The sequence below is a fragment of the Haemaphysalis longicornis genome, unplaced genomic scaffold (assembly GCF_048455015.1).
Source record: "Haemaphysalis longicornis isolate Haplotype H1 unplaced genomic scaffold, Haemaphysalis longicornis Haplotype H1 scaffold_2, whole genome shotgun sequence".
In the NCBI taxonomy this organism is placed as follows: Eukaryota; Metazoa; Arthropoda; class Arachnida; order Ixodida; family Ixodidae; genus Haemaphysalis; species Haemaphysalis longicornis.
Genome location: NW_027526295.1, coordinates 13976363 through 14048093, shown reverse-complemented (window position 1 = coordinate 14048093; position 71731 = coordinate 13976363). Strand labels below are relative to the sequence as shown.

The following is a 71731-nucleotide window of genomic DNA, read 5'->3' as shown; positions in this document are numbered from 1 at the left end:
CCGGGGCCCCACCAGATTGACAAAGGTCGGAAGCCCCTCGCAAGGGTAAAGGCAGCTTTCCAGGCGTGAGTTATCCTTTCAAAGGTCCGCACTCGACCAGGGATACCTGTACCCATTAAAGAAACCAGTGGGTGCCCGGCGGTGCGCAGATTCGAACCCAGTACTTCCCCCATATGAGGCGAGTGCAGTAGCTCTGAGCCATCGCTGATGAGGCATAGCCACATTACGTTTCTGCAGTGCGCTGCAGAAAAGTCGTGTCCACGCAATCCAGGAACACACTGACCGCCAGACTCATAGGGTTTTCTGCAGAGGGTTTTCTGACACCAGTGCTTAAGGCGGTTGCAGACTGCCTCCGTATCAAGTTTAAAAGGCAAAACGAAAGTGCAGAGGTCCGATGAAAACAAGGTGAAAGTGATGCCGTATCTTCATAAGCCGTCGCACAACATAAAGAAAAATATTTCATGGCGCAGTGTTCGAGTAGTGTTTTGCACACCATGAAAGCTGTCCAGGCTGTGCACGCACATTGAAAACGCCAATACTGGGAGAGCTGGCAAAGGTGATGGCGGAGGTGTGGGTCCTATACAAACATTACACTGTTTTGTGTTCATGAGAAGCACCAACTTCACAATCTCAAGGCCTGGCATGTTCTCTCACCGTGGCTTCATGGCTGTAAACAAGAGGTGTGCTTGAGAAGCAGTGACTTTACAGCCCGAGGGCCTCACACGAATCCATTCCAGCGTACTACATAAGTGTGCAATTCTTTCCGTAGCCTTCTAGTCAGAAGCAACAGCCCACCTCTGCAAAGGAGCATCATTAGCACCTCGAAGGACTGACATCAAACCATTGCAACCTGCTGGGCAACTGGTTCCTATTCTTACTGCAGCTGTACAGCCAGAATATTCTTGAAACGCAGCAACATGAAGCGCTAAGGTACAATACAATACGTTTATTTCATCATCATTACATGAACTATCCTGATATGCCGCATCATTTTCTATTCTTACCGCAGCTGCATAATCAGATGCAACGGTGCATGCTTGAAAATCAGTGACACAGCACTCTGAAGCCCCTCCAACTCGTCATAGTTCCTAGAACAATAACTTCCAAGTGTATGCAAGAGGTGTTGAATCTAAACAAACTTTAGATTTATGGGAAGTCTCTGAGAAAATTGTCCCACTTGGTAGAATAATAGCTCTATCGTTGTAAGGGGACGCTGGACACCTGACTGTTTGCCAATACACTTTGTAAACTCTTTTGGAAAAATTTATACTCTACTGTTAAACTGCACAAGCACCAAAATGTAATCATGAAACTCCAGCCATCACTATGACGCACAATTTCAAAATCACATTTTTATTGCTCACGAAGGTCATTCTACAAACTCTGAAGAAAAATAAAGGAAAGATAAATTGCTGGGTTCATTCCTCAGAAATGCATTGCACAATTCCAAAATAACTTTATTAGCTGACGACACTTCAGACAGAATCCAACACTGCCAACAAAATAACGGCAATTTGAGATCAGTACACCCTTAGTCGGCCCCTTTGATTCCACCTTCATTATCAACGGGAACAACGAACCAGCAGCGTAGCAGGCATAATAAAACATTGCGTGTATGTGGATTTTTAAAATCAATTTATCAAAAACACGTGAAGTAATGCCGCGGGGCCACATACTTTCAGATTTCTGCAATGACGGGGTCGAAATCCAGCAATGTGTTTGGTTCCTTTTTCATAACTTGTAAAGAATACTACTGTAGTGTCCTATGTAGTGGCTGTCATCCCGTACTCCGGAAACACAGCCGCGTGTGGAAATAGCGGCGCACAAAACTGACAACTGTCTACCTCCGTAGCCCGCGGTTGAACCTGCTTCACGTGTGGCCACCTCGAGGTCACTTTCAACAGTATTGTCGAAGTTTGCGTCGCGGGCGTGAAAGAGGCCGGCCGCCGAATTGTTCCAGAGGAAGACGCTGAGAGTGTCATGAACATTCTTACTGTTCACACTGATAATTAAGCGTACGGGTGTATACTTTGATGTGGGGTTCAACCTGTTTCTCTGGCATCACCCCGGCGCATCATAAAATTTTTAGTGGATACTGGCTCAGCTGTATCGATAATGAGAGAACAAAGCTTTCAAAACCTATTCAGAGACCAAGTTGAGCTGAAGAAATCGCAACCAACATTACTGGATTTTTCACGTTGAAAAATTCCTGTGTGTGGACAGTTCCCTGCCCTCACTGTGCACAAATCGGAAACACCTGTAGTGACCTTCCACATTACCCAAGGTGGAACATCACTTCTGGGTATTGATGCCGTACAAGCTTTTGGTCTCCAGATTGTGGGCACGGAATTACACTGCCTTACTATGGCGAAACATTGACACAAACCAAGTAAAACGTTGACACAAGGCCCCAAAATGCATCCACAGCACTCAAACAAGTTGTCACCGCCCACCACGAAACCACGCAAGTCTGAAGAAATAGTGTCTCTGGTGACGTCTGTACATCAAGATGAACTGAGACAAGCTACAGTGGAGGATAACACTCTCCGAGAAGTTTCCCGTTACGTGCAGACATCGTCGCCGTCCCGCAAGAATCGGGCACCTAAGCTGACTCCATACTATGAAGTCCGAAAGGAGTTGACAGCAGTTGATGGCATGCTCTTCCGTACTAAGCGCATCGTAGTTCCTGTCAAGCTCACAGCGACTTTTGTCCAGCTGGCTCACAAATCCCACCCTCGTATCGTGAAAACCAAAAACCGCCTACGAGAAAAGTATGATGGCCAGGGTTAGGCAAACATGATGAAACAGCTATCCGCAGTTCCATTTGTCAGCACACGGAAAAAAATGCCAAGATCTCACCCACACCACTTCAGCCAATTCCTCTTCCTGACAAACCTTGGGACAAGCTAGCTATTGACGTTGTTGCTCCTTTTCAGCGTGCACCTGGAGACTACCGATTTGCCATTTCAGTAGTTGATTATTTTTCAAAATGGCCAGAAGTGGCTTTTTGCACTAACATTACCCCTCACTTGGTGACGAAGTTGCATCTAGCACTCTACGTACGTGAGGGTTACCTACTGAAATAGTGTCTGTTCACGGTCGACTTTACATCAAGGGAATTTGAGTCCTTCCTTGAAGACCGTGGAATCAACCACATCTTTTCTGCCGTGTACAACCCACAGGCAAGTGGTCTCGTTGAGATTTGATCGTGTACTGAAGTCACACATTCAACTGGCTCTGCTGGAGCAGCGTCCAGTGAAGGAAACTCTGACTGAGTAGTTGGGACTATACAGAGCCACCCCTCGCAGCACCACCGGTCTCTCCCCGGCCGTTCTTCTACATGGCCGACACATAAGAACTTCTTTGGACGTCATTGGTCAGCTGACAGCTGACTTCAGCACAAATCCTTCACGGGAGATGACGCGGAAAAAGAGTCGCAGAGTGTGAACGAAAAAGTAAGGCATACACTGAACAACAGCGAGCTGCAAGAGTCCCCAAGTTCCAAGTTGGCACCTACATACGAGTGAAGAAACCAGTTCCTGGCTTCAAGTTATGGACCACTATTAAAAATCCTAAAAAAAATTGCCCGCTGGTCCTTCTATCTGGAAGACGGTCGAACTTGGAGCGCTTCACAGCTATCAGCGGTACCAAAAGAGGCATCACCAGGGCAAGAAACTAAGGACAACTCTTGCACGTACAACATGCCCCCGTTGACGGACTACCAAAGTAGAGCTGCCCTATCGAAGACTTGGATCACTGCACCTGGGGGTCCGCCACAAACACAATCTGCGAGTTCATCCGCAGATCAATTTGAGTCTTCACGCGCTGTACCATCACATGTGCCACCGAGCCCACCACAGCCGCAAGGTTCGCAGCCACAAAGTCTGGCTCCAGGCTCTGGCACTGAGGAGTGCAAAGTACCGGTAGAGGGGAACGGACTCAATGCCAGGGCCACCACCTGACCGGCCCAGGAGAAATCGCAGACCTCCAGTGCACTTCCAAGATTACGTGCAGTGATTCGACAGCTGTCAGGGCTCATACAGACAGGGACTGTATTGGTGATTTCTGCACACAAACGGTGACCGTGTTGGTGATTTGTGCAGACAGGACTGTCTAGTCTAATGATTGTTTGTTCCCTGGGACGGAAAGATGTAGTGGCCCGCAGAAGCACCAGGTGCCGCCATATTACCCGTAGATGCCAACATGTGGCACCACCTCTGTAAAATGCGTACGCGCACACACGCACACACACACACACACACACGATGTGCAGTGCAGTGTATCTGTACAGCCAACATAACTACTTATGCTTACGAACAACCATAGTCCATAGCAGTCATGAAACTCTATATAACGCCAGCGCATTTGATTACTTGAACAATATTCGCGCTCCTTCATACTGCTTTGTTTGTAAGATACGCAGTCTCAGACGATTGTGTACAGGATAAAAACGCATCGTTGCTCGAATTGTACTGCCGCCCAGACCAACCTGCGAAACCACTCCGTAAAGGATACCTTCCGTTGTCAGTAGAGTGAACTAGAATGTGAGTTGTAACACCAGCTACGTAGGCCTCACGTTTAACGTCGGGTGAGCCTATGTTCACAGCCAGAAAAAGAACCCTTGTAGCTTGTCACCACTGCTGTCGTAGAACAAAGCCACTCAAATTCCATCAGGGAGATTCTACACAGACACACAACACACCAGCAACAAATAAAGCCAGGACGTTCTCGGCAGGAGATAGGTAACGACGCTACGAGTAAAAACAGCCCACCACGATTTCCTCACGTACAAACGACGACTTGGCAAGACACACACGGTGCAGACGACTTTAGAGCCTTATGATGCCCTACATTCGTAGCAGTTCCTACACAAACTTCGTGGACAAATCGCACACACCAGAAGACGCCATTGTTTTTTTTTTTACGGGTGCTTTCTACCACTAGTAGGCGCTCGTGGCGCATCCGCCCCACTTTCGTTAATGCGTGAAACGTTTCGATGCAAATGCTTACACGCGCAGCAATATTTTTACTTTTTATGATTATCCTTATTACTACTTAATGCATAGACGGCTTCTGCGTATTTGTTTTTTTGTTTTTCATTTTTGTGTGACGTCACCGGAAGTTTTTACGGCAGAGTGTTTTGGAGACGGAAACACGCTGTCGCAATGCATTGGTATGCTAGGGGCCTCTCCTGAGTATTCTTTCCTCCATGGGATGCCCGGATGTGTTCTCTACTTTAGTGAGAGTTGCTTTTGGCCTGTTCTGGCGTACTTCGCACGGCTTGATTAACTTGTTTGGCAGCACCTCCTGGGTCGGAAATAAGTGGTCGTACGGCAAAGATACGTTAAGGATTGGTTTGCAGAGCGGGAAAACAAAATGTAGAGATTACATACGGACCGCTAGAGAAACGCTACCTTTCGCGCACTGCTTACAACTAATGGTACTCCTTTTTCTAAGGTGGTGAATACCAATTCTGTTGTGTTTTAAGAGGTATTACAAAAGGCGCAAGGAGCAACTGGTTCTGATAAATAGCGATTCTAAAGTTTGCCTCACCTTTCTCGCAATTCTCAGGCTTACTGCTAAATAGGTTGAATCGGTGTAAAGGGTTGAGTCCATTAAGTTCACATGCCTAATTGTTTCGATGTCCGCGCTTGTGTCGCGCGATGGTGCAGCCCCAAGCTAGGACATCAAGATGGCTACGTACCGGTGTCTCACCCTTTGAAAGACGCGGAGCTCCGTTTTCTCTCCCTTCCGACTCACGGCCGGGCTACAGCGGCGACGTCGTCGGCTGCTCTAGCCCGGCCGTGGGCGACACTCCTGCGTTCGAGACGCCGCTCCGGCGAATTGCAGGAAAAAATTCCCCGCATTTCCCCGAGGGGAAGAATGTGAAAGTGCGAATGCACGAGTTGAATTTGCGCGGTTCGGTAATGTTCGCGAAAGAGAAATCACACACACACACACAACTACAAAGAAAGAAAGATGCATTTATTCACAGACACCTATTTGTGTTGTCGTTGTACTTGATTGCTAGAGCGGATCTCAGCTTTGAAATTTCGTGTCAGTACTCCTTTAAGCGGGTGCATTAGCCCTTCTCACGCCCGATTCCTGGCCAATCCCCCACGTGGGTATGTGTCATGTGAGCGGCCAGGCAGCGCGCGCCCATCTCCCCCCGTTGCCAAGGAAGACGAGGAGATTCCTGGCCAATCCCCCACGTGGGTATGTGCCATGTCAGCGGCCAGGCAGCGCGCGCCTATCTCCCCCCGTTGCCAAGGAAGACGAGGAGCGCGCGCACCCGCAGCTGTTGCTATGCGGACGGCGGCGGACGCTTCAGGCTCGCTTAAGAAGTGCATTCGCACTTAAAATTTTTCCGACGCACAGGAAGACGAAGCCACGATTTTTTCTGCTCTGTGTTCGCAACGTGATTTTCCAGTCCACGAACCTCGAGGTGATTATTCAGCGGCACGTTCCTTCGTCTGAGCGTCTCCCGCGGTGCCGGTGAGCCTGCACGTTTTTCTCAAGGCAATGGGTTTGACTGTAGGAGCCCGGTTAGCCGGTTAGGCTTAGTGTGGGTTGCAAGCCATCGTGTATAGGACGCAGGGAAACCTGCATTGAAGCGCCCGACGCGATCTCGCTTCAGGGACGCAATGGAAGGTCAACCACCCGCCGCGCTTCGCCAAACATCTCGTGGATCACTTGCAGACGGCGCTAATGGTCCGAACGGAGATGTTCAACGGGAGATTCAAGATCAAGAGCCGTTACTAGCTGGCAATCCCCAAGGTAGTCATCATCATGCAGAGGGGTACAATCACCCGCGGGATCACGCTCACAGTGACAGTGTCCGTGCTTCCAGCCCAGTGGCGCGTCCGACGCACCCTTTTGAGGGATCGCCAGTCGAAAGAGAAGAAGATACCTCCCTCCTCTGCTACAAAGGGAAGCAGCTCCTAAATCTTCGCAGTGATGGAAGAAACAAAGTATTGCACCCAGTGCGCGAAAGGATTATGGACATCTTCTTCGACTTGCAGACAATGTTCATATCCCTACGTACGAAGTTATCCCGCGCCGAAGGCACGATCGACGAGCTACGATCGCAGTTAGCTGAGTGCCGCCATGAAGAAGTCATCCCACATAATCCGCCACCTGTCCCGCGGCAGTCCTTCGCGAATGCTCTGGGTAATCCCAGGGACTCTGCGTGCAATGCACGCGTCCCCGAACCGTCACTCTATCCTCCCCTTCAGCCTGTGCAGCACCACCCAGACAAAGAAGTTAGGCCTCTTGCAACTGACCCAAACCACCTTTTGCACATTAGGCCTCTTCTTCCATCTGCTCATCCTGGCCCCGAAACTATTACCCTGCTCAAATCAACTTTTGGCAACGATCCATCCGGAATCGGAGTGAAACAAGTTAAACTCATTCCCAACCGCACCGGGCTGACGGTAGTGTCTGCGGACCGAGCTTCGATTGAGAATCTCGAAAAAGCCATCGAAGGAAACACTCAGCTTAGAACAGCCATCAAAGTCATCCGTCCTCCAGGCCGTTTTCCACAGTTTAAAATCAGTGGTGTAGACCCCAAAATCGTTCCCGGTATATGGCGCACGAACATCAATGCTCGCAACGGGTTAATATCCCCGATGAAGAGTTTTAACACAGGACCTACTTTAAAGACCGTACTGGTAACAACGTCCATATTGTGGAGGTTTCGCCGTCCGTCTACCACATCCTGAAAGCGAAAGATCGGTTATTGATCGGCTGGACGTCCTGTCCCATTAAAGAAAATTTCTACGTGGCGGCGTGCAGTCGTTGTTGCACATATGGCCACGTCGCTCTAAGATGCAACTCGGAGAGTGTCTGCTGCTTGTACTGTGCGTGTGATCACCTCGCAGAAGGCTGCACCCTTGCCGACAAAGAGAACGTTGTGTGCAGGGAGTGTCGCGCCGCAGGGCGACGTTCAACCACACCTTCAACGCACAGTGCTGTTTTACAATAGAATTGAGGGTTGCCCGCATGCGTCAAAAAACTATTTATGACACCATCCGACATCTACCTCGCCCTCCACCGCTTCAGCCTAGCACAACAGTTCCAACCGACCGCTCAAAATTCCACATGGATTATTTAAAATTTCTTCAGACAAACCTAGACCACACTCGTGCGGCAACTCCGCATCTTGTTGATTTCGTCGAAGCAGAGCACATTGATGTGGCTGTTGTTTGTGACCCATATGCTCGCGCATCAACCCTGCTTGAAGTGCCACCCAATTGGCTTCGTTTTCTGCATCAAGACACTCCCCGATGCATCGTCCTCATACCTCGGCGTAAACTCGATGTCTTTCCCTCACCGTATCTCCTTATATTGTGGCTCTGCGACTTCAAAATCAGCAGTCCACCATGCTTCTCATCGCTACTTATGCTACGCCATCAGTACCGATGGACTTTATTTTGCCTCTAAATAATGACGTCTTCGAACGATACTGTGTTACAAATGTGATATTGGCAGGAGATTTCAACGGCCGGAATCCCATTTGGGGAGGCGATGTTTTGAACTCCCGCGGCGTCCAGCTCGCCCACTTCATCCACACAACCCTACTCAAAATACTGAATGACCCAACTTCGGTAGCGACCTTTCAAAATGCCTACTCGGAGTCTTGGATCTACCTTACCCTTGTTTCCGGTCCTATTTGGGAAGGTGATTGTTTGTGGTATGTGCATGACACGCCAATTTATCAGATCACAAGTACGTAGTATTCGGCCTGCAACGGTTTCCACTGCCCTTGAAAAGACTGCTTACCAAGGCATCATTACAATATTTGGCAGCAGATGATTGGAATCAAAATTTTAACCCGCAAGATGACTCTACGAAGTCCGCGCTCAACATAGTTCTTGACGTTTTCAATTCCAAATTAGCCAGTTTAAAAAATAAGTTTGAACGACCCCTGAAGGAACACAGGGGAAACGCGTGGTGGAGCGACGCTCTGGCGAGGGAAAGATCGGCGGTGCGAGTATTGCGGAGGCGGTACCAGCATTGCCAGAATCCACTCTTGCGGGCAGATCATCGTATTGTTTGTTACAGGAGTGTCGCCGCCTACTGAGAGCACATACAGATCGCCAAGGACAAGGCCCTAAGACCGGCATGTGCAGATGCGTCCCGCAAGAGCTTGTTCGGGCAACCATTCAAAGCCGCGTTTCGGAAGCACCGAGTACCTTCTGTTTTATCCCCTCTGCCCTTACCGGATGATACGTCGACAACAAGCACATTAGAGTCGGCTGGTCTCCTCCGGAAAACTCATTTTCCTTCTGATTGCCATGAAGACGACACTCTGGCCCACAAACCAATGAGGGTCGTCACTGCCACAACTAGATACCACACGGAAGTCCACGACGAGCTCGTTACTCTTGATGAGTTGCGATTGGACTCCAGAAAACTGAATTTGGGTTCTGCTCCTGGACCTGATGGCATCACCACTCCCATGGTTCATCTCCTTGTTCACCACATCTCTTCGTCCCTGCTTCACGTGTTCAACTCTTGCCTTCTTCTTGGCTATTTTCCTCCTCACTGGAAGCAAGCCCACGTTAACTGTTTATTGAAACCTGGACGTTCGCCGACGGAGCCTTCTTCATACAGGACAATATGCATTACGTCGATGATTGGGAAGCTGCTACAACGAATGCTAAATTCACGATTTTATTATTTCCTACACCGTTCCCATACCCAGCTTTCTCGCTCAAAATTCCAACCTCTCAGGAACCTAGCAAAACCACTTTAGGAAAGTGATATTTGGCATAAAGCCAGAAGTCAACGTGAAGATGAAAACACTAAAAGAATTTTCCAGGTTTCTGTATATTTTTTGTGTAATTAGCTGTCAAACCTTACTCCCCATGCGTTTCTACGAGATAGTTTCCATGGCTCAGGAACCTAGTCGCGCAACGTGCGCGACTTGAAACTGTGCACAAAGCAAGCATTCACCCCAAATATTAGTTGTGCAAAAATACTTTTCATTTCGCTAAAAAATTGCATTGTAATCACTGTTGAAAGGACTGCCATGAGCGGGAAAGCTGCACATGGGACTCCTTCATCCATATCAGTATGGCTTTACCTTGGGACACAACACAACAACCGCTTTGTTTGATTTGCGTAGCCGTCTGCAACACCATCGAGTCTATGGTGGTCTGTGTCTTGTTATATCCCTTGATTTCGCTGGGGCATTTGACACTATTTGGCACCCCCGACTTTTGTACTTTTTTCGCTCACAAAATTGCCCTCGAAACATCTATGAGCTGCTAAAATCGTTCCTTGAGGGGCGCACCGTTCCTTACGAGGCGTTCTCAGGAAACATTACCCACGTCCCAACAAAGGGGTCTCCTCAAGGTTCTCCCATTAGCCCCCTTTTGTGGAATGCCTATATTTTTGACATGCTCTGCATTCCCATGCCGGAAGACACGTATTTACAGGCCTACGCAGATGACACGGTTATCGTCATTCACGCGCGCACGCACCATCAACTAGAAGCCATTGCCCATGAAACGCTGGCCAAGATTACTACTTGGGCAGAGAAGGCGAAGCTAAGGCTAATCCCTTCCAAATGTTCTTGCCTCCTCGTTTCAAGAGGTGACCGAGGTGCGATAGCGAAGCCTACCATCAGACTTCATGGTGTAATCCTTAAGCAAGTCACCGAAATGTAACTGCTAGGAGTTGTATTTGACAACCACTTGATCTTTGTGGCCCACACCAACCATTTAAAATCAATTGTTGAGAAAATGGCTGTTTCGCTCACTAGATTCGCACGCATGCACACCCTCGTCAACCGCTCTCATCTGCGTCAACTGCATCATCTGGTCGTCCTTCCTGCAATTTCCTACCCCGCTCCCGCTTGGTGGCACTTAAATCAACACCATAGTTTAAAAGCTCGAGTTGACTCATTGCTTAGGTCATCATTGTTTACAATCACGGGAGTTTACACCACGACGAGGGCAGCAGCCCTTGAGGTAATCGCCAATGCGCTCCCATTACACATTCACCTTGACATCGCTGTGCGCTTCTTTTTACTGTTTCATCATTGACAATCAATCACATTCCACTCGGTGGCCTTGAGACCTCCCGACGTAGACCTTCCCATCAGTCTCGCCACTCACCCTGCGCCACGTCTTCGTGTCCGAAGTGGCCACCTGACGAGCGCGGAGGCGACCCAGCGACTTCATCTCACCACTCTCCACGCTTTCACAGACGGTTCCCACACACCCACTGCGGCTGGAGCAGCCTTTGTCATTCTGAACTTGCCCGACCGCGTGCACGCCGTAAGAAGGTTCGGTTTAAATTCTCCCACTACATCCTTTGACGCTGCAAAAACTCATCCAGTTCCTCCTGGACAACTGGCCTTCCTCTCCTGTCAATATATACTTTGACAGTCTTTCTGTACGTCTGGCCCTCAACAATCCTTTCAATCAGTCCTCCACAATCCACAAATTGAAACATGACACTCTCTTGCTCTCGTGCTCGCTCTCCTTGGCCTTCTACCGTGTGCCAAGCTCTCCTCTCTCCTTGGCCTTCTACCGTGTGCCAGCGCCCTCTAACATGTGGGGGAACGAAATCGCCGACACAGTCGCGCGAAGTGCTGCTACGAGAGGACAGGATGTGTGCGGGAAAATATCCAAACATATAGTCCGCTCGTCGCTATTGAAAGCAAGTCGCCTATTCTGGCCGGAAACGTGGTCAACAAACAACAGTGACACAGAATTATTCCGCTAAACGCCGAGTGTTCTCAATCTGCCTGCTTCTTTTCCGCCGTCTAAAAAACTTACCCACCTTATAACTGGACATGGCCGATTCCCTCACTATTTCTTCCGTCTCGAACTTACGCCGGACTGCCTGTGTTTTTGCGGTGCGGCCGCCACTTCCGTCTCTCACTATGTGACGCAGTGTTCAAAAACGTCATCATACATTCAACGACTGCTTCGCATTGTGCGGCCACCGCTTGAACCGCCAAACCTTCGGCATCTATTAGATAATTCTGAAGCCATCCAGATCCTATTCGAGCTCGTCGACTTGATTTCCCGTTCCTTACCCGACGTGTGACGCTGATGTGTCTCCAATGGTCCTTCATCGGCGCCGTACCATCTACAAGCCTGGGCATTCCTGCGGCCCAACATGTCACTTGTGATCTGTGCGGCTCTCCAGTGGGGTTTTTTTTTCTTTTGTTTTTTGGTTTAATGAAGTTGTGTTTTGTGTGCACATGACAGGAAACACGTCTTCCCTCTAGAGTCCTGTTCCCTGGGGCACTTCGTGCCTTTCTTCAGCGTGGTGTCGTTTTTTTTTTATCGCGTGTACCATGTGACAGTGAGTGGCAGTGAGTGCTGCATTGTTTACACTGGACCCAGTGATTTTCTATTTATTACCTTTAGAGTGCCTCGGCGGTGCTTCGTTTTGTATTTTGTGAATACTGTGCATAATGTGTGCGGTGTTTCCGCAGGGCCTCGCAGTTAGATATTCTCGTGAACGGAAATACCCCAACTGGACTTTCATTTTAAAACAGCTACTTCTAGACGGACATTCGTGGCGAACTTTATAAGTGAAACACCATATGTATTCGTTTTTTTCGTGTTTTTTTTCCTCTGCTGCCTATCGGGGTTTTTTTTCACGCTGTAACTTCATTTTTTTCCACTGCACTTCACAATTAGGACATTTTGTTCCCTGTTTTCTTTGTTTACTTTCAATCACATCCTAGATTGCCGAGAGAGAGAGAGAGAGAAACAACTTTCGCTGAGCCCATTTCAGGTGACGCTCGCAGGCGTCAGACGGGGTGGAACCCTAGTCACGAGTCCCATATGAGTCCAATAGCTCCTGGCCCCTGGACGCGAGCTCATGCTGCGTCGACAAGTCGGGGCTGGACATCAAGATCTCCCATCGCTCGGGTAGGGGGGGAAGGGGAAGGGGGAGGGAAGGTAGAGGATTCTTGAGCTCAGTACACTCCGCCAGTATGTGCGGCAGGGTGCCTTCCGTCTTTTTCAGAACGGGCAGATGGGGTCGTGTTCTGCCGGGAACATCTTGTTCAATAAAGCTGGGTGCGCCAGTTACCCCGCTTGTGCGCGGCGCACTATTGTTTGTTGCTTGCGGTCGAGTTGCTGGTGCGGCACGGGAAGCCTGCACCTGGCGCTCCTGTACAGCGTGGTAATCTCGCGGTAGCTCGTGACTGGGTGCGGTAGCTCCGACTCGTCCTCGGCCCGGTCTGCTAGTTCGCGGGCGTAGTGGTCGGCGAGGGCGTTGCCTTCCACTGTCGAGTGTGCCGGAACCCACACGAGCTCTACGTCTCGTCCCGGTGGGCTGCGCTTTGCGAGAATTGCCATGACCGCGCGGGAGACGATCCCCTTGCGGTAGTTGCCGTAAGCCGTCTTGGAATCAGTGACGATCGTATGCACGTCTCCGTGCGTGAGGGCGAGAGCGATGGCCATCTCTTCTGCTTGGCTGGCATCTGTCGTCCGTAGGGACGCGCTGGTCACCAGCTTGTCGATGGTCGTGACGGCGGCCACTGCTTTGCTGCTATGGTGGGGAAGTGAGGCGTCCACGTAGAAGACCCGGGGGTCTGCTTCCAGCTGTCGGGCGAGTGCCTGTGCCCGCGCGGCACGCCTCTCGTCGTTCCTGCCGGCCTGCATATTGCGCGGCAGGGGCTTGGTCTTGAGCGCTTCCCTCCACGGCGGAGGTAGAGGGTGCTTGGGTATCTGTGGTTCGATGGGCCAACCAATCTTCCGAAGGACTGCTCGGCCGTGCTCAGTCTGGCTCAGTCGCACTCTCTGGTTGGAACGATGAGCCTCTATGAGCTCGTCTACCGTATTATGTGCCCCCATATAGAGCAGCTTCTGCGTAGACGAGTACTGGGGCAGGCCCATAGCCGTCTTGGTGGCTTTCCTTATGATCGTGTCTAGCGTGTTCCTGTTCGCCTTCGTTAGCTGGAGGTACGGGGCCGAGTAGGTGATGCGAGACACGATGAACGCTCTGACCAGGCGGAAGGCGTCGTCTTCTTTAAGTCCTCTGTTCCGGTTCGCAACGCGTCGGATCATTCCGGTGACCTGTTCGGAGGCCATCTTGATCTTAGCAATGGCCGCTGTCGCCTTGCCGTCTCGTTGTAGCAAGAGACCGAGGATGCGCAGTTGCTGCGTGGGCTTGACGTCTACGCCGTCGATGGTAACGACCACATTCGGCTCGGCATCGTTCTTGCGTCTTCTGGGCTGCACGATGAGGAGCTCCGACTTCTGGGGTGCGCAGCACAACCCGCAGGTCTTGGCGTATACGTGGACCGTCGTTGCCGCCCTCTGCAGGACCTCCTCCGTCCAGGCTTCGGATACCGCGCGACTCGTCCACACCGTAATGTCGTCGGCGTAGAACGCGTGGTCCACGCCGTCGATCTGTTTGAGTAGACTTGGCAGCGGGAGGAGGGCCAGGTTGGATAGCAGGGGCGACAGGACGGAACCTTGTGGGGTGCCGCAGTCTCCCAGTTCTATCGGCTCCGACTTCTCTCTTGCAATCTGTATGACCGCCATGCGCTTGCTCAGGAAATTCTTAACGTAGCCGAACGTGCGTTGGCCACATCCCGTCTTCTTGAGGTTACCGAGAACGCTCGCGTGGGACACGTTGTCAAATGCCCCCTTTAAGTCGAGGGCCAGTATCCCGCGCGGCGAGCTCCGAGTGGCTTTCTTCATCACGAGCTCCTGCAGTTGCACCAGGACGTCATGCGTGCCGAGGTGCTGCCGGAAGCCGTACATCGTTTCGGGCATTTGGTTGGTCTCTTCTAGGTAGTTTTGGAGTCTACGGAGCACCATGCGCTCCATTACCTTCCCTACGCACGACGTGAGGGAGATGGGTCGCATGTTCTCGATTGTGAGGGATTTGCCCGGCTTGGGGATGAACCGCACTTGCGCCTCTTTCCATTCCATGGGCAGCAGGGAGGTCTCCCAGGTCCTGTTGATGTGGCCCAGGAGCCTCTTGGCCGCCCCGTCGCTCATATTGCCGAGCAACGTGTAGGTGATCGTGTCTCCGCCAGGAGCACTGCGTCTGTTGCTGTCATCGATGGCATTCCAGAGTTCCGCCAGCGTGAACGGCTCGTCGAGTTTGTCGTTCGCCGGGCCGTCGTACGTCTCGGGGATCTGGAACTTACCCCTGTCGGTCTTGAGGTAACGCACCGTCAGGTCTGCGACGAGCTTGCGGCCGTCTCCCTTATAGGTATTCAGAACCTTAGTGAGGTTGCGATGCGTTGCCGTCTTGCTGCCCAGCGGGTCGATCAGGTGCCTCAGGAGGTCCCAGGTCTTGTGCGTAGACAGCTTGCCCTGCAGTCCGTCGCACATACTCAACCAGTTCTCTCTGCTAAGCTTGGTGGCGTACTCTGCAATCTCTCTGTTGAGGACTGCAATACGCCGAGCTAGCTTCTTGTTTCTCCGCTGGCGCTTCCACCGCCTCGTGAGCGAATGCCGAGCCTCCCACATGTGGGCCAGCCTCGCGTCGACGAAGGGCGTCTGCACCGTCGTTGTGACCTCTTGTGTAAATTTGGCGAGTGCCATCTTCTGATCGTGCGCCCATTCCGCGTACGTCTGCTTATCTTCTTTGTGCTCCCCTTCGTTTTCCTCGTCGAGGGGTTCCTCGTCTATGTACTTGCGGAGCTTGTCCCAGTCCGTGATTCGGGCTCTGCCGAGCGTAGCCCTAAACCGTGGTCCTTTGATTTCTATGCCGATTATGGTGTGGTCGGATCCGAGGTCCGTGCCTTCGTCCCGCCATGTCGCGTTCAGGTTACCCTTCAGCCACGTGAGATCGGGCGTCGTGTCACGGTTGACGCTGTTCCCTCTTCTCGTGGACACCCCGCACTCGTTCAGTAACTCGAATTCTGCCATTTCCATGGTTCTGACCAGAGCTTTCCCTCGTTTGGATTCGTATTTGTATCCCCATAGCGTGTGGGGAGCGTTGAAGTCGCCAAGGATCAGGAGTGGCCTGTTCCCCGCCAACCTCTTCGCCTGCCCCACCGTTTTGTCAAAGTCGTACTGGCGCTGCGACGGTCTGCAGTACGCGCTCATGACGAATAGATTCTTCCCGTTGCCTATTGTCCGTGTGTGAATTTCGATCAGCGTGTGCTCGCAGCCGTGCTGTGGCGTTATGTGCTGCGTGGCCGCGATGTTGTTGCGTACCAGGATCGCCGTGCCCTTCTCCGTCGGGTCCGTGTATGTAACGTATCCCGGCAGTCGGGGTCGTCCGTGCGTCTCCTGCAGCGCCACCACGTCCGGCTTCTGATCGAGCCCTTCGATGTGTGTAAACAGTTCGGCGTCTTTTTGCTTGATACCCCGGCAGTTCCATTGGTAAATGAGTGTGCTCTCCTGTACTCGAGGAGCCCTGTTTTTACTCTTGTTCAGATTCTGAGCCATCGTCGTTTGCCGATTGCACGTGTCCTCGCCCCTTCGCGATGGATTCCTTGACTCGATTGGCCCGCTCCTGTCGGAGCGCGGCTGTCTTGCTCGTGGTCGGTTGGGAGAGAGTGGAGACCTTGGCCGCCAGGCGTTTGTGCCGGACCGACAGCGCCTCCACTCGCTCTTGCATTTGCCTAAAGCCCTCTTGAATTTGCTTAATTGCCTCCAGTATGTTTCCCAATGCAGCGTTTGTCTCGCTGCCCTGCGAGGCTTGTTGTTTCTGTGGTTACTGCGACGCGCTGGCCTCCGCTGCGCTCTCCGCGTTGCTCTCCGCGTCCATGGCTTCTTGGCTACTCGCGTGCTCGGTGTTACCCGCCTCCACCCGCTCTAGGCGGACAGATGATGGATCTCGCCGCGGCACTTTGCGCTTCTCGCTCGCGCCGTCTGACACGTCGCGGTTGCCGGAGCTAGCGCTCGTCAGCGCCTCTATCTTTTTCATGAGAGCGCGTATTTGTGCATTCTGCTCCTTGATTTGGGCTTGTTGCCGTTCGATTATTCTCTTGAGCTCTATGCATTGGCTGTCGCCTGACTTGGCTACAGCGCCCTGACCGGGAGGTTGGGAGGGGGTAAGGGGAGGGAACTCTGTGTTGTTCCCGAGAGCGACGGGAGACCCGTTTGCCCAGCCCACCTGTTTGTCGGTGCTCTTCCCTCGGTGCCGCTGACTGGAACGGACCAGGGACCTCGACTTCGGTGCTCGGGACCGAGACCGGGACCTCTGGCGTCTTCCGCTCGAGCCTCGTTTGCCGCTGCTCCCCTTCTTGACCGTCTCCCAGCGGCGGTTCCCCTTCGGGCCAGCGGATGGCGTCCAGCCGGCCCCCTTGGGGCCGCCCCGGGAGGCGTGTTTCCAAACGCTTCGCTGCACAGAGCACGCACGTGACATGTGTGATGTCACTGCGCGCGCTATTCTTTTAGGCTCCTACTAAAACAAACCCACCGTTCTGGCTCTGCACCCTTGACGTAGAGCATTGAGTGTTGGTGCTGACGGCTTGGGTTCGAGCCCCAGCAGGAGTATCTCGTGGGTTATTTTTTTTTAATTGCGTATATTTTCCTATTGCGTATATTTATATATTTTTTTTAACTCAAATCTACGCTTCGTTTTTGTTAATAATGGTGATTTGGTATGTTTAGGTCGCTTTAGGCTTGCACGCAGCCAATGACCACGTTGAATTATTCTTTTCCATCGTGAGAACAGACATGTCACGTGGGTGCTCTGTGCAGCGAAGCGTTTGGAAATACGCCCCCGGGAGAGGGATCTCGAACGTTGACGCTAGATTGCCGACTCTCTTCTCACGTTCTATGTAGCTGCTGCCCGAGCATATGGAACGTGGAATGTAGTTGTTTTTTTACCCTGCAAATTGGCTTTTCTTCAATCAAAAGAAAATTTGGCTTTTTAGCCCCGTTCATTTATTTTATATGGCTTTAAACCTGCCATAGCCTTGCTGGAGCGGGTATTGTTCCCCACTTTATTTTTCTTTATTCTTGGGGGGGAGGGGGAGAACACGGAATTTTAAAAGGACTTTTAAAACGTAATGGCTAGCAGAATATCTGGTTTCGCTTTGTAGAGCCACGTGTGTGAATTCAAGTGACGTCGCATGGGCAATGCGTGTGTGTTGTTTAAAGTTTGCTTTCCAACCGCCTGCACAACGTGGATTTGAGGCATTTTTTTGTGCATGACAGCATGTTTTTAGAAAGACTTGTTTGTGCGAAACTCAACTATAGTTCATTTCAGAAGCTTCCTGCCGCACTGTAGGGGCTGCATTGCTGTCAACTGTCCGGCCACTGAGCCCACCTAATGCACCGTGAAGGGAGCCTTGAAATGTCATTTTCGTCTCCCGTCGGGGCAGGTTAAATGGCAAGGCCTATGGTTGCTTTCTTTCACAGTGAGTCAAGTGCCCTCAATGGGCAGGCAACAATGTGGCCTCCCAAACACTGCACGTAGTTTCTGAAATGAACTGTAGTATCATTCGCACACAAACTCAACTCTTATCTTGATAGTTCACAATCGTCGATTGCATTTATTTAGATTTTTTGAAAAGCTTGGATAAAGTACGTCGCAAGCTGCTTCCTCACAAATTACAGGAGTTCAATCTTGGTTCGAAACTTTTGTTTTGGCTTGACTTATCTTAATTTTTTTCTGTTTGTTTCAGCTAATGGCAACAACTCATCAAGAACGAAGTTCTCCTCTGGCGTCCCAAACGGATCTGTTGTGGCTCCGCACTGTTGCTTATGTTACCGACTTACCTTAATGCGTCACTTCTATAATTCCCTTGTTAGCCGATAATACAAGCCAATTTAATCCAATCCAAATGCAATCCAAATTCAATCCAAATGCAATCTAATATAAGTCCAATCCAACCCAATTCATTGCAATCCAATCCAATGCTCCTCGCGCTTGCGCAGCACTGCCCTTCAGGGTCCACGCGAAGGACCGTGTACAGTACTGCTGTACATTTTCTCGAGTGTACTGTCGGTCCGTTTAACCTGTTTCACAACAGTTCTGCAGGGGAACACTGAATTATTTAAGGGGTATGGACTGTCGTTGTTGCAGGTTAAATTTCCCCATATCGTAAAACTCACTGAATTTGTGTGAATAAATTTCATTCGAAAACACCCATTCCCATAACTTGGTGGTCATGACGCATTTGTAGCCAAATTCTTTTAGGAGGCGGCACTAGAAATGTAAAGCAGTGTTTGTAGAGAATAATATGCGTAACATACACACGCAGGAACGCATGCCAATCATGACTTTACGTTCACCCCCCACAGGGCCGGTGGTTTCACCGTCATGCACAGGTGATTCTTTCCCTCTCTCGCACCAAAGATTTAAGCTTGTTAGAAGTGCAATTCATGGAAATCCTGAAAGCTTTATGTATGCATATTTGTAGGCGTAACCAGTTGGCTCGAAGAGCCTTTCTATTCTTTTTGCTTCCTGCAGGCAGTAAAATCGGCGTGTCGATGAAGTTGTGACCTAGTTGGTGCTGGATCAATCGAAACGTGGGAGCGCTAATTGACGAGGGTGTCTGCGAAGGGAAGCGTCTGTTGGCACTGCCATGCTTTTCTAACGATCTTTAAAAATTTATTAGCCCTTTTTTGTAGCGTTCGTGGTGCCAAAAATCCGCTTTTGTGGGTCTCTGCCTCGGGCACGGAAGTTGAATGCCGCAATCTTGAAGTTATCAGATCCTCCGCGGTTAAACTGGGCCGTGATGAATCAGTCACATAGCCAGTATAGTCCAGCGAGTCAGTGAATGATGCGCTCTGTGCGGTAGTGGTATTTTATTTATTTTATTTCCGAATACTGTTAGCCTTTCGGCTGTTACAGGGGTGGGACATACATCAATCTTGAGATGTTACATGGCATACATTGTGAACACCGACATGGAGGTTAAAGAAAAAACAGTGCAGTCGTAGTAAGCACACAAACAAATTACAATAAATCAAAATAGTAGACCATGCTTACAGAAAAAAATCTTTGAGCCCTTGCTCAAATTTATCCAGTGAATCACAATGCACCAGTGGTAATGGCAAAGCATTCCACTGAAGAATTGTTTTTGGAAAAAACGAATTCGCATATACATTGACACGTTGTTGCGGCACTTCATATGAGTAATCGTTTATACATTCAATGTATCCTTTCAATGTACACAGTAATCGTATCTGTGTACATTGAAAGGATAGATATTTCACAGGAGACTGACAGGGTCAAGCAAGAAGCTGATATTTCTGAATAAATTAACGTGTGGAAAGAAATACGTAGGACAGACCGGCCGCTGCCTGGATGTACACATTCGCGAACATCAGAGCTCGCTAAAGAGGTCACCGTGTTCGCATTTAGTCGTCCATAGCAGAGAGTGAAAGTGCCACTCAAAACTGCGTGACACGTTAATTGTTGATAAACACAAAAACCGGTTAACAAGAGAAATAGTAGAAGCCTTGCGTGTAAAGAAAGAAGGGAATGACTGGTGTTAGCCAACCATCAGTTTTGCTGTCTGACACTGAGTATACCTTTTTGAACCAGGGTTGATAAAATGTGTTGTGGTTTGTTCTTGTCAGCACACGTGCAGTTTGATTATGTATAGAATGTTTGGTTTTGGTGCGCCGGGATCTTGTCGGATGGTAGACTGTAAATTTGGATGTTATGACGGTGGCGTTTATTCCATGTATATATGTATGCTTTTCCCGTAATAAATTTTCAGTTGCTGGTAGCGCTTTGTCCCGTGTACTTGCTTGTCATTTGTCGTCGTAGCGCTTTTCCCACCATAACCATTTACCAAGAAGCCCAGCTCGCAGTTCTTCTGAAATATAAATTGTAAGGGGGGTAGTCGAGGCTCGGGTAGATGATCTAGGGGAGTTATTTACGGGCGAGAGCTGAAGCGAGTGTCCAGACGATGGCCGATATCACGCGCAAACGCGTCTCCTGCGGTGCTTCTGCTTCCGCTGACACCGGCGTGAACGCGTACCCTCACGCGTAGGTTGGTCAACTTTTCCATATGGGCCTGCACACGGAACACACCCCGAGGGTCTCATGTGTCCATTATTCTCGCTGCAAAACAAATAAATAAATAAATTCGTGAATAAGGTTACCATACTGCAGTTGTGTGTTTTGGTTAGTGCAGTAGGTGGTGTTCTGTGAGGGCGTCAGCGTGGCATGGCTAGTCGAATCGGACTTCTTGAAAGAAGGCGTTTATTTGCACAGTTCATTGCACGACCGTCCACCCGGAGGCGGGAACGAAAGAACAAACGAGCGTTCGTGCCCCAGCCCTCGCTTGGGCCTGGAGCCGCGTCGGCGGCGTAACGGCGCCGGAGGTGGCGCCAGGGATTAGCTAGTGATTACGGCACATTCGGGCGCTCGCATTGCCAGATGTCGGCGCTGACTGCATGCGGGGCAACTCGACCGCGCATCGCTACGCCGCGGCGCGCACTCCGAGGGCACTGCCGTCCGATGCTGCTGCGGCCCGGTCCCCTGGGCAGCGGCCAGGGTTCCCCTGCGGCAGCAGCAGTTACCAGGCTGCCGCGACGGAACTGCGCGCACGACAGGAGCTCGCCGACGAAGGCGACCGGCGCAGCAGCAACCAATGCTAGCGACAAGTAGAATGCCGCCTTGACGTCTCGCAGGGACAACGCAGCGTGCTCCTGGACCTTGCTGCGGGCTGAGGCCTCCCTGAGGTGGCGGGGAATAAAGTAACTTCATTTACTTCTGCTTCACTTCAATCACTCACAGTACTTCCTAATTTGCATTGCGCTCAAAGATCGGTGTGGAGCTACAAAAGGGTACGGTTACACCTTTGATACATGGTTTGGAAGTGAAGAAAACAAGTATCACCATGCTCGCATTTTACGAGTACGAGGCGTCCTTTTCAAAATGATAAAGCAAGATTCATTAGACGGGCAAGTAGCGAAATTGCAGGGTTGTCCCGCGACGTGAGTACATATTCTCCGTTAGCATACTATGTAATTATGCTGCTGTTCTTTAGCGAATGTTTGTACTGTCACACATGAGCGCATATTCTTGGAATATTCGCGTCGCGGTGTACGCGTTATATTAGTCAAAGTGCATCGTAAAATGTATTTCCCGGTGTTTCAGGCCAGCACATCGTTACATGACTGAACGGGTAACGGGTTGGATAATGCTTTACAGAATGCCTGATCAACTCAAACATATCCTTCAGTCGGCAACGTCACCCGATCAGTCGTATGTAAGGTCGTTCGGAGAATGGTAAGGCCACCGGCAGCAGCCAAGTGGGGGGGCTGCTACGCAACGTCGTTATGCCAAAGCATCTCAATAAACATGTGCCTCTGAATAGGTAAAACTGCTAGGTTTGGAATGCCAGCAAAATCATTTCATGGTGGCACGGGTTCTTGATTGATTTTAAGGTAAATCTTTACTAATCGGGTCGAGTGGTTTCGCGGTCGCGGTAAATGTCACCTTCACTTGACCGCAGCTTCGCCGTACCCATCACGTGACTTGGCCGGCCGAGCTGACGGCCGCATCCGCCGCTGCCTGCTGGGCGCATGCGCTCTCCGCAGCTGCATGGTTCGCGCCTGATCCCGTGACTCGCCACGTGCATGCGAGCTTGGTCATGAAGTAGAGCGAGGCCGGCCGTGGCGTTACGAGGGAACTGGAGGCTTCAAGCCGTCGTCGCCGAGCGGCGTCTGACCACACAGCGGATATCGCCAAGCGAGCCGTTCCAGTCGGAAAATGCCGGAAGCGGGACCACAACCGTAGACGAAGGCGGGCTTTGGACGAATGGCATAATAATTACAGATAGCTTAAAAGTTAAACAAGTGAAACCAAGACTTAACCAGGCTAAGCCAAGCTTTCGCTTTGAGTATCCAAGGTTGGCTGAGCTAAGCCGCAGCCACTTTTTCCCGCGCCACGACGTGCATCTGTACCCGAAAGGTTATTCCCTCACACCTAACCGTTTACAGGTATTGCAAGATTAGCAGGATATAACCGATAAGTGCACAATTTGCACCAGAATAACAAGTACCCGTGTTACGCTGAAACCCAACAGGATCACGTATTCCAGCGGAAACATGCGCGTTATTGCATGGCACCAGCGAAGCCACCAGTTATGACCAATAGGGGCCACCGTTGAGGTAAGATTATTCCTCTCTACAATGGCGAAGAAACACTAAGAACGGTTAGTCTCAGTGTTCCAGGCTGTAGCGCAGGGGCTACAGCTATTACTGTGGTTGCAAATAGTTGGAAACGCAAATTGCGCTTGAAAAAAGATTACATGCTGATGTTCACTAAACGTCGGCTTCACTCCCAAAGTACGCGACTGGGATCTGTGTACATTCGTCTGGAAGCTACCTGCATTACGCGCGGCATAGCATTCGGCAGTGAGTTCAAGTGGGCATTTAGGAACTGTTTAAACATTGGGAACCTACGTAAGCCGGTGTGTAGAGTAGCTGCTGACACCTAATGATTTTCGTTGCACTGAAGGCTTGAGGGGAGAGAATGCGGAAAAGCTTTTACCTACCTTAAAACGCAGCTCCTAATTTGAGACAGCCAGCGCTCCCGGCGATAGAACTGCACGCCAGACTCGACCAGCCACATGGTCCTGCGAAAAAGAGCGCCTTGTTAGGACAACCACCAGGTCAGCAGCAAGTGTGGGCGAAGTTTCAATGCGGGTCATGCTTCCGAAAGGGAACAGCGACACACGCTCAAGGCGCGCGGCAGCGGGGATTTCCATGATGGACTGGGCTTTGCTACGTGCGGGGCACGGGGATGCCCGCATCCGCGGATGCTTTGCGTTCGGCACGGGGTACCGGCTTCGCACACGGCGCGTGAAATGTTCTTGGGTGCACAGAGTGACTCGTCTCCCTTTCAGACAAGAGGGTTCGCCGTGCGTTTCCCTAAGGGAGGCAGAAACGAGGTCGTGTGGTGAACGGACCATGTGGAAGCTACGCGCAGCGCTGGGCTGTCACTACGAGAAAACTTCTCAAACGTTGTTTTTTAGATGCGAAGCATCTCTTGCTCGGGGGGATGTCCCGCGTCCGTTCCCCGTCCGCGGCGCCTCTGATGCTAATTGTGGCAGGATGCCCCGAGGGATTGGCCAACCAAAGAATCCATCACGAGATAGCTTCGCGTTCAACCACCGTCGTCATCTTCCCGTAGGGGAACCACTGAAGAAGAAGAAGGAGAAGAAGACAAAGCTGCGAAGAGGAGGGCGTGTACGTTGCTCTCAGCCGGTGCACCAACGTCAACAACGTTTACCTCACCAACGCTGACGGAGACTACCGATTCTACCACAGAGACGACAACATCGACAAGAACATTATGGACGAGTTTCGGCGCCTCGAGAACCACCGCCTACTCACCGTTACACAACAGTACTTGCGTGCCTTTGCCACCGGTTATAATACGTGGTTATAACGGCAACACACGGAACCCTCATGATGCTTCGCATCCTCGTCTGGGTCCCTACGGGAACATTGTGTAATTTTTTTTAGCAGCGATACTGTTTAAGCTGGTAGTTGGGCCAGGGAACGTACGCCGCAGAAAAATCTCGCCCAGCGATGACGCCGGCACCACTGTAGCTCTGCCTCGCCGCGCTTGTCGCAGGCGCAATACAAGTGGTTTGACAAGGACGGCTTTGGAAAGGCGTCGCGGGGTGGCTCACTCGATCGCCTGTTGCGGTGAGCGGTGCAGTTTTAACGGTGCAAAGAGAAGAATTAATTCCAAAACAAAGGAAGCCAAAAGGCCGAGAAGCGATAACATTAATCAACTTCTTTTTTAGCTTCCCACACGCCAGACCACACAACCCGGACGGTGGCCGCCGAACGAGTTCAAATATTGTGAACAAACGCTCGTCCCGATGCAGCTTTCGCTACTTTTAATGCTTCACTGCAAAGCCGGTAGGCACCTGTACATTGGGTATACTTTATTGACCGAGTGTCCATTGCTCTTAGGGGGTTAAGACCACACCACGCAAGAAACTTGGCCGAGTCTCCACGCATAACCGCGCATAAACTTGCCCGAACCGAGAGTAGGCTATAGGTGGGGCCGCAAGCATTGCTGTTTGCCTCGTCTTCGTGCCGCCAGTGCGAAGCTAACACATTTCTTTTTTCTTTGTTTCAAAATTTGGTGAGTTAACGCACCAGATTAGACCCATGCTATGGAGCGCGCTGTGGCGGATGACTCGGCTTACTGGCTTCTTCGTTTTTCGCCTGCATAAGAGGAACGGCCGCCTGATCAAAACTCGTAGTCGGAAACACTGGAAGACGGTCTTGCCGTGGACGCCGTAGTTGCTGCACGCACCGCATTCCGGAGGATGAGGGCGTACTTTGCTTGCAGGGTACTCGATTGGATGGGAGCTGGTATGACGCCACGTACGAAATATAGGTTACCCCAGGTTACAACCACAAGTGCTGTCGTTATTGTGGTCTCTGCTACGTGCGTTTAGCGTCTCCTGCCCGCTTGCGTATTCGCCGCGAGATCGACATCTAGGTGGCCACAGCGTCGCGCTGCTAGTGTGGATGTTCCACTGAGCGGCCCGGGAGAATGCACACTGTGGGCACGCTTCGTTCCTTTTCCACACCGTATGTGAGCATGGAAGGCGCAGACGAGAGTGGTATGCTGTAGTTCGGTTTCTCAACGTTCAATGCGTTGCATGGAAGCCACAATACGTTTTCATTACTATACCGAAAAAGGGGCGACCCACCGGGAATCTCGAAACCATTTTACCAGCGAAAAACGGACAGGGACTTAGAAACAAGTAGACGGGACACTCGCTAGACTTAAACTGAACGTCTTTTGCTTGAGACATGTAATATATGAAACCGTTACCAGATAGGGCTAAAAAGATACCACTTACAAATGATAAAAATGATAAAAACAATCTGCAGTCACACATGCGTACCACCCACACGGCCAAGCTACGTCCCATGCATGCGCCCTTGTAAGAAGCTTAGCTATTTTGCCGTAAGAGCGATGGAAGGCACGCTTATAATGTTATCTGCCCTCCTGGTAATATGGAAGGCCTCAGAAATCTCTCGTTTCACTTTGTCGCGCGCGCTGCCTAAGACACGTGTGGCACCAAATGCTGGGACACAACCAGGACACCGCTTACAATGGTCGGCCAGGTGGCCTCCCGCGGCAAGCGATGACACTGCAGCTCGACGCTCCCTCAGACGGTCATTCATGCAGCGAACCGTCTGCCCTACATAGCATTTGCCGCAGGACAAGAGAATGCTGTAAACAACGCCAATTTTACAGGCGACAAACCTGGCGACGTGCTTTTTTGTGCAGCCTTGCCTCTTGTTCTCATTGACAGCTGGGCACAAACGCATCAGCTTCCCAGGAGCAGTATAGCCAGTACATCGACACCGCATTTTGTGCCCACTTAATTCAAGCGGTGCGTGAGCTGGTGAACATACGGTACTGCTACCCGCCGCAGCCTGGGTTGGCTGGCGGCGTCTCCTGTTGGAGGACAGGTACCCGCCCTAACCTTCTTGATGAGGCTTTCAGCGACAGAGGGAACAAGCTCCCGAGGGAACCCAGAACTTGTCAAGCGGCCCACCTGCGCGCCCACACTTTCAGCAACCCTGTGCGGGCATGACTTTTCTAGGGAGCCACGCAAACAGTTCATCGCTATACCACGCTTGACCACATTCGAGTGAGGCGAAGTGTAATTTAAAATCTGTTTTTTAGAGCGGGGTTGGTATGCCCAGCAAATGTGCCCATCACGCAACTGCTGGTTCACATCTGAAAACTGTATACTGCCATTCAGTGGCTTCTCATGAGTGAGCTTTAAGCCCTTTCATTTCTAAAACTATTTCTAAAATATTTCTAAAACGACTGCTGTCCCCTTTCACAAAAACTATGAAGTCATTCACATATCTAAAACACTTAACGGCAGCACGATCAAGGCACGCTTCGATACGTTCGTCAGAGTAGGCTGAAAATATTTCACAGAGCAGAGGGGCAATGCCCGAACCAATGCACACACCATCCATCTGCACAAAGTGCAGGTCAATAACGGAAACAAATGCTGATTCGCGGTAGAAGGTTAAAAGGATCATAAAATCGTTGATTGACAACCCGCTAGCATTCTGGACTGTCACTGTTCCAGTTGCCATCAGAGTGCGCGCCGAGCAGCGAGGCTGTACCCACTTGCGCTCCATGCGGCGCAGGAAGCAGGGCGCCAGGGTGGCGCGGCTGGAGTACCAGCTGAGCATCATCTCCAGAATGGGCTCGCGGGCGATGTGGAAGCGGCGGCCGGGACTCGAGCACGCGGCCCGGTGGTGCTCCAGGATGGCCACCTCAGTGCTGATCTGGACGCCGGTGCCGGCCATGAGCGCGTCGAAAGTGCGCCCGGACACCATGTCCATGTAGTCGAGCAGGAAGCCGCCCCGCCGCACCATCAGGCTGTGCATGGCCCGGAACTCGGCGCGCGGCGACTCCTGCGGGCGGCGGAAATGCCTCGGGGTGCCTCAAGCTGCCTCACGCCAATTGGCCGTACAGAGCGGGACGGACAGAGAACGGGAACACGGAAACTTCTCTCTCGTGGTGTCCACCAACACAGTTCCAAGATGCTTCCTGAGGGTCGCCTAACTCGTGGGCGCTATACTTGAAGGGCGAAGAACACCGTAAGGAGACAGAGCTCAAACTCCCTCCTATGGGTCACCTGGTGGAAGAGCCGGTTGAGATGAGAGTGGAGTTAGCCAGGAGGGGGATTTGTTTGTACCGTCGGCGCGACCCACCCAATTCTTATTGTATTCTTCAGTAGAGTGCGGTTCACTACCCGCAGCCCCGCAGAGGGAAAGTCCGGGACGTACAAGCCACATTGGACACTCAAAAGAAACTCAATTCGCCGCGAGGTCGACATTTAGGTGGCGACAGCGTCGCGCTGCTGGTGTGGATGCTCCGCTGAGCGGCCCGAAAGAATGCCCGCTGGGGACGCGCATCGTGCCTTTCTTGCGGAGTATGAGCGCACGAAAGGGGCAAACAAGAGTGGTACGCTGTAGTTCGGTTCCTCAACGTTCAATGTTTCCATTACTACGCCGAAAAAGCATCGACCCATCGATAATATCAGAACGGCCGGAATAATGACATTGAACTTTTATGCCGTGGCTCGTAGCAAGCTCGATCTTTCAATCAAAACTATGGCTTTGAGCCTTCAATAAAAGCATAAAATAGAAACAAATTAGGAAGCCTCGATATTTGGAATTGAGTTTTCAAGAGCAATTTCAATCGCTTTCACTGGTACCACGACGCATCCTTGCATTTGTGGGATGCCCTGAAAAGGTAACACAACTTAACCGCCCCGACTTTCTTTCTAAGAGCTTACGACATTTTTTGTGTGTTCGAAAGGCAAAATAAAATTAGTGAATTTTAACCAGCGCAGAGATATAAATGCAGCCATTCCAACGGGTCCTTTGCGCGCAGCTTTAGTTCAACGAAGTTTTAGCTACTCTCGATGCAGTTTTGATGAATAACGGTGTCGGATCACTTATTTACGGCTTTCGTTGCAAGTGAATTTGCGAATTAAATTTATAACGCGCGCAGTACAATCAACATCTCATGTGTAGATAGACTTTTGCGAAGTGACAAGCTGGTTTACAGTGTGCAAACCAAGCTTCTGGGACCTCACAGTGAGCACAGATTTTCTGTTACGGCTGCGCTGTTGACCATTTGCTTTCCCGTTAAAATTTAACAGGTGCCTAGAACAGCGAGATGTCTTTGCATTCTTGCGTAATGTCGCTTACGAACCATAAAGATGGCAAATGAAGCTGCCCGGTTGCAGATGCAGTAACATTCCCCTTTATTTCTAGTTACGGAATAGTGCAATGGGTTCCCGGTAACTGCTTTGTGTTGTAAACTGACCCTTGCTTTTGTCGGCATTTAATTCTTGGAACTTGGTTTAAAAAGGCACGGATAAGCGTTTTGTGTGCTCTTCGTTCTTTTTTTCTTTGTGGAGGGGGGGGGGGGAAGGGTTGTGCCAACATTCCAAACGCAGCGAGAAGAGAAACCAAGTAACGGGAAAAACCAAACGTTGGCGATCCGCATTTCTTGCAATTGGAAGTACGATAGGCGTCGTGTTCCGTAGCGGTGACAATACAGTACTTCAATAAATAAACGCCAATATTTCGAAAACTGATTAACCGCCCATTTCCAGGCATTGTCCAGGAATAGTGGCTCACGTTTTTCAAAATGGTATTTAAAGCGAGCATTGTGGGGGAAAAAAATAAGCGAGTCGTGGCGCACACCCTTCATACATGTGGGCAACAATGTGCATTATATTACGCGATTTTTCCTTCTTTTTTAAACTTAGGTCCACCTTAAGGGGTTAAGATCTGACCATAGTATTCATTTGGTTATGCTGAGTGAAACACATTTTTGGAAAAGTAATTCATGTTGTGATTTCAAAATGGGGCATATATAAATGACACACGAAATGCTAGAGGACAGACGCAAACTCACAACTGCTTAATTTTAACGAGAAATTCTCCTGAAATACACTTGCGCATCAATAGAAACGTATTTAAAATAATACATAAAATTACCAACACAGTATATGCAACTACTGCATAGAAATGGTATTTATTTTCAAAAAGGTATGAGAAGAATTCGATCACGTACGCAGGCGCTTGCGTGTGTAAAATACGTGCCCGGTAATGTATGGGCGATAGCGGACGGGTCGTGTGCAGTGTAATTATCTTGTTTCTTCGTTCTAAAAAAACACAGCGCATTGTTACAAGGGTGCGGGAAATGTACGGGTATGCACGGGTCTTGTCGCTTCTTACCCGTTTCGTGTAGTAAACTTTTATCCCTTAACAAACCACCATGCCACCTTCAAAAAGCACCCATTGACGTTCCCGAAACGGCAGACGACTACACTCATAAGTATAAAAAGTCCAATGTGTCGAAACAATGTTTACAACACGTTTCACGCTCAAGCGGTGACCACGGCGATAAACTAGCGTATTATCCCCTTACAGCCGCTGATTATTGCGTTTCCAAATGAAATCCGCATGAAGATGTAATTATGCCACTGCTTAGTGCCATCAAGTGCTCATATCCATTTTTTTTATCATGTGCAGCACGCGCCTTGCGCCGCGCGCAACGTGAACGAGCAGACGTCGCTAGAGCGCATCCATAGTAGGAGTGGTTCGTCCCGCCGTCGCCAGGGGCCGACTGTGTTCGATCTCCGGACGAATAGCTGCCAATTCAGGAACCTTGATTTCAATTAGGTCGGAAACACTCCGTATTTACCTGCGTCACCTGCGGCGTACGTCTGGAGTGCTGCGATTTATGCCTATATTCTAAAAGCCTCCTTCTACGCTCAGCGGTTAAACAGTGAAATCACCTCGTCCGGAATCCTGGTCCCCCCTTTCGATGGTTGCACAAAATGGAAATCTTCCTTCCGTAATACTCTCAAAGTCAGCACGCTGCCCTGTCTCGCGACGACAGCTGTTTAGTTTATTATAGCCGAAAAATTACCTTGTCATATTGTACTCCAGTGTACACGTACAACATGGTGCATAGCAACAGAAAAGCGAACATCAATAATTGCAGTGAAGCAAGACTGCTTTCTACTTTCGTTCTGCAACTTTCATGTTTCATTCCGTTTTCAACCATCGCCTCCTAAACAACCTAATCAATAAAAAACATCTAGCGTCTTCACAATGTACCGGGATCGCCACAAAACCGCCAACAATTCTCATGGCATACTTATCCACCATGCAACTGCAATGGCTTTTCCAAACAAAGGCTCAGGTTTATGTCTACACATTTTAATTTTTCGCGATATACTTCCGAGACATCATGTGCCCTCATGTCAACCAGGACCAGCCGTGCTATCCAACTAAGGCTTGCAGCTACGTAGCCGGCAGTGCGCAGACAGAAAGGTCCGCTGACAAACCGCGTTCGTATCCTCTGAGGCGCACATCCTAACGTCACCCACTTTGCCCTATGCACACGCCCTCAGATGAACACAGCACTCGAAATACAAGGAACGTGCATGTGCATGTGTTGGCACTGCACGCCCCAGTAGCAGCGCACGTGCCTCCTGCCGATCTACCTTCGTCATAAGGGCACTGCTATCAAGCGTCGTAGATGCGGGAAAAAACGATATCTGCGCGAAATGCTTTTCCTAAACTAGTGCACTCAAATCTGCACAAGCTATGCACACAAGAATCCCTCAGGTATTTCTTCTTCATTCCCAAGGAAACGCATCCGCTTTCCGACTATAGCGAAGTCTTGGTTTGTGGACACGGGTTTGTGGACACGGAAGTCTTGGTTTGTGGACACGCAAACCCATGGATTTGCGACCAAGGTTTGGCGGAACGTATGCGCTGTCTGTGCCAGCCTAGTACTGAAATGATTCTACCGAACGAACAGTTCGGCTACTTGGGTTTTCCTCGTCGTTCAACAGTGCTTGAGGACACGGACAGTGGAAGGGGGCCGCATGACGGCGCTGTGGCGCCTCTTCTATACATCAAAACTGATTTTTACTAGGCATGCATACTCTCACAACAAGCACGTGCCAAAAGTGCCACCTCGACATTGCGGTGCGCAAGACGCAAGATAAAGATGCTCACGCATACGAAAATCCCAAACAATGACCTACGTGTCGATAGGAAAACAAACTCCGTCTCAGGTAGCTTGGGGGGAGCGCACTCGCGCCCAGCCCCCTCTCCCCCTTCGAGCGCACGCTAGCCTCCCTGGTCAAACCGGGGGGGCGGCGACCATCTCGCAGCGATGCGCCGCGCTTCCCATTGCCAAGCGCCCCGGTAACAACCCTTCTCGGGTCTCGGTTCCCGTTTCCTCCGCGGCGCCTCGGAGGACGCGCTCCTAGTTCCGGGAGGAGGTTGGAAGCGGGGGCCTGGCCTCTTTCGACCGGACGACCTCAGGAACCACTCTGCCCCGACACGGAAATCTCCACCCGTGCCTGCGGCCTTCACTGGGTAAACTGCGAGAACGCTGCAGTGGGACCGGACTGTCCTTCCTGCTGCGGCTGGTGTTCGGTTTGCACGCGCAACGATATTCGCTGCAATAAACCTGTTTATTGTTTGTCGCGAGTCCGTGGTGTCCTTTTTCGCGGGAACCCTGAGCCACGCGCGCCTTTGGTAGTCGCGTGAGAGCCGCCAAGTTTTACGGCGGTACGATTGCGTAAACGCTGGCAGGTTAAGTTCGCTTCACAGGCTAGCCTTAGGAAGGCGACCCCACAATCTCCACTGACACATGGCTGATGCACTTGCTTTCCGTTCTTATGTCCAACGTTCTCACCACCATTCTTGCCAGCTAATCATCATGCCGCCAAAAATACAGGTGTCTTGAAAAAGCGGATAACAATTCGCTTGATTTCCTACGGTGTGATTCACGCAGTGCAGTGATATGTGGGCGTAAAGATTATTTTGAACCGACCTCCGCTACTCCACCAGCCGTATATTGTGAAAAATTAAAACCGTGCCACTCAATGTGAAAGCTGTCGGAAGTGCAGAGCAGTGATTCGCCATAATGGGCTGTACCGCCGTTATCCGCTTGCTGCTACGTCCCCTTGCAATTCAAATTTCCCGCCTTCGCAGTGCTCGCGCGCCCCCTGCTTGAAACTGCGCCAGCGGGAGTTCTGTGCTCTTTGTGCTGTTCTCCCCACACGTGCCGGCTTTGCACTGCCACATTTGGCGTTTACTATCACAAAAAACGAGAAACGGGGGCGCTGCCCGTTAATTGCGTATATTTTCCCTCAAATGTACCTATAGTTTTCTTTGCGCTAAACAACGGGAAGACGTATGACAAGCGCCAGCGTTTCAAGAGTTTTCGAACGCTTATCTATACCTATAAAAAGAAGTGCCCGACAGACCGGCTCACTCTTTCACTCATCAACGCCCAGCCAAAACTGTTTCATCTAGAGAGTTGAAATTTCGCGAGTTTATTTGCGTTATTGAGTAGGTGCTCACTAAGGCGGGTTTTTCGGAAACTGCACTCCTTACCACGGAAAAGGGCGAAATTGTGGTTTCGCGAATTCGTGATTTGCTTGGTCACCCATTCACATATAGAAGGCCTTTTTGGTGATATATGTAGCCCTTAAGAATGTCTAAGAAGTAGTTTTCGGATTTCGCCCTAACCTACACTAGCGAGATGATTCCGCATTCCGGAAATAAAATGGCGTTCCTAAAGATTCTCAAATAAATCTTTCACCGATTCAGTTATCCAAGTGATTTGTGATACCATATGTTACTCATACAAATGCACAGAACTATTTCGAAGGATTTCTTTAAAAGGGCCAAATTATTTTTTTAGAAATTACACGGCTGACGACCAAAAAAGGCCTAACAGATTATGTTTACGTCTAGCCAAACTGCTCTTTCAAACGGCTACAGATTGCAAGGGCGCAGTCTGATAACGGTGTTGGAGGTCAATATTATTGAAAATTTAGAAATTACACCATGGAGAGAATGAAAATCGGTAAAATAGTTTTTCAGATATCATTTTTTTACCGCCCGCCATTTCAGATATCGAACTGGTTTTTGTTGAGATAGGCAACTTACTCACCTATCTAAACACTGTTCTACAACATTTTTCAATTACACCCTCCCAATAGAACCAAGCAGGATACACGCTCCCGAGTGTGTACCACTTCCCAATGAAGTAGCCTAATATGGAGACTAACAAATAAACGAACTTGTGTTATACCCATTGCTGTCCGTAATATAATGGCCCACCCGGGCACCCGGTTGATTGATTGATTGTGGCGTTTAACGCGCCGACGCAGCGCAGGCGATGAGGCGCGCCGTAGTGGAGGGCTCCGGATTAATTTTGGCCACCTGGGGATCTTTAACGTGCGCCGAAATCTCGTACACACGGGCGTTTTTGCTTTTCGCCTCCATCAGAAAAGCGGCCGCCGCGGCCGGGAATCGAACCCGCGACCTCGTGCTCAGCAGCGCAACGCCTTAGCCACTGAGCCACCGCGGCGGGTACCCGGGCACCCGGGCACCGCCGGGTACTACCGCTAGTGACTACATAAACCGCTTGGCTTTCGAAGCCTTTGGGGTACGCGGCGAACAGCGTTACCCCGGGACGTCGCCTTGGTGCTTGCTCTATATGCTTCGGTCGAGCGAGCGAGCTTAAAGTGCGCTGCACTTAACCCCTTGATTCCCAAAACTTTATTTTTGTGCTGAAGCGTGTGAGAAAGGACTTCCAACATCACATATATGAAGTCAGAAAAAAATTTGGTTCATTAGGACTGACACTAGGACACACTAGGCACTGGGAAACACTGGGCACTGGCTGCCCATGTATCACTTGAACAAGAGAGCTAGCTTGGTCACCGTGATTTATGGTTCAAGTGAAGACAATAACGTAAAGTTTGCATTGCTATCATTCGTAATAACAACGAAATTGCACAATTTCGGTTACCTGTCACTTACCCATTGAGCCACCCGGGCTCTATGCGAATTGACACGCTTAAACAATATTTATTTTAGCACACGGAAATGCGTGGTGCCCTCTCTTCTTTGTCTGTCGAAAAATGGCGTTAAACATCTAAAATACCACAAAGCGCGAAAGAAAAAAATTATTGTTTGAATTGTTGCTCCTGAGAAACACCGGGCATCAATTGGTTAAAATGGCAATAGCAAATCAAAGGAGACGTAAAGAAGTTGTTCAGACGCCTCTCGGCCTCCGTCTGAGTGCCACAAGTGAGCTTCTGAGGGACGGTCAACTGCAGATCCTGGACTTCCGTTTGTCTTTGCAACCATGGAACAATTTTTTATAAAGCGCGAAAAAAATAACAAAGGACAAAGTGGGGTGACACGGACAAGCGCTTATCCGTGTCACCACTGACTCACTCAAAAGTGGTTTTGCAGACCTAGCAAAGTATGGGCTGCGCCCATACTGTCCTTTGTTTGCAAAACCACTCTTGCATTTAAGTTAAGGCACTCGAAACTAGTTGACAGTGGAATCTGCTTTTCGGTGCAAAGAAGGTTGAAATTTAGTGCGATTCTCAAAATGCAGTACAGGCAAGATAAAACTTTGAGTCGCCGTTAAGCCAGTGATACCTGGAGCGCTTTTTCAAGAAACTCCGTCTTGAGCGTGTACGGCGTGGGTGGTGGCTGTAACCTCATGACGTCGGCCACACTGTTGATGCGCTTTGAGGGTGTTTGCACCACAAGGCTTCCCTTGACGGTTCCGCTGACCAAGTTCCCCAGCAGCACGCTGCCTAGCATCCAGCCCAGGAACACCAAGCGAATGCTCCCCCGCTCGAGGTCCATGCTCGTGCCTGCGTCCACAGCCCTCACTTACATTAGATGACGTACTCCACGAGGGGATCATTTCCACACTCAACAGCACTGTCTGCGGTGAGCACGCGTACAACTACATTCGCTTCCTTCAAACAGGGCTTCAGACGGACTTCCTCCAGATCGGTGGCAGGGGCAGCCTTCAAGGGGCATTCCTCTCTCCGCTCCTCTTCAATGTCACTTTTCTTCACCTACCACATAAACTGAAACACATGTTAAACCTCACGGCAGCCGTAAATGCAAATGGCGTAATCCTAAACGACCCCCGCAACGTTTTTTTTTTTTTTTTTCAGGTACATTTCGTGCCTTACGTCCGCTCTGTGTGCCATGCAGAGATAGACGCAAAAGGAATCATCAATATCCGTGCATAATTCATCACTATCATCATCATCATCATCATCATCATTAGAGGGGTATTACATAGGGGGGGGGGGGCAGCGTCATAGTAGTAGTACATATGAAGCACAAGAAAAATACGGTTGGTTGATTAGACAATTTATACAACAACAAATATAATTTGACAATTTAACAACCTAAACTATAAATATAAAAGGCAGCAGGGGCAAGTCGTGAAGATAAAAATGAAATAAAGGCTAAGGTGATGAGATAACAACATTTTTTTTTTTAATTTGGCCGGATTGCGTTCACAGACAACAGAGTCTGGCAGCTTGTTCCATTCTTTCCATGGCACATGGTAGGAATGACATATTGAATGCGTTAGATGAACCATGCAACCCTTGGATGCTCAGGGAATTGAACAGACGGCGTCAGTCACGGGGTGGTGTGAGCAGGAGAGAAGTGCGGAGATGGTGAAAGTGATAGTACAGTTTGTGGAAGAGACATATCTGTCCAATTTCACGTCTAATTGTCATGGAGGGGAGGAAGAGGGACGCTTTTATGTCGGTGACGCTCAGGTACCAATCATATTTAGAACGGATAAAGCGGGCTGCGGGGTTCTGAACTGATTCGATGGCATTGGTTAGGTACGACTGATGAGGGTTCCAAATAGCAGATGCGTATTCTAGCTTTGTTCGCACGAAGATCTCGTATGCCATTTTGCGTAGGGTTGGGGGCGATAATGAAAGTTTTCTTCTAATGTAACCAAGCGCTTGAGATGCTTCCGCAACGAGTTTTAGTATGTGTTCGGACCAGGTCAGGTTTATGGTTAACAGAATTCCAAGGTATGATTCTACTGGTGAAAGGCAAGTTGAAATTAGTGTATGTGTAATTAAGTTCGGAACGTTTACATGTTACGTGCATGCATGTACATTTGGATAAGTTGGGTGTCAGCCAAAAAGAGCACCAGTTTTCAATCATTTTTAAAACTTTTTGTAGTAGAATTTGGTTTTGATTGTTACTTATTCGGTGATAAATAACGCAATTTTCGGCGAAGAGGTGAATAGTTGAATAAATGCCAGATGAAATGTCATTGATATAGATTAAAAATAGTAGCGGACCGAGAACTGAGCCCTGTGGGACGCCAGACAATACTTGACCAGGGGATGAAGGATGGCCAGCAATGACAGTGGGTTGGCTCCGGTTAGTTAGAAAAGCTTTAATCCAGGGAACAGTTAGTGGATCAAGACGAAGGCACGAAAGTTTGGATAGTAGTCTTTGGTGATGAACGCTGTCGAAAGCTTTCGAAAAGACTAAAAAAATGACATCAGTTTGGAAGGAGAAGTTCAGATGAAGGTCAGTAGTAAATTCGAAGAGCTTGGTTTCGCATGACAGCACGGGCCGGAAGCCATGTTGTTTACGGTAGAAGAAGTGGTTCATTTCAAGGTGGCAAGCAATGTGAGAGTATATAATATGTTCCAGTAATTTACAAGCTATACAAGTTAGTGAGATGGGACGGTAATTAGAGGGATCGGAGCGATTGCCTGCTTTAAATATCGGTGTTACTTTACTTATTTTCCAATCAGACGGAACGATTCCAGTAGAAAGGTATTGCTTAAAGATAATAAACAATATGCGACTCGAGGCAACGTAGGCAAGCAAAGTAATTCTTTCATCGTTTGCTAGATTTTGATTTTTAGGAGCACAGAAAAGGCGTTTCTTCTTTTGTGATAGTCGTCGTAAATGATTAGTGTACCAAGGCTTGCCTGCGTCACCACGGATACAAATGAGCGGCACGTGTTTATCAGTTAGAGCGGTAATTTTTTGTTTGAACAAAAGCCAATTTTCGTCAACAGATCTGCTGGGTGCACCCCGGGCAAAAATATTATAAAAGTTTTTCGAGTTCAGTATTTAATGGCATTTAAGTTTGCTTTGCTGTAATCACAGATGTATTTCCTGGATGGCTGCGGGAGGGGAATGCGGATGGTGAGGGTAAATAAGATAATACAGTGGTCACTAATTTCATCAATGCACGAGAGGGATTCGGCAAGCTCAGGTGTTGAAACAAGGACTAAGGACTAAGTCGAGAATGTTAGCGCCTCGAGTCGAAGTTGAAACTGATTGCGTGAGGTTTAGGTTAAGGGTAAGATTAAGGAATTCCTTCGCCTGCCTTGAGGTTGCTGTAAGAAAATTCCTGTCTATATCAGGGAAGTTGAAGTCACCGCAGATAATATTGTTAGCATGTGGAAAACGAGTCTGAAGGTCTAGGAGGACGAAGGAACTGTCGTCGATGAAGCAACTGTCACAATCAGGCGCATAGTAGCAAGCAACTAGAATGTTCATTGAAGTAGGAAGGGTGATATTCACGCATAGAATTTCGTGACAGGTGTTAATGGGAACGGGAAACGAGGTTGACAGATTTTATAACACTAAGACGCCGGCTCCCTCCCCCCCGTCCAACCCAGACAGCCTGGTAGATGGCGAAATCAGAATGATTGGGAAGCAGTTCATGGTTGGAGATGTCGCTGCTGAGCCAAGACTGTTAGTACAATGACGTCAGTGTTGTTATCGTCAATGAAGGCTTCCCAAATTTCGTTTTTAGGAAGCTAGCTCCTGGCGTTGGCTAGTGCGACGTTCAAGGTGTGACAAGCTGGTGATGTACGAGGATATGGCAATGACGGGAGACGATGAGGAGAGGAATACGGAGGGAGGGAAGCCTGCGATAACCGCTGTGCCTTTCACGATATCGCTTTCGGCATTGTAAACAAACTGGTTCTTGTTCATGTGTAGCCTGTCAAAGTGAATTTTGAATGGATTTTTCGGAGGGGTTATTCAATTTAAATAAGAAATACAAGCGAATTGTACTTTTCCCTCTCTCTCGCAAACACGGAGACTGCTGCTAGTTTCAAACTCTCCCCGATGACGACGCATCGCGGGACCAATGAGGGCAGTGAAAAGTGCTGCGTTCCGGAAATATCAAGCCCATGGTTGTTTGACCTGAGAAGCTTTTTTTCCGCGCTTTTTGACGCGCCGTTCGGCGGCACTATGCCGACCACCCTGATAGCAGCCCCGACAAGTAGCTAGAAGGCGGAGACGCGCGCCGAAGTCACCTGCCCGTCGTTGCGTTGGTGTGTGTTGCTAGGCTTGTTTTTCTTAACTCTGCCGTACTCTGCAAGCTATTATTGGTTGGTTAATTAGGCTGTTGTTCATAAAAAGAGTTAGTTTGAAGCCATGCCCTAAGTGATTCAAAGTGTGTGCACTGCCTGACGCTTAACGTGAACTCCACGTGTGGGTTCACAGAAAAGCGAGAAAACAACCGCATACCCTAACCGAAGAAAAAAAAAACTCGTGAGGTGCCCAAACTAAAAAAAGAAAGAAAAAGCACCCGCTTAGCCGAACCACCCAGATTCAAAGAACGGGTGTGGTGCGTTCAACACTCGGCCACTCCAGCTACGAGGGCAGGTGCAAAAAATTGGCATAGAATGCCTGGGCGTCAACGAATATGTGTGTGTGTATGTGTGTAGTCACTGTCTTTTATCAGAAATTCTGGAAGTGGTAACGTTTCTGTGTCCCGAACCTATCTTGCAGACTAGCCCGGTCAGACATTTAGCCCGAGCTCTCTCGTCTAACTACTAAATAGCTATAGCACAGTCGCGATCTCTCCGACGCAGGTCACGTTAGTCATGAACAGAATGCACCAGTAGAATTACACTTGTCTTCGGTCACAGCTTTCCAACCCGGGAGCGGGAGCGACGCACGGGAGCCGCGAAGCTGCTCAGGTGGCTGAATGATTTCGCCGGTGCCATTTCCAGTTTTTCGCCTGGTTTATACAAGGTGGGACTGCAGCGTACGACGCTAAGACAAGCCGTGGATCGGAGGTCCTGCTGAACCCGGCCAAAAACAGCATCCATTCCATCCGTGGCCCCTTCTTCGATGGCATCGACCCTTGCCGTTCACGATGGCCCGTGACGATGACTTCCACCTCGCCACTATCAGCACAATCAATGGGTGATCTAAACAGCTACATGGGCCAGCGCTTTTTCAGTGGGCACGCGAGCGGCGTAGCTGCTGAGATGGCTGAACCATTTCACCTTCGCCATTTCCTGGTTGGTAACACGCTTTCGCTCTATGCTAAGCGCAGTAGCAATCGCTCTCTAGTACTTTTCCTGTGTCCATGTGTTCAAATGAGGGCGAGTGTGTAAACACTGAGCAAATGCTGACGTGCTCTGGCGATGTTGAGAGCAACCCTGCCCCCCCAAAAAAGGTCCCCGAAGGCGCAAAACAGCCTTTGGCGAGTGGGAGCGATTCCCAAACCGAAATTATGCAATACTTGGGAGATATAAATCAACAATCTTCTGAGACTGCAAAAAAACAAGCCGAACTCACACAATGTCAAGCTAACTTAGTACAAGCGGTAAACGACGTAGGAGCGGCACAGGCATCTCTCGAGACCGAACTGTTGGATTTAAGTGAACGCTTGCACAAAATTGAAGCCACGTCGGGCGATATTTATCGCATTGAGTCCGATTTCCAAATTGTGCAACAAGCCATTAATGGCGTGTCTTGTAATTTTCAAGAACGCCGACGAAATTATTTACTTTTTCACGGTGTACAGAACGCTAAGGAAACCTGGCCCGAAACAGAAAAGAAAATTTTGGGTGTAATTGCCCAACACCTTGCCCTAGAGCTACGACCCAACTCAATCGAGCGGGCTCACCGCTTGGGAGGACCTTACAAGAGCACAGAAATGCAGATCAATTACAGTCCACTTTAGCAGCTATACAGATGACGAAAATATACTATCGCAACGATCCAATCTAAAAGAATGCGACGTATCACTGACTGAAGATTTGTCACTGGCGACAGGACAAGCTAGGAAAAAACTGTGGCAATACGGCAAAGAGCTGCAGGTTCCCCTGAATTCAAAATTCGTTGCAACAGGCTGACTGTAAATGGTGCGACATACGCTTACGGCCGGCAAAATGACAGCGTGAGGGAGATTTCTTCTAATACTGCAAGTAGTGCGCCGAATGCCGACGGTGCTAACGTTATAGGATCCTGCGCACAGGATCTAATCGCGCAGAAATTTCTTCCGATGCGCACAGATGCTCTTAGCAATTAGCATCTGCTAACCGCGCACGCGCTGGACAATTATCGGCTCAAGTTGTATTTGCCAATGCGACATGTGTTGTGAACCAACGGGACCAACTCAGCTCCATCGTCAGCTCATGCTACGCGGACATAATTGTTTTAACCGAAACATGGCTATCGCCTAAAGCGCGCAGCAGCGAAATATTAAACCGCAGCAAGGGTTAGGAGTTTCATTGCTGCGACAGAGAAGAATGACACGGTCGTGGCACACTTACTGCTATAGCGCGTGACATCCCGTCTTTTCCCATAAATTATCAAACAAATTTGGAAACAGTATGAGCCCACGCTACTTTCTCTAACACAAAAGTTATAATTGGTGCCTGTTACCGCCCTCCGAATGCGATAGAAGGCTTTCCTGACGAATGACACGATCTTCTCAATATTCCCGCCTGTCGGTTGCCTTCTTCACCATTAGGTCTATTAGGCGATTTCAATTTCCCAAATAAAATTTAGTTCGGCCCGTGTCCAATTCTTAAACCTTTCTTTACGCAATTTCAGAATTTTTTAATCTTTGTTCTTGTTTACAACTAACCCAAGTGGTCACACAAGCGACTAGATGCTTCCGGGATTCTTCTAGCACACTTAAGTTAATTTTGACGACTCACCCAGATATCTTGTAAAAAATAACCCACCTAACTGCACTCAGGGATCACTGCCTATTGCCTTTGCCTTTATGGCCTCTGCCCCACGCAGCATAAACACAACAAAAGTAATTCACGACTATAGTAAGGCACATTTTGCTGCTGTCAATGCTGAACTGGCTATTTATCTCGACATATTGATTGATTCTAGGGTTTACACGCCGACGAAACGCAGGCGCTGACGCGCGCCGTAGTGGAGGGCTCCGGATTAATTTTGACCACCTGAGTATCTTTAACGTGCTCCAAAATCTCGTCCACACGGGCGTTTTTGCTTTTCACCTCCATCAGAAAAGTGGCCGCCGAGGCCGGGAATCGCACCCGCGACTTTGTCCTCAGCAGCGCAACGCCTCAAGCACTGAGCCACCGCGGCGGGTCTATCCCGATACATATCTTGCAGAATTTCATGAGGGAGAGGGCAATAAAAGTGGAATCTATTTTGCGCCAAAGTCAATGAACTTATATCTGCAAACATACCAAACAGACGAATTAAATGCGATTCCAGAGCACCGTGGTATACCGTTTTGCAGGAATTAGCGCACAGAAACGGGGACAAAGAAAGGAACACACGGCCAAGCGTCTTCTATCAACTGAGTGATTTAATCGAAAAACACAAACCCTAAAAATGAATCGGTTCCACCTAGCCCGGCTCGCAGTAGTGGTATACCGAATCCCTGTCCAGGCTTAACAACAAAAAGAAATGTCTATTCCGTATGCCAAAGCCCCGCAACAGAAATGATCGATGGGAATTATATCGTAAGGTAGACCCAGACTATTGCGGAGCAATCCGCGATGCAAGCGAGCATTATCTTCGTTGCACTTTGCCAAGTGTGTTAGCCAGCAATCCAAAGAAATTCTAGAATGGCATAAATAAAAAGGACCAGAAGAGTATTGTTACTGCAACTGATTCTTGTGGCGATAACATAGCGCCTTCCGAATGACCTTCGGTATTAATGATGTTTCTTCGCGGGTGTTCAATTGCACCAACGTCGGACCCCCTTACCCTGATGCCCAGCAATTCTGCTTCCCCCCAATGTTCCCGGTGATTTTAGAGCCCTCAGGAATAACGAAAATCTTTGATTTCTTGAAATTATCATCTTCTTGCAGTACCGACAACATAAACTCGAAGTTTCTTAGACAGACTAAAACCTACTCATCAATATTTTTGCCAAAAATTTGGAACAATCCTTAGATAACGGGATTTTGCCATTGGAATTGACAATCCGAAAGGTTGTTCCCCTTTACAAATCTGGCAGCACACTCAGTCCTTCTAACTACCCCCCGATATCTCTGACAAGCATACTATGTAAGATGATGGAAGATGTTCTGCACAGCAACATCGTTTCATTTCTAGAATCTAATTCTTCTTTCACGGCAGCCCAACATCGCTTTCGACGTCCATATTCTTGTGAAACCCAGGTGCTGATATTCACTCAATCCTCAAACTGTATTTCAGACAAATCTTCGAGGGCCGACTGTATTTTTTAGACTTCTCAAAAGCGTTTGATAAGGGGAACCACAAGCTATTCATGCTCAAACTGTCCGCCCTCAATTTGGATTTTAATTCCCCCGTTACACACGTCATTTCAGGTGTCCCGCAGGGATCCGTTTTTGGGCCCTTGTTATTCCTCAAATTTATCAATGATTTACCGCCTACCGTTTCCTGCAGTATTAATTTATACGCAGACGAATGTGTTGTGTACCGCAAGACTACCGATCGGCAAGACCAACAATTACTGCAGTCCGATCTCGACGTCATTTCAAGGTGGTGTGCAAAATGGGCGATGGTGATGAATGAGTCAAAATGCAATTCAATGCGCGTTTCGCGACGAGAATCAACGCCACCAATGTATACGCTAAATGGCTCTACTATGGAACTTGTCAGCAGTTACAAATACCTAGGTGTAATTATAACCCCCCCCCCATTATCCTGGCAACAGCAAATCGACACAATTTCAAGGAAATCCAATAATATGGTGGGAGTTTTGCGTCGTAATTTCAGCAAGGCCCCATCGTCACTCTATAAATCGCTATTCCTCTCCAAAATTGAGTATTCGGTAGCTATTTGGGACCCTTGTTACGCTATTCTCTCCCTTTCTCTCCCTTATTCTAAGTAGCGCTTTCTGCCCGCCGCAAGGAATTCAATCTTGGAAGCTTCTCGAACTGCGGTAATCCCCCGCAGTATATTTAATGGTCAACTCCGAAAGCAGACATGCACTTACTGTAGACGTGCGTCCAGGACGCATCTCAGTTCACACCACGTGACGGAATTCATCTACGTGTACAGAGAACAATGCCCCGGTATGTACCTCCGGCCAACCCTTTCTCTCCCTTATGCCCCGGTATGTACCTCCGGCCAACCCTTTCTCTCCCTTTCTCTGAGTAGCGCTTTCTGCCCGCCGTAAGGAATTCGAACTTGGAAGCTTCTCGAACTGCGATAATCCCTCGATGTTTACTTTATTTATTTGTGGTGTAATCATCGTAGCAAGGAACAACAGTCCCATCACTGGGGGTGTCCATAGGTTTGAACAACGTTTGCATGTTACCTCCATTTCAGATAGTATCCGAATGGCCGCTAACCTCTCGGTAATGCCCTCACCATCCCTGCTATCTTTTTAGTGGAAGATGTTATCCCCAGCTCGTTTCGTTCCGTACGGATCCTATAAATTCTTGGACATCATTAAGTAAAACGTTGTGGTACCGCTGCGCCACTCTACGAGCGCGGGTGCGGCGAAATGTGCACGTGTAGCCAGTAAGGCATTGCGCTCTGTTATGAGACCGAAGCTCGCCTTCCATGAGAAGCACTTGTAGGTACGAGAAGAGCTGGCTGATGAAGGTCGGCTGGACCCGAGACAGCGTGGCATGCGGAACGCGGCAGCCGTGCAGCAGCATGGTGACTGCGGTCACGGCTATCCAGGAAACGAAGATGGCGAGCCACACCTGCGGCGTAGACAGGCAAACCGCTCACGTATCAAAGAGTTTCTGGGGTGCACAAAAGGTTCGCTTCTGTTCCCCGCTGTTTTCACACTACACAAAGTGTGCTTCGCAAGTGGCTATAGTCGGGGTGATGGGGGTTAAACATAATCCCTTTCCCGCATTTTAGGGTTTGCTGGATTGCTGGTTTAGATATCTATATGAAATCCACATGGTTAAAATAATTGTTGGTGCCACACATGGACAATAAAAATGAGCATATAGCTGGTCAGGACAGCTTGTTAAAACTCCTTCATTTATGTAAACTCTGGAAATCCGGGGCTTTCAACAGGTACCTCACAATAAAAAACTGGGTATGCAGAACAGAACAGAACAGAACAGAACAGAAAAAAGTAGTTTATTTCATCGAAAACCATAACAAAAACATGTTGATGAGGCACTTGGATTCATAGCCTGTACGGCTAGTATTGGATCCATCACAGAAATATTTTCAAAAATTCAATCCTGGGTAAAATTGTTGATTGTCGCACGCAGGTAAAAATAATTGGCAGCAAGTTACTTTGTTTAGTGTTTTTACAGTGGTGTTCCTTACATTCAAATTAACGGTTCTGGTTTATTGTACTTGAATTCTGAAGTAATGTTTTAGGGACGGCAACATATCTGGTATTGTTTTGATGGAGTTTGGTATGTTCCACATTTTCGCTCCCATGAAGGACAATTGATTGATTGATTGATTGATTGATTGATTGATTGATTGATTGATTGATTGATTGATTGATTGATTGATTGATTGATTGATTGATTGATTGATTGATTGATTGATTGATTGATTGATTGATTGATTGATTGATTGATTGATTGATTGTAGGGTTTAACGCGCCGACGCAACGCAGGCGATGAGCACTCTAAGAACTAAAGGAGTCCCACCAATTCCCAAAGGGAATAGAAACCCTTGTCCCATATACGATTCCCTTTTCCAGCATCAGGGAACTCCCTTTTTAGCAGAATAGCCTTACCCTTCACAAGGGAGTCGCAGGCCTCTCGCGGAGAGGGGGTCCAGGTATTCTCACAGGAGTTGCGGGAACCGCGTCCGGCAATTCCCTCACCACGGGTCGAATAATTCCTCCAGTCCGGGAGTTATACAATTCTTTACCAGAATCTTGCTATACCTCTGCCAAGAAGGTTAACTTACACCCCTCCGAATTACCTTATTCCACCAAACAGCATTTTGCAATACTTCACCAGGAAGGGTTAGCGTACTCTTTTCAGAATCATTGTATTCTTTCAACCAGAGTCCCATAATGCCTCCTCAAGGAGGGCTAGCTTACTCTTTGACAGAACTAATGTATTCCTTTGAAGCAGGATCTATGCACTACCTGCGAGTTGCCGAACTCTACTATTCAGAGGCATTACGATGTTACCTTTAACAAGACTACACTTTAGCATCCACAACAGCATTAGTGTCAGCCCTCTTTACTTCATGTTTACAAACTGAAATACAGTAAAATTACTTCAGAAGTAAACATAGCAAAGCGTCTTTACAAAAAAAGTTGTCGTTTGTGCTTAGCCAAAAAAAAATAAGACAAATCGTTTTCACACTGCATTTCATGCTTTATTTTGACATCCTCACACACGTCGCTCCACCTGTATTGCAGTTGCTGCTTTCATGACCGAAACCATCTGCTCTGTCGGTGGTAGGCCGAGCATCATCTCAAAAAGCAGACAGGTCCGCTTTGTCTTTGGGGCATACTGGATGTTGAAGGTCCAGTAGACCGCCAAAAGCAAAGCGAACCCGTCCACTATGTCCATAGCCGTCAGCTGGAGCTCTTCGAAGTGCACGGTCACGGCTCCAGATTTCCCCGCAGTTTGGCCCGAGAACAAGATCCGGGGGTAAGGGGAAGTCTCTCCTGGCTCCTGCATAAAAAGCACACAAATGCAAGTACCAGAAGAAACACAAGTAACAGTATTTTGCTCTTCCTTCCTCAGTGGACACATTCACTGCATGACCTGCCTTACCCAACCACTGTACAAAGCGATTTTCAGGAAAACGAATCGTTAATTAGTAGTCTATATACTTAAAGCTAACAATTTAGTGACTATGCTAACGATTCATCAATGTGACATTCACAATTGTCTACTGATGAGGCAAAATGCTCCCTTTAGCAAATTTGAATTGCTGTGATGGTGATTTCTGAGCCTGATTCACAAGTACTACACTGGATTTCACTTACTCAACATACAGAAGAAAAATATGCATACCAGCTTCGAGAGCAAGGCCTCTGGCTTTTCTTTCACCAGCACTGCCACTGAAAAGCCATCCGAGAAGAACGAGAGCACGGATTAATTTAAAGCATAGGGGTCCTGATCCCCTATTCAAATTTTAAACCAACAAGGTCCTCCTCCTCTTTTTTTCCAACCACTTTCAGAAAAAGCAGCCAGACCAACAAGAGAACCTGCAACCTCAGGCCAACCTGCAAGTACTTGGTGTTATCAAAAAGGGGGGCTTGAAGACAAGCAATATTACAGCAAAACTGTCAGCCTCTCATTATTGGAATTAATCATGGGATCAGTGAACAGTAACAAGGCCGAATCATGGAGAGTAACAAGAGGCAAGCAGAAAATAAATGCCGCACAGCCGCATTCCTAATCCCCATCAATCTTGAAGCTGCACATCGAATCTTACTCGTGACCAAATAAGTTTATTAAGAAATACTGCAGTGTTTGGCAGTTTGAAAAAGCTACAACATTAATGCACTGCAGTGGAAGCGACACATTTTTAATCAAGCAGAAAGTTGGTTACGCAGTTATGTTATGTCTCTAATGACATTTATAATAAAACACAACTAAGGTCAGTCGATGCTAGAAAGCAAAAGTGTATGCAAATGACACCATGAAGGCTAAAAGACACATTTTTATTTGCCAGATGACTATGGCAAAGTGACCAAAGATGAAGTGTTTAATACTTACAGCTGTCTGCCGCATCAGGCATCTTTGCTCTCTTTCTGCTGCCGAACGCCAGGCTATCACAATATGTTGTTGAACAGCACTATTGTAGAATAGCCCTGGAAACATCCACGGGAAACACCTTTACGTCGTAGCGCCTGTAATAACTAAAAAAAAGTTCACTATAATGCTAAATGCACGCTGCTTACTAAATACAGCACCTAGCACCAGTTTTACCACATGTCCGCGTGAAAATATTCAGCCTAAAGTTCTAGCTTGTCAACACTCGCTATGAAACAAAACGTACTGCAGTATTCATTTTTCAATACTACGTTTTACGGTAGCAGTTACTTGGCTCTTTCTTGAGAAAACAGTACGGAATTTCACCGGAAATGGGCTTCACTCTTATTGCAGTCGCGCAAGGTAATAAGAAAAAAAGTCCAATAGACAAAGCAACACGCCAGCGGTTCCGTGAAATTTTGTTGTGGCTACTGCAGCCACATAAACAATCGCGATGAAATGTCCTGCCGTCAACGTTTTATTAGCGTAAGTATTGTTTTCTAACAACACGGGACCAGAGGCTACAAGGCAACGCACTACACAATGGGTTCGGAATGCACAAACGTTCACGTCCTTTTTTTTTTTTTTTTGCGAGACATCTATGCGAACTTGGAGTTTGAATTGAAACCTTGTCACCTTTGACTGCGTTATATTTTAAGGGGTAACCAAATAAAGCGACGCTACCGACCTAACTGATTGGGTAATAAACTGGTTACGGTGTTGCTGTCACCGTCGCTCACTTCTGCCTCGTCAGACGCGCCATATGGGAACGGAACCGACGGATAAGCCCGGCGGCAGTGTAATTACCTTGTCGCTCGACAATATATTTACGTTGCTCAAGAAGATAATGAAACGAAAGCCTAATTTATAGCTAGAGGTTACACATGTACGATTAGTACACGCGATTCGCATGCGACTGATCGTTACGATTGATCGTTACGATTGATCGTTAGGGCCTGTTTTGGGTCGTTCGCTGGTCCGAGGAGGCTCACGATGTGCGACTGGCAAGCCAGATGCAGTCGTGCCATCATTGCGATCGTCGTGAGGCCACAGCCAATGAGAGTCCGCTGAGCCCCAACCGCCCGCAACAGGCTTGCGTTGCTCGGGTCGGCTCGGGTGTTGGAAACTTTAGGCTTAGCATTCTGGCGGACATTTGATCGCCGCTATCTGTGCAACTGCGGATGACAATCCGTAACAGAACTTTTCACCACACTATCATCCTTTTTCTCGCATGTGAAACTTTATTTGGGGTATAACGGCCGTTTGAGCGATCGGTGACCAAGACATCTGCGTAGCCTGTTTAGATGCTTCCGCGCAGGTATCGCCATCTCTCGGCCGCTCGGCGCACCGCGCGCCGCGGCATCCACGGCCGGTCAGCGCAGGCTTGCATTGCGGCAGATATCTGATCGCCGCTTTTAAAATAAGCCCTGACAACAATCCCTAGCACAATTTTTCACCACATTAACAGCTACTTTTTCGCATGTGAAACTTCTTCTTAGCGAACAGATTGATTCGGGAGAGCAGCGACAAGCGGTTGCTACCGTGGTCTGCGCCGGTTCGAGCCGCTGAATGTGTCGAGCTGGCAGGCGCGGCCGGCGTGAGCGCGGACTGTTCCCGAAGGCAGAAAACGCTTCAAGATTCCTTGCTTTATCAATTTCTTGCGAAAAAACGCGCGGAATCTACAAATTCAGCTCAGCGATCGTCGTAGTTGACCATGCAGCAAACACAGTGGGCGGAGCGACGCCGACGACACATCGCATGCGCGCATCGGGCCATGTGTCTCAAATTCACGCGTGCGGCTACTCGTGGCGACAGTCGTAACGATCAGTCGCATGCGAATCGCGTGTACCAATCGTACATGTGCCCAGTGCCTAAAGAAGCCAGCTTAATAAATCCGCAACTCATACTGCACACGAGTCTTGTTTCAACGCATGCTGAACGTCGTGAACCTGCGATGGATGGGAGCACGGCCGCTTGTTCGAAAAACACAAAGCCGGAAAAAGGATAGCTAGAACTGGTGTCACACAAATGAAAGCACATGTATGTGAACACTTAATTCTTCGCAAGAACCAACAACGCTAAGCAGTACTTACGAGCGCCAGTTATTATAAATACAGCTGAAGTTTTGGCGGGAACGAGCGCGAGCTCTCCCGTACCGCGCAAGAAAAACTGAAATGGTGACTTACGTTTTCAGCGGCGGCCGCAGCAGCCAAACGATGTTATTCCACCAGTCAGGTATACTTCAAACACAGCCACCGACACCAAAACGCACCTCACAGACACGTACAGAAGTACTACGGCGGTTTCAATGCCACAAAAGAGACGGAGACGTCGGAGAGACGCGTCCGTCCGCCAGCCCCGCCGCGATGAAAAGACCGCGCAAAGGTACAACGCTCAAGTAGTCCGACGGACACCGTTGCGTTAGAACACACAAATGACCCATTCCTAGAGGACGTGTAACACTACCTCGCACGCTCTTTTGAATACGCTGCGCTTTATTTTAAGTACGCTTTGTTTCATGGCCCGGTGCTGTGGCTGTTTAGGTAACTACTTTCTCATACGATTTCAGAGTTCGCGTCCACCATAGAGGTGTCTGCCTTTTTGCACACCTGAAAGCGTGCAGCTGAAATTGATAGAGTCGATATACTGTTTTATTCTCTCTCGCGGAGGATATACGAACTCCATCGATGCGAGACAGAGTCGGTACGCTGTTCTATTCTCTCCCGCGAAAGGGGTACAACCGCCGCTTAGCTCCATCAAGAGTGGGGAGAGTTCGCCAGCAGTTTTATTCTGGTTTCCTAGTAGAGTGAACACGCCATCTAACGCCACGCGTGGTGCGGACGGTGTCAAACGACTCTGGCAGGAATAGGAACGCTGTTTGATTCTTCAACTACTCCCCACATTTCTTAGAGTGATAGGCGCGCCGTAGTGGAGGGCTCCGGATTAATTTTTAACACCTGGGGAACTTTAACGTGCGCCGAAATCTCGTACACACGGGCGTTTTTGCTTTTCGCCTCCATGAAGGACAAGAGGCGCTGACCATATACATTGTGTACTATTCGCAGGTTGAGATTTTTGTGATCAGCGTGCCTTGTATCTCGATTGGGTGTAATTAGCATTGACGAGTGGTACGGATTGTTTGTGGTAAGTATTTTGTGGACAATTACAGCAGTATTATAGTCCCTTACTCTATCAAACGGCAATATGATATATTCGGCGATGAGCATAGCTGATGGCTGATTCCTCGGCACTGCAGCCAATATTCAATGGCTGTTTTTTGGATTACGCAGAGTGATTTGCAGTAAGAGGCGTACGAGAACCCCCATGACTCAACGCAATAGGTCATATGGCTGTAAAACATGGCAAAGTAAATGAGGCGCAAAACGTGCGGAGAGAAATGTTTGCATGCCTTTATCAGTGTTAAACAGCCAAATGCACATTTTTTTGTTAGTTGTTCTATATCAGGGGCCCAGTGCAAAGACGAATCTAAAGATATACCTTAGTATTTATGGGTGGTAAGCTGTTCTATTCTTGTTTCTCCGAGGTTAAAGTGCATAGGCCGGGCTGTACTTTTCGGTTCGACGCAAATACTGTAAACTGTTTTTTTTTAGTGTTGAATTCGAGCTTATTAGCTTTAAACCATCTTAAGGTTTAAGCTTAACGTTTAAGCTTAAGGCTAAGGTTAAGGTTTAAGCTGATTAGCTTTAAACCAGCTTAAGTGGGCGCGCCGGCTGGCCTCGTGTCAGCACGATGTCAAATCCCCTTATCTTTTTCGTGCAGATTCTTTTCTGCGCGGCGATGAGTGCCAGCTTAAAAGATACCACAAGACTCGACACGGCAAGCTTCGTCACCCCTGGGCCAATTGCCTTCGGAGACCGGGCCCGTGCTCTACGATGACCGCTGGGCGTCAGCACGTCCAGCTTCAATGACGTCAAAGATACGGCGTATAAAACACCAGCCACCCTCCAGCATCTTCAGTGGGCGCGACGGCTGGCCTCATGCCAGCACGATGTCAAATCCCCTGGTCTTTTTCGTCCCGGTTAGTTCTATTTTTACTGTGAGAACAAGCGATCGTGGTTTCATCGCGCTGGCATGCCCGCAGAGTCTTTGTACAGCATGAATAACAGTGCGGAATTGCTTGTTGTCTTTGCTGATTCTTTGTTGAAGCCGATCTGAGCTTGAGTCCAACCCAGGGGGCCCACCACCGAGTAGTTGCTAACGGAATTACTTGACGGCTAAAATAACATTCAACAAAGGCTTGATGTTAATGAATCAAAGATTCAGACTATTCGAGCATCAGCACTGGCTCTGAAAGACGTTGGTAAAAATATGTCTAATCATGAAAAAAGTGTGCAAAGTTTACGTGATAGCGTTGTCAACCTAGGGTATCGGAGTAGGCAGAATAACCTTCTAGTATTTCGTATTCCTGAAAAAGATAAATAGTTGACGATCTTAGGGAAAGCGTAATTCAGGACGTGTTTACGAAACTACTGGGTGTGCATATATCCTCCGTAGAAAGATTGCATAGGATTGAACGGAAACAGCCTAGCAGTGGTCGGCCTCGGCCCGTCACTCGTGAAAAAGTTAATATACTCGTTAACTGTTCCAAGCTTAAGGGTAGCCACAACTCAATCTCGGGGGACTTTTCTTTGGCCACGCGGCTAAAAGGAAACAAGCTTTGGGACAGCACATCTGAGCTTAGACAGTCTGACCAAAAGGTGAAACTGGTTCACGACGAGGTTAAAATTGACAATGAGCTTTTTCAATGGGATGACTGTTCGGGTAAGCTGGTTGCTATCGGTAGTAGGGGTAGTAAAAAGATCCTAACCAAATGACCGGAAATCAGGAAAGCGAAATCCTTACAATGCATAAACGTGAATGCACGCGGCATCCTAAATAAATCTTCCGACTTTGAAAGCGTCATAGTAACTTACAAACCCGATGTACTTGTAATAACCGAAACCTGGCTAAGATGCGACGTTAGCGATGAGGAAGTGACACCTAAAGGTTATAGAATTAATCGCAAAGACAGGGACCCGCGGGGCGGTGGTGTTGAGATTACAACGACACTGAAAACCTTAAAGAGTACAACGACACTGAAAACCTTAAAGATACAGTGATAAAAATTGGCGAGAAAGTAGGTGTACCGCTTGTTGAAGCCGATTTTGAGTCTGTACACAGAGTATCAACCGCCAATCTAACAAAAAAGAACGTAGTAGTTCAGTTCGCGCGGAGACAGAAAAGGGACTGCTTCCTCGAGAAAGCGCGGGCTGCCCGGCTCAAGTGCTCTGACGTAGGCCTTGACTCGCAGGAGCCGTTCTTTGCTAACGAGCACCTATGCCCAGAGCTGAAACGTCTGCTAGGCCAGGCTACTGCACGCAAACGCGAAACAGGTTGGAAATACGTCGTTTGGGTGCAAAATGGCAAGATTTGCGCACGGCGCATGGACAACGCTCCAAAAATAAAGATTTCATGCAGTGGGGACGTTGCAAAAATAGCCAACCCACTATGAAAGCTGGAAAATAAGACCAATGTTCCACGTTTCGAAGGAGCTGTTTGTGGTGCTATGGTGCATCCTATCATGCCGGTCATATGTGTTACGGGGACACATAGTGGTATATGTTGCGATAGTCTACCCGGAGCAAGGGCCATATGCGCATGCGCTGTTCTCCCCGCATTTGTTCTCTGCGATAGCTGCTGCTTGCTTTTTTTATTTTTTTGTCTTGTACGCTTTAATTTTCGAAGTGCTGGTTTGTAGTTGCCTCTTTTGCTGCTTTCTGGATTGTTTGCGTTTATCCCTGTATCGCGACACGAGTTGGGAAAGAACTTGGCTGCGTTTTTCTGCCCTTGTTGATGAAACCTGTAGGCACAGTGATATTTTTTTTTCATTGTCTGTTTCCCATTCGTCTGTGCGTCAGTACTTGTCTGCAAACTCAAAGCACTTCTATGTCGACCCATACTAATCAGCAATGACTTTATCTTGTATTAGTCAAACCACACTCAGGTCAGATATTGTTGAAAAGTGTAAATCGCCATTAACATTTTTACATATGAACATGCAGTAAGCACGCCGAAAATATGATGACTTTTGCATTTTAATAAACGAGTTCGGATTTTCCTTCTCGGTTATAATGCTCACTGAGACATGGTACACTGATCTTGATACCGTACATTTAGACGGATACAGTGCCGTTTCTTTGAACAGGAAATCAAAAAGGGGTGGCGGCGTATGCATGTTCATAAAATTGGGATTTACCTGCGACTTCCTCGATGACCTTTCTCGGTCCACAACGGACATTGAGGTAATTTGTGCGAAATGCGACAACTTCGTATTTGCGGTAGTGTATAGGCCACCTGATGGTAACTTGAGCGAATTTTTCGCGTGTCTAGAGGCTATTTTTTCGTTTGTAAACGGAAACCAATACTCTTTAATTTTAGGGGGCGATCTAAACATTGATATGCTGACAAAAACTCCTAAACAGGACGAATTATCCGCGATTCTCGATTCCCATATTTTGTTTAACATAATAACCACCCCCACACGTGTCACTGCAAGTAGTGAAACTCTTATTGACCTTTTTATTACTAATCTAGCGCTTAATGACCTATTTTCTGGTACCAGTAATGTGACACTTAGCGACCACTTGCCTATCTATTTAGTCACTGATACGTACAATACGGCAAAAGAATTCGCTGTGAATATAATATATCAAGACATCAACACGGTTACACTGTCGCAGTTCCGAGATGAACTCTCCAGGACAAGCTGGAACGCGGTTTTTGCGTGCTCTACGGCCGATACCGCATATTACCATTTCATAGAAATTTTTTCATCTGTAAATAAAAAACCTTTTCCGTACAAAGAAATAACAAAGCCAAAACGCGCACGTAAACCTTGGGTAACGTCAAGTCTATTAAAAATGATACGTACAAAAAACAGGCTGTATCAGGTGTTCTTGAAAAATCACGATTTGAATGCACTGAAAGCATTTAAGGCCTATAGAAACAATATTGCAAAAACTTTAAGGCAAGCCAAACGCGGCTATTACCATACTATTTTTAACGGTATCGTAGATGTCAAGCAAATGTGGAAAAAACCAAATACAATTATATCTTCGAGTAAAGGGACAGCCGGTGTCGGCGAAATTACAATTGATAATCATATATTTAAAGCAAAAGCATTAGCCAATAAATTCAATGCGTACTTTACTTCTTTGTCAGAAAGTACTTACGACGGAAATCCGTTAGGCTACATGCCAACACCTATAGCCCCCTCAATATTTGTTGACCCTACGGAGCAAACGGAGCTTTCATGAAACTTAAAAAAAGCAAAAGTGAGGACATTGACGGCATAAAAATGGAACCGGTTATCTTTGTTATTGATTTATTATTACCCTGCCTGACCCATATTTATAATATCGTTTTAAGCACAGGTACGTTCATCTACGCCCAAAAAAAATCAAACGCGGCGTACCGCAGGGAAGCATATTAGGACCTCTTTTATTTACTCTTTATATCAATTTATACCACGATATTGTAAACGTGGATCAATAAATAACGTGCATTATCTATGCAGACGATACAAGCTTATTGTTTACGGGAACAAATGTAGACGATTTGATAACAGCAGCTAATAACTTCTTAGTCAATTTTTCGAAATAGTCCTGTCATAATTCGCTACAGATCAACAGCTCTAAAACCAAGGCCGTTCTTTTCCGTGCGAAAGGAATGCATGTACGTACACACAAAAACTGTTGCTAGATAATTTTAATATTGAACTTTCAGAGACTGCCAAAACTTTAGGCGTCATCTTTCATCAACATATGTTCTGGGATTTTCACACTGAACAATTGTGTATTAAGCTAAGAAAAGCCCTTGGCGTGCTAGGAAGGTGTCAGACGTTTCTACGGGTCCCCCAGAAACTTCCTATTTTTAATACGCTTTTTGTTCTCATCTACGCTACTGTCAGTTGGTATGGGCTTCTGGAACTCAAAAATCAAAACAAAAGTTGTATACACTTCAAAAATGCGCTTTACGGGCTGTTGCGAATTTAGGTTACCGAAATAACACACCCCATTTATTTGTCAAATTTAAGGTTTTAAAATTTTTTGTTGCATATGAACGTAACCTGTTGTTGTCTTTGAGGTTGATTGATTGTAGGGTTTAACGCGCCGACGCAACGCAGGCGATGAGGCGCGCCGTAGTGGAGGGCTCCGGATTAATTTTGACCACCTGGGGATCTTTAACCTGCGCCGAAATCTCGTACACACGGGCGTTTTTGCTTTTCGCCTCCATCAGAAAAGCGGCCACCGCGGCCGGGAATCGAACCCGCGACCTCGTGCTCAGCAGCGCAACGCCTCAGCCACTGAGCCACCGCGGCGGGTATGTTGTCTTTGAGGTCTGAAATTCGAAAAAAAGTGTGCAAACCTGAGAGGCTTGGCGTATTTACAGCCGAAAATTTTGTTGCGTCCGACGCGAAGTTCTGACCACTGGCACATCCCCCGACCGCGAGCAAATTACGGACTCCAAATGTTAAAACACTCTGTTGCACACATACTAAATAAGTTCAAGCTCACAGAAGAGCACTTGCGTCTCCTTTCAGATAGGGATATATTAAACCTGTTTGTATAAGGAACTGTAAACCCAGAGAAATTGTACCCAGTACTTGTAAATGCATGAAAATTTCAAGTGTACCCCTTTTTGTTGTAGCGTCTCATTATGGTATAAGTTGGCTTTTTTTCCCAATAATTTTATGTGCTTGTGAACACCCAAGTGTGCATTTATTTTGTACTTGAAAAACAACCACTAGAATGTTGTTTTCTTTTCTTTCATACGTGAGTACCGTATGGGGTTTGGTGTGCCGTTGTTTCTGTTGCCTTGTACAAATGGGAGGTGGGCCTAGTCAAGCTGCTATAGCGCAGCTTTTTCCCACTTTCCATGCCACAATTGTTTCTATTTTGTGCAAACCACGGTGTATCGTTGTGGTGAAATAAACTTAAACTTCAACTTCAACTTATTTACCACGGATATTTTCTTGTAACCACGTTGACCGATATTCAGGGAATAGAATGCGTCAATATAAAATTACAGCTAGACGAGCTAAGTTTACTTATAGGTGGATTTTACCGCCCACCTAGAGCGAACCCCGAATTCTGTGATAAGCTCAATGAATTCTTGTGTACATGCAAAGGCGATTCTAGGAACTTGATACTTGCTGGTGATTTTAATACACCTTAAATTAACTGGTGCCGCGAATTCCCCGAACGCATTACTACAGGAGGAGGAATAACTTTATTGTTTGCCCAGGATGGGGTCAGGGGTGGGGTAGGCTAGAACATTACTACAGATGCCGAGCGTTTTGTTCAAGTGCTTCTTTTTCACCACCTAAGTCTACTGGTCAAAGAACCCAGACGCGTCCATGGCGCTACCAAGTCGATTTTAGGTTTGTTCCTCGTGAGCAATGGTGTTCTTATTCGGGATTCTGAGGTGCACGTTACCGACGGCATATCCGACGACAATATGATATCTTTGGCCATACCACTAGATACCACAAGACACCATACCACTACATACCTCTAGATACCACAAGACAATTCCAGCTCTGCCGGTCACGAGAGAGGTGTTAACTTAAAGACCATTTGGACAGACTACAGCGATGGGTTTGAGCCGGAATTAGGCCTATTCAAGGTACCACCCCCGCACCTCTACATGAAGTAGGGTGTTGTACATGGTTGGAAAAGCGCTTTTTTGTAACACCAGGGACAGACGTAGAGCGAAAAAAAAACAGACAGAACGAATGAGGCGCTACGAACAACTGAAGTTTATTCAACAAAGAAGAAGGAAACATATAGATGATCCACCACTTATGCCAACACTGTGCGCATGCGTCAAATTTTTTTATTTATACCGGAGATACTCCTTTTCTTTCTCTTACTCAACTTTTCACCACACTATCATTCCCTTTTTCGCATATGAAGCTTTATTTTGGCAATAATTTCCGTTTCAGCGATCGGTGACCAAGACATCTGCCGCGGCCTGTTTTGATTCTAGCACGTAGGTGGCGCCATCTTTCGGCCGCTCGCCGCACCGTGATGCCGGCAGTGCTGGGTCGGAGCGCCGAACCTCCGCTTCCGGTCAGCGTAGGCTTACCATCGCGGCAAATATCTGGACGCCACTTTTAAATTCAGCGCTGATAACAACTCCTAGCACAATTTTCAACACACTAACATCTACTTTCTCGTATGTGGAGCTTCTTTTTCGTGATCAGATTGATTAGAAGAGTGGCGACAAGCTGTTGCTATCACGGTCTGCACCGGTTCGAGTCGCAGTGATATTAAAAAGCGGACGATGGCAAAGACATCGCCGGCCTAATCGCCTGGCCAAATAAAGTTGTTCTGTCTGTCGGGTGGCAGTGACTCATCCGAATCTGACGATTCAGACGACATGTCGACTGCGCGGGCGAGTCGCGGACCATGTGCAGTCATAGCAGACGATGCGGCGAACGCATGGAGGAAAGAAAAACGCCCCTGACGTCACGGGTGAGATCGTGACGTAAGGCTGGCCTGCTCGCAAGCTGGCCTTCGAACGGCCATTTTCCCGCGCGGCGACCAAATTTGAAATTGGTTGCAATAAATGTGCTATAATTAATTCTGTGTTGGCGGCTGACGGCTTTCGGTTCGATTTTCGTAATTACTGGGCCAATAGGTATTGTTTACAGCACAAAAACTGAAAGCGAGAAATTTCGTGTCAGTACTCCTTTAAGTTTAAGATAGGTTGGGAAGATTCCCCACTGTGCCGGGCTTGCGGTGTGCGCGAGACTGTAAATCACTTGCTGTGCGTCTGCCCTCGATTCGCTGCTGCGCGAAAAACTGCAGCGAGCTCCCCCTCTCGTGTACGTCATGGAGGTAATCTCGAACTTTTTTCAATTCCTTGGGCCCTGGGCCAATAGTACTAGGTACAAAAGTTCTGCTCCAGTTCCTACGAGAGACTGAATTGGACAAATCTCTCTAGATCACAGACAGAGCAAATGTGTCACGATATCTACTCTTTCGCAATGTGGCCTTCATCTATTTATTTTTCTAGGGTTGGTGTTGTTACTTTTTTTTTCCAGTCGTTTACTTTTCATTTTGTTTCAGCGTTTCCGTTAACGATTTTCTTTTCCATTGTATTTTTATGACCGGACGCTGTTGGCAGCATTCTCTTGTTTTTCTTGTCCTTCTTTTTTTCTTTTTTTTAACGTTTCATGTTTGTTTTCTGCCTGCTGTAAACCTAATGTCTGACATCCACCACTCATCAAAGTAGTCCCCCCCCCCCCCCCCCCCCCAATTTGGTGTAGCAAGCCTTGTCCCTAGCAGGACTGACCTCACCAGTTCACATTAAAGAGCATTCGCTCTCTCTCTCTCTCTCTCTCTCTCTCTCTCTCTCTCTCTCTACATTTTATTTCACAAAACACACCTCACTTTTTTGGTTCTGGTCATTTTATCTTTCCACCTCCCAGGCGTAATTTAGCGTTCGTTACCCATATACCTATCGCACTGATTGAGCAGTACTCGGACAACCAGCCCACGTTCTACCTGCGACGCGAGGCGGAAAATGATCCGTTCTTCCCGCGCCCACACCCAACGTCAGTGGTTCTGCACCATTTGTTTTCTAATGCACTGAACGAGACAGCAACGCAACACAGACGTCGTCACGACAATTGTGGCACGTACAACGTTCCACCATGCCTGAGCACCGATAAGGCGAACGTAGGCAAATGCGCACGCGAGCGAAACCAAAGCTTTTCCCACCACCTATCAGCTGATGGGACACTTGTTACAGCGCTATGATGTAAAGGGAAGGTGGCGCGATAACTCCCAGAAAAATTTCAAACGCAATCGTCAAAGCACACCTGGCAAACACCACGCACCCGTAGGCCGCTCCGTGCTTGTGAATGTTTACAGCGGCGCGCGTTCGAGTAAAGCCGGTCGTGGTTCAAGCGGTAAGCGTCAATTTGGCTCGCAGCTCGTGAAGGTGCTTCCTGAGCATGGGGTCTACGTCTCATGTCGCTTTGGACAGCGACAGTACTTCCACGATACGAGGGTGGGAGCGCAACGCTGGCGAAAAATCTCGTACGGCGCCTTCGGCAACGCCACTCGCCTCCACCTCCCGGCAGCCTTCCAGAGCCACTAAATGCTACCGCGGGTCTGAGAGTGGTGCATCTTCCATAATGCATTGCGCGGGAGGAGCCCGAGGAGATGAGAATGCGGCGTCACCAAAGCTGGGCCGCCTGACGTCATGCTCCCTCCTAACCTTTTCCTTCCTCCATGATCACGAGTGTACGCCACACAATCAGCCCCATAGTGTATATTAGTATGAAACTCTATGGTCCAGCTATCCCGAGGGGTGACATTAAGGTTCGATGTTTTGAGAATCCATCTATGGCGGGCTACGCGGAAGAAGATGCTGTTTCAAAAGAACCGAGCGAATGAGAATGCCAACCCGTACCCGCACGGAAGCTCACTCGGTTGTTTACGGGAGGAAAAAAAACCGCTGCTTTTGGGATTTCTTTGACCAGTAAAGCCAGTTGTAGCGCTGTTTTTACCACTATGTTACCGATAAATATTGCTAAAATTCATTGTAAATCAATAAAACTCAACCGCGCTTTTGCTAGTCAATGCAAACGTCAACCGGACGTCTACTATTTGCTATCCTCGGCGTGAGGGCACGAGATGGCGCTGCATGTCCACCAAACTCCAGCGCACAAGGCCCATGAATTGCCCCTACAACACTGAAAGCAAATGAACACAAATAATTAGGCGTCAATCAAATGCATTCAGGTGGTAGAACACATAACGGGAGATTTTTGAGCCAAGTGTGAGCCCCATACGTTGTACGGATAATTTGTAAACAATTTTTGAAGATCGCCTTTTTCAGCCGATGAGCGCGACGCCGCAGCGAGCCGACCGCGGCTGACGCAACGGCGACCGCGGCCGACGCACCGGCGAAGGCGCCCCCTGATTCGCCCAATCGCCGGCGAGGTCGGCCGCCGGCGGCGTCACTGTTATTGGCTTCCGGCTGCTCTCCCTCGTTCCTGCGCGATCCCGAGGCAAAGGCGGGTCCGCGGCGATTGACGCGTGCCTAGGCGCAGGAACGTACCTAGCGCAGAAGTCGAGCGTCGCGATGTCACATTGCTATTCCCAGTGTTTCCAGCTGCTTTGAAGGAAGAAGAGAGGGAGGAGGAGTCCATCGGCAAGTGGGGAGAGGTGCATTTAACTGCTTCTGGCGCAGCTAATACTGAATGTAGATCAATAATTCCAACGGCATTGCATCGCTATATTGGTGCTACGCGACAATACAGACCTTTTGTAACTTTTACAGAAGGCTTTTCTGGGTCCCTTTAAATAACACTTGCATATTGCCCACACTAATTCTGCAGCTTTGAGAAAGTTGCTTGCACCCAAAATCAACTAAGCTTTCAGTCTACACTACATATATCATACCAGTACTATAGAATACACCAACACAGCCTGGTTTCCGTATGCTGCTACTAACATTAAATTCTAGCAAAGGTATAGATTCTAGCCGCAAGGTTCAAATGCTATCGACCTGTGGTCCTCTTACACTAGAATTCATGCCTAACCAAGCCTATCTAAGATATCTGTTTCGCAGTAGCTGATACTGCGCAATCATTATAAAATCGGCGCGTGCAAGTTTATCCGCTCTTCAGAATCCCTGTGATGAAGACCCGCACACTCTTAAGAGAAATATTCATCAAAGACGCCTTCAAATATCATTTTTCCCCGGTTGCTATCCGCGAGTGGAATAGCTTGTATGCGTCTGTAAAACGGATTTGTTAAGAGATTTTATATCCACAGCCGCTAATATTTCCCCGTACCAACTTGCGGTTCAAATGTTTGTGAAGTGCAGGGCACCGTGAACAGCCCGCATTTGCAGATTGATCATGGGCACTTGCTGAGAAGCCGTTCTTACTTTCCTGTAATAATGTGTTTTTCTTTTAAATTCGAATATACCAACGCGCCTTTTATGCTTCCTTGTTTGCATGTAAATACTACGTACCCACACTTGCAAACTTCCTCGTTGGTGATTTTTAGTTTGGTGATTCTTAGCTTGGATTGCTGTTCCGTTCCTAGTGCTCTTCGTAAATTGCGCAGCTTCTGGTTAGTCCGTATTTCACTATCTCGTTCGTTAAGCCTACTTGTGGGCACCCTTCCTAATTTCGTCGCACTTCTTGCTAATCGTATGTTATCAAACGTTTGCACGTGTTTCTTTTTCATTACTGTTTTATTATCTACCGACCAATGCTAACTGTTGTATGTATGTTCCTGAACACCCACTGGCCTTGTTCTTACAAAGAGGCTGGCAGGATTAAATTAATAATTTTCTTCCATATATCCTGAACAGGCTGAGCGACGCATGCGTGCTCCCTCTCCATCGCACTGTCTGACAAGTAGTCGAGTTTTCGCCCATTTGCTTCTGATCCGCGGCTATCTAGACTGATGCTTCCAACTTTCCAACGGTATGTTGCTTTGGCGCTCGGCTGTGTTTGCTGTTAATAGTATCCGCGTCTGTTAATCCTTGGTTTTTTTTTTTTCAAACCCTAGCGCTGCCTTGCGGGTGAGTGGTTTCTTGGAATTGAGAGCAGAAGCTCCATGTCTCGAGTAGTGCAAATATTGTTTCTATAATAGCCGAAATTTCGAAAAGAAAGCTTCCGGTCTAAGAAGAACTGATGCGTTCGAGATTGCGCCGCTGGCGGAATTTTTTGACCCGTCAGGCGTCCGTATGGTAATGAACGTCTTCAGCCTCTCTTGCTGTAGCAGCAGGCCATAAATTCTTCCTCGTAAAGGTGCACGCAGGTGGCGTATACGTAGTGAAAAAAGTGCCAACACGTGCATACGGGGACAATGCGGTGAGGACGCACGTACGTTGGGTTCGAAGGTTGTGAGGATGGCGAAGTCGTCGTCCACGTACAGCCGTCGCACGCCGCTCATGATGGAAACCGGGTCGAATCGGAATACCGGCACGGCGTGGAAGTCGCCCATCACGATCTCGTTCAGTGGGTACGGAAAGAACAGCATGTCCACCTCCTGCGAGACAGAAGCGAACCAGGGCACATCTCTTTTCCCGCTGGCCGTTCTTTATTGTTGTCCGGTTAATCACGCCTTCGATTTCCCTCAGCAAGAATCGATGAACAGGTAAGAAATGACCCAACCATTTGAGAGAGAGACTGCAGCAGTTTCCACGGCGCTTTTCCCCTGGATAACGACTGTCTGCTCCATAAGTACTGATCAGTGCTTAGTTCCCACTTTCCAGAAAAGCTCGCGTTGTAAGCACACTGCGCATACCTGCGGATCATCGCTCTTTCCGAATACTAGCCACAATGCATGCAAGAGCTGTTACCTTGGCGTGCAACACGCTGTGGTCGGGAGCACAAATTTAATAAAGGAATCCTCGTCTTTACGCCCATGGTTCTGCGCCGGTAAACCCTGCAGTGTTCGGATAGAGCTGGACGCGCAACATGATCCTTCCGTACCCTTAAGTCTGCTTATACGCGCCTGGCGATACAAGCTAAGCGGGTCGACAACCGGTTTTTGTGCACTGCATGACCTCTAGCTCGAATGCAAGCCGGCGTTTTATATAGCGGGGTGTCCGGAAGAAATCCTTCTCCCCCAAAAAATAACCAGGCGGAAATTATGTTAATTTGGGGCTAAACTTTCTGAAGTTTAAAAGGTGGCGACACTACCCTAGCTGCCCACCCAACTCCCTCGGCTTCAATTGAAAAAGTGCCTAAAAAATAATGAAAGACTGCAACCGGGGATAAGGCTTTAAATGCCTTTTCTTCAGCTCGCGTGCACTTAAAAGTGTTTTTCCGCACGGCTCGCTGTCATGGTTGCCAGCGTGCATCTTGGCGGGGCACGCATGGCTGGTGGATCTAAAAACTGAGATTTCAAAATTTCTATGGCGCTATCAGCCAAACCCCTTTGGTTTACAGTGTTTTAAGTGATGCCCTTTCATTCGGGGGAGAGAAAATATACTCGACAAAAATCGGTTGTCTCTCCCTTTAAAGGGACGCTAAAGGATGAATGAAATTTTGTTTTGACTTAAAGATTATTCGTTTCGCACCTCTCTCGGCTCTTGGTCGACGAGAAGGGATGCGTTATTTGCTTAGAATAAAGCTGGCGCATTTCTGTCTCCTTTCATTTTCCGTGACGTAGCCATCGCGTCACAAATCAGACGCGAGGCATCGCTGCGACCTACCTAATGCGTACACCGTTGGTGCCAGGCGCCCCCACGCCGGCAGCCGTAGCTTTTGCGTCTCTAAGCCATGGCCGACTCTAGAAAACGTTTCTCTGGCCGAGGAGACTGGCTTGGGCATTTATCATCTGTCCCCGACGGAAGGAGGAGAAATGCTCTTTGTTGCTCGAGCGGCTGGTGTTCCCGCCTACACCGGACACCCGGACCCCGTGAAGCCAGCCGCGAGCGAATCCCCTTCAGAAGCGACAAACGCCGCTTCAGATATTGTGCAGGCATGGCTGCCCAGCCAGGCGTCGCTCAGGCGGCCGCCTTCACCTTACCTCGTCTGGCGAGCGTCTCATATTCTCCTTCCTCGTGCGAACATAGCGCGAAACACAAACTGGCTTCCCGACACCGGCATCCAGTAGTCCTCGTGGAAGAGGCTCACCCGGGCCCAAATATAGCAACAATTGTCGCACGATCTACCGATTCATTACTGACAGCGGCTCGAGGCGAACGGAAGAGCACAAGTTGGGATCGGTAGGCTAACCACCTGCACAATGGACCTTTCACGGTCGATAAGGTTCGAACCGTGCGGGGTAACCCTTTACCGATAGCAACATCCGCCCACAGAGAGCGAAATATTAAAAGCTCACGCGGTTTATCTTTGACTATCTGCAGTTTATCTCGTTTTTCGCTTCCTGTCGGGGATAGGGCTTGCAGAAGCTCGGGCGTTCACCGTCGTAGATTATTGAGGTTGCTCATTGCACACCGATGCTTTTCCAAAACGAAACTGAAAGCATGCTGGCTGGCTGAAGCGCGAGGGTAGCAGACTGTCTCGCAATGGATACAAAAGCGTTGTCTGTGTTTTTTTGTTAAGTAAATAAATAAGCTCATGGAGAATTTTGGTTTGGATTCATTTCACGTTCTTAACCACTGAGGAATTGTTTGTTTGAGGAAAACCTTTTTCTCCAACGAGCTTCTGTCGTTCACAACTTTTGTGACGTCGCAAAACGTGGTGCCCAATTGCATACGGGGCATCAACAATTTTTTTTGCCTTATACAAGCGTTAGCTGCAAGAATGGTGTATTTAGATTCTCGGCACCGTAATGTGTTCATAAGGCCGATTCCCTCCTGCTCCCCCTTTAATGCCCCTTTTGCAACTTCGAAGAAAAAACAGTGCAGGAAAGAGACAGGGGCAGAGAGAGGACGACGAGGACTGCACCGAACTTCTAACTGATTTAATTGCGAATGAACCACAATACATAGAGCGAGTGTTCATATATTGTGGTTCATTCGCAATGAAATCAGTTGGAAGTTCAGCGCAGCTTTGGTCATCCTCCCTCTGCCCCTGTCTCTTTTCTGGCGCTGTTTTTTTTTTTTTTTATTCGACAGTTTCCCAACCCACCCAGTTTTCTACGTTATTACCATCTGCTTCGCTGCTACACCGTATTTGCATTTCTTCCTTCGTCCTTGCGTCTTTTGGCGCGATTACTTCGACAGCCTTTTTTTCTGCCGCACCGTGTTCACGCCTCTTTGCGCGCATTCGTTTGGTCGTCCTTTGACGCGGATTATTTGGACGGGCCCATTGGTGACACGCCGCAGCTTCCCCTGCAGAGTCGCAGTTCTGCGCGGCTTGGCTCTGCTCACGCGCCAGCACTTCCGCTTGCGCCATGTGGCCAGCGATGCTTTCACTTTCCTTCCACCCCTGGCAGTGTGCGGAGATACCACAGTGAAAACGCGCTGAACTTCTGCTGTACAGACTCGAACTCAAGTGGGCTTTTGATTGAGTCTTCAGAGCGGCGGTCTTTTTTTTTTTTTTTTTTTCACGTGACAACAACTAGGACGCTTTTTTCGCAGAACGCGGCACTTGAGGCGTCCGCCGTAAAATTGATGTAGTATGTTTCACTAATTGCTCACCGACATGGCTTCCCATTCAATGATTCCAAAGGACGTTCTGCGTACGGTCTTCTTCTACGGAGCAAATGACGCAGGATAGCCTTTTTAGGCCCGTCTGTGCTCGAGAACTGAGGCTCCTGGCACAAGTCCACTGGGGCGACATGTGTCGCTTTTGGCCTTTTCGTGGCACTGTTTTAGAGACGGCAAAGATGCAATACTGTTATGTGATGTCTTTAAATGACCATTGAAAATTACCTTTACTTTACACCCGGAAAGTCCCCGAAACCTTGTAGCTATACCTGTGATGATGTGCCTAATAACCCGTTTTTGTTTTTAATGCTGATGGTTCACTTCATGCAAAATGTGCATGTTGGAGAGGCACAAAGTCGCATTGTAGTGGCACAAATATTCAAGCAAAGAGTGACGCCCAAAGTATAAAGGGTGACAACCACCAAAATGATTTCACACCTCCTCAGCATCCCGTCCTGCATTGGTGGTCCTCATTTGCCCCCTTACAAGCGGGCAATAATGGCACTGTTCGATCTGTTTGCCTAATTCCATCTGCCCCGTTTCCCTTTGTGACCACTGCTCTGCGACTTGTGATCAGTCGCTTTGCGCATCATTCCATGTACGTGCATTAAATATCATAAAATAAATCGGTCTCGCATCGTGGGTAAGGCATCAACTTTGCAACCAAGAGGACTCCTGTTCGATGGAATCCCCGGAGCGTTTGTTTCCTGTTTGCCAGCCCAGAAGAGGCTTCGTGGGAACGCGATTCGGTTTCCTTGGTCGAGTGCTGCCTTCGCACTAAACGTCGGCTGTCACAGGATGCTCAACTTACCTCCCTTTGCAGCTGGCCGAAAAGCCCGTCGTACCTGCCATTTGGCAACTTGAACCCGTGGGCATTTCCAAGTATCACGCTGTACCTACGCAGAAGCAGGGGAGGTTAGTGCCGGCCGCAGACAAGCAAAACTGAACACAAAACATACGTGCTAGCGAACACGATTGAGCGCAGAGCGAGCGAGAGCGTCCACACCGTCACTGGTTATACATTCTGCAATTATTACGGCTGCATTTGTTTGCTGAAGGATTTCCCTGAACATTGAGATCGCGCCACTGAGTATGCGACTCTAACGAACTATTGGCACAGACACAACGGTAAACAAGACAAGGGACATCAACGGTCGTGTGCCTTAAGATGTGGCCGCGACAGCGCGCGGCGGCGGGGTATTGCTGTGTTTGCGCGAGAATGTGGCAGTTTTCAGTGTTTCGATGCGTACATTCTGCGAGCGCCAGGCGGCGCCGGCACTTGGCAGCGTGGCAGCCTGCATCGTTTGGCAGGCAGAGCTGGCGGTGGTGACCAGGCCGCAGGAGATCGGGAAAGTGATTTGCAAGTATACGTGCAATTTTCGCAGTCCAACCACCTTCACAGCATAAATTGGAGCCACTTTTTGTTTTATTTTTCATTGCCTAAAGAAATTTTGGGTGAGTTTTGTAGTTAGATGACACACTGCCGGCGCAGGCATCAGTTCCGGTAGGACGAGCGCTTCGGGGTGATGGCGTCAGTTGTGGGCACGGCTGGCGACCGTGTCTGGTGAGCTCGGATGTTGACTAGGGTGTAAACTAGGATGTAAACTGGGATGTTGAATAGGCGTAAGCAGCGGCGTTTTCAACGGGAGACACTGAACCAAACAATCGGAATCCGGCGAAGGGCGCTGCTGTCAAATGCCGGAAGAAAAATTACAGACGCAAATCGGTTCGAATTCTCGCATACGCCTATTTATTTTATTTCCGTAGAAATTGATTAACACGTTGAAATGATTACAGTGTGTCGGACACAAACCGCTTGCGCCTTCAGTTTCACAGGAAAATAACAGCGCATTGGCTCATTGGCTCCCTTATCGGCCCTTTCCATTCCCCTCACAAGACGTGCGCCGGTATGACGATGTAAGCAGAGTGGAATAAAATATTTGGGTCCACTTTTCTCCGAGTGCTTATTCGAAAAAAGACCGAGATGATATAATCTGACCAGCTTTCATCTGGGATGGCCTGTCTTTTTGTGGTGATTCCCCATCTGTCCTTATTTCCATTAGAAGAAGAGGAACGGAAAGTATTTGACATGGGTTCACCTACATACACCATTTTTTGGCGGTGGCTGTTCTGTGACACACGTCCCATTTCGGGTGCGGTTCCTGTAAAGCCACATTATGAGGTCCGGCTTCCTCGCCGGGACATGGCAGACTGTAAGAACGTAGCACACCTGCCTAATAACCACCAGTAGATTTTTTTCCGTCGCAAGTGATGTGGCAAGCTTAGTGATGTGGCAAGTACTTGTCTGCTTTCGCCGAAACGATCAAGTATTTTGCCCGTCGGCCGCCGACGGGTGGTCGCGATTCGTTCGCTCAGTTCGCTCTTTACCCCAGTTGGCCTTGCGCCATAAACATCCAACCCGAAACAAAGCCACGACATGTTTGTGAATGAAAAAATGTGCACTTCTCTACATTGTTAGTTTGTACACTGTAACAAGCTCTAAGTCAAGGTCGCTCCACACAAGCGCTGCACAAGCGCACATGCGACGCTTCACTGACTGGTGCGCTAGTAGGAAAATCTAAGGCCACTTGAAGGCGGGTGAAAAGTAAGCGAAGTAAGTGAGTAAGTAAGCTTAGTACCTATATTGATAGATACTAAGGAAATAAAATCAACCGATGCTTTTATAGTACAGCGTAAAACTAGAGAGTACGTAGCACGAAGTACGAAGCTGGAAGAACAAGCACAGCGGTCAGCAGCACGACCACACATCTGCGAACGCTTTTCCGTCTAAGAAATGCAATTGCTAGACATGAGATATTGTAGAAATTTGGGGGACGCTTACTTCACGAGCTCTATACAACAAATAGTCACCTAACCTGCTTGAAATGCTAAAACGAAATAAAAGTGTACACTGGTTATACATTATATGCCATATATTTCCAGCGCTGGCAGCGCTGGCTTTATTGCTTATATGTACGGGCGAAGTTAATACGAAGCCTCCATGGGGATTTCTCAAGGAGGTCGTCGAATCTTTTAACTTTCTTACCGCGCAGTTTTCCTTGGAATATCTGTTCAGAATATCAAGGAAGACTATGACGAGCACCCTTGTGCAAAGTCTATCCCGGGTGCCTATTTATCTCCAGCCTCACTTAGGCCACCAGAAAAGCAATGTTTTAAAACACGTAATGAATATGTGTATCCCGCCAAATGCAAAAAACTTTTACTGCAAAGCAGTATATGTCTCTAACCCCGTGGTTTTCATTCCGGTGTCATCGATTTACTCGGCGCCACTCCGCGGCTCCTCCTCACCACCGCTGGCACCTCTTCCACAACTATTTTCCCCCTCGCCTCCCTCCGCCGATGACCCTTTGGCAAGTTGCGCAGTGGGCAGCTAACGGCGGTCGTGCGGTTATCAGATAATTGTGAAAAATAAATAGAAGCACGGATGGATAAAAAAAAAATCACGCCATATCCACGGAATGAATGATGATAAGTGGGGCGAAGCTCGAGAGGGGGAGATCATCGGTAACCGTAACTCTCCCGTGAAAGTTCGCCCATTGCATCATTAAGAAAGACGTAAGACTGTGTGCGTACATTGTACAAATCAACTTTTATTTTCGGAGTCAATGCTCCCAGGCCCAGACCTGGTGAAAGACCCCGCGCCATCGAGGACTACCCCGCACCTCCACCACAATTTGTCACGTAGGATGGGACACAACGGTAAAGAAAGAACTTTTATTTAGGGCGAACTTGTGCCCGAACAAGACAAGAGGAAACGAGCAAAGGTCCTTGCGTCTCGTTCGATCTCCGAGAACGACTGCCTGCGTTCGTGGCGTGATCTCTTGCGTGATCTCCCTCCCCCTCGCAGTGCACGTGCGCTCGCGCCTCCGTTGGCGAACACAGACAAGCTCGCGCTCCCGGTGCCGAGTTTGTGCTGCCGGTTGCAGCCGGTTCTTGCGCGTGCATCGCGGCCCCACTTTGCGACATCTCCGAAAGCATGCGGCGGTCACGTACCACGAGACACTAGGGATGGACAGACCCATGGCTTTAGGAGCTTCGCCCCTAAAATACACAACAGTCTTTAATATGAAATTTGTGCGCAGCGCAAGCTGCAGTCTTCTCGGTCACGGCGCATTTCTGCTGCATCTCAGGAAGTGTTTGCGTGATCAGCGAACGTACGGCGGCGTGCGCTACTCTGCTGCTACCTCTAAGTGCGCTTACGCCGCGGGCCAGCATGTTGCAAATCGTCTATGAACCACCCGCGCAAACGTCACATGGTTTGGATTAGCCCACGCAAGGGAGCAGCGAGCATTTTGTTGCATATCGTGAATCAACCTCCCGCGCAAACTTCTTATGGTTTTGATAGCGGAGAACGGAACAGCGTCCGGGGAAAGTGTCAAGGGGAGGGTGCTCCTTGGTGGCTACACATGAAACATGCGTTGGAAAGGCAGAGTGAGAGATGACGCTGCAGCCGCACGTGTCGTACTCCACTTCTCCCTTCGCCAGACGCTGGGGAGGCGCGGCGAGCGTTCGGAGCGATCGGACGCACCTCACGTCGGCTCCATGCGGAATGAAGATTTTCGGCGGCCCATCTTGCCCCAACTCGACCGAAAAGGTGTGTAGAGTTTCAGTTAGATCTTAGGTTCGATCGACTGAAAGAATTTTGAAAATCGGAGCATTTTTGGGCATTTTACGCCCATAGTTCTGAATTCAGCGTGGCGAGTCAGCTAGGCCTAACCGGCCAGCTAGGCTTAGCGGCGGCTCCGGCCGCCTCGGACAGCGCCGTCGGCTTCGCTGCGTGCGAAATGTCGTCGCCGGGACCTTCGTCGGCCATGGACGTCACCCCGTCCGGGGACCGAAGTGAATTTTTGGATCGCGGCTCGGGCCGCACGGTGATTGCAGTCAACGGCACGCCGCTCGACGAGTCGTCGGAGAGCCACGCCGGATGGGTGATTGCGACTCGTCGCGGTCGCCCCACCAGAAGGCAGCAAGTCGAGCCCCAGCAGCAGGCCCGACAGCCCGGTAAGCGAACCTCATCCCAACCTACGAGGGCGCAATTCACCCAAAAGGTTAACGCGGCTTTCGCGAGAGCGGCACGCATGCCCAACGTGTCGCAGGGCGAGCACAAGGTGGTCGTTAGGCCTCGTGGCGGGCTGCTAGTAGGCAAGTCGGACCCGCTCGAATTGATTAGGGCAGTGGCCGCGGCGGCCAGGATAGAGTTGAGTGCATTTCGAACGGACACCGCGTGCCCGAACGTCGGTCAAAATATCCTGGTGATCAGTACTCCCAGCGAAGAACGTGCCGGGAAGTACGACCGAGTAAGAGAGATTTCTCTCGGGGGTCGGAACTACGAGGTTTTTGCTTATAGGGACGCACCCGAAAACACTACAAAGGGAGTAATTGGGAATATCTTCCAGGCCTATTCGTCAGAAGAAATCACAGAATGTGTTGTGCATGACCACAACCCCACGGTTATCGCGGCGCACAGGATCGGCGACTCCCGGGCAGTCATTGTGCTGTTTCAGGGGGTCAAAGTCCCGTCGCATGTAAATTTCGCGGGCCTGTCTGTGCGGTGCAGGCTCTATAAGGAACACAAGGAAGTGTGCCGGACGTGCGGGCAACTTGGACACCGCAAAGATGTCTGCCCGCGGCCGGACGCCAAAATTTGCTTCGCGTGTGGAAAGCCCAACCCAGGGCCGAACCACGAAAATGAATGCCGACCCCGTTGCAAGTTATGCGGCGGCCCGCACGCTTCGGGCACCGGTAACTGTCGAAATAAGTACAAGACTCCCTTCCTGGTCCGCCAGCGCGAACAAGAGCGCAAGATGGCGGCGGAAAAGGCGGCAAAATCCGGCCAGAGAGGCAAGGTCCGCTTTCCTGGAAATGGAGAGTTCCCGAAGCTTGGAGAACAAGAAACGCGTCACGAGAGCCGCAGCAAGAGCCGCGAGCGCGGGAAGAGCGGCGATAGGCAGAGGAGCCAGTCGCGTGACGTCGGCCGGAAGTCGTGGGTTGCGGTCGCCACGTGCGGCGGCGGCGGCGCTGGCGGCGGGAGCGGAGCGCAGCAGCAGCGCAGACGCTCGCGCACGCCGGCAAGGAAGCAGGACGATCCGATGACGTCCAAGATGTCGCAGTTGGAGAGCACTATCAAACTGCTGCAAGAGACGATCAAGCAGCAACATCAACAAGTCATCATCAACAAGCAGCAACAACATCAAGTCATCAACAAGTGAACGACTGCCCAGCAGCAGGCGCCGGCCACGTGGTCGTTTGGTGCGACGCCCCAGCCCGCGACTTTCACGGCGCTGGGCGCCAAGCCCGCCGGTCGGTCGC

General features: G+C 48.8%; 2 protein-coding genes across 2 annotated transcripts; both read right to left on the bottom strand.

Moving 5' to 3' along the window:
* Positions 1-11054: 11054 nt before the first annotated feature.
* LOC144167835 (uncharacterized) lies at positions 11055-16388 on the bottom strand. The gene is made up of 3 exons (XM_077696995.1): positions 15361-16388; positions 14895-15243; positions 11055-11156 (listed from the first exon to the last, which is right to left on the bottom strand). The coding sequence occupies exons 1-3, from the start codon at positions 16386-16388 to the stop codon at positions 11055-11057; spliced, it is 1479 nt and encodes a 492-aa protein (XP_077553121.1).
* A 3345-nt stretch (positions 16389-19733) lies between these two features.
* LOC144167834 (uncharacterized) lies at positions 19734-69993 on the bottom strand. Its single transcript, XM_077696994.1, has 9 exons — positions 69956-69993; positions 66213-66297; positions 62164-62325; positions 43958-44242; positions 35275-35368; positions 34938-35158; positions 27049-27338; positions 23414-23494; positions 19734-21588 (listed from the first exon to the last, which is right to left on the bottom strand). The coding sequence occupies exons 1-9, from the start codon at positions 69991-69993 to the stop codon at positions 21258-21260; spliced, it is 1587 nt and encodes a 528-aa protein (XP_077553120.1). The 3' UTR covers positions 19734-21257.
* Between the last annotated feature and the right edge of the window lie 1738 nt (positions 69994-71731).

Bases quoted from the DNA above. Each gene is read 5' to 3' on its own strand.
- LOC144167835 (XM_077696995.1), bottom strand. From the start codon at position 16,388: ATGGCTCAGAATCTGAACAAGAGTAAAAACAGGGCTCCTCGAGTACAG. The intron at 15,244-15,360 runs GTACGCCACCAA...CCCGCTGGGCAG, and splicing joins CTCAACAGAGAGATTGCAGA to CAAGACGGCAACGCATCGCA. The intron at 11,157-14,894 runs GTGCGGTTCATC...CGCGCTCGTCAG, and splicing joins TGGAATGGAAAGAGGCGCAA to GTGGCCACTTCGGACACGAA.
- LOC144167834 (XM_077696994.1), bottom strand. From the start codon at position 69,993: ATGGGCCGCCGAAAATCTTCATTCCGCATGGAGCCGAC. The intron at 62,326-66,212 runs GTAAGTTGAGCA...TCTGTCTCGCAG, and splicing joins TCGGCCAGCTGCAAAGGGAG to GAGGTGGACATGCTGTTCTT. The intron at 35,159-35,274 runs GTTTGAAGGAAG...CTGTGGACGCAG, and splicing joins GGAAGTCCGTCTGAAGCCCT to GCACGAGCATGGACCTCGAG.